The sequence below is a fragment of the Nyctereutes procyonoides genome, unplaced genomic scaffold (genome assembly GCF_905146905.1).
Source record: "Nyctereutes procyonoides isolate TBG_1078 unplaced genomic scaffold, NYPRO_anot_genome, whole genome shotgun sequence".
Classification (NCBI taxonomy): domain Eukaryota; kingdom Metazoa; phylum Chordata; class Mammalia; order Carnivora; family Canidae; genus Nyctereutes; species Nyctereutes procyonoides.
Genome location: NW_026575082.1, coordinates 10,562,269 through 10,633,457, shown reverse-complemented (window position 1 = coordinate 10,633,457; position 71,189 = coordinate 10,562,269). Strand labels below are relative to the sequence as shown.

General features: G+C 35.1%; 1 pseudogene; it reads left to right on the top strand.

Annotated features, from left to right (window-relative positions):
• Window positions 1-34,236: 34,236 nt before the first annotated feature.
• On the top strand, window positions 34,237-39,860 carry LOC129514470 (10 kDa heat shock protein, mitochondrial-like; annotated as a pseudogene).
• Window positions 39,861-71,189: the final 31,329 nt, after the last annotated feature.

Genomic DNA, 71,189 nt, shown 5'->3' with positions numbered 1-71,189 from the left:
TTAATCTGGAATTAAGATTCATAAAAATAACATATAAAATATTTGAAATCATTTATTGATAATCCATGTTATAGATAGTTGAGAGGATTACATTTCTGGACTACCTCTTATTGCTTTATGACCAATTTAATTTAGGTATATAAATTATTTATATTGAAAATTTAAATGTATATGTTGCTGCAAAACTAAGAAGGAAATAAGTCAAAAATTAAATGTATGTATTTACATATTTCAGAAAGCAAATGATAATGAATTAACCTAAAATGAACATGAAAGAATTGGAAATATATGTTGAAAAGTAGTTTTTATCAATAAATTATTTTTTGGATAGCATGTTCCATTTATTTTCCAAAGGCATGCATGATATGTCTTGCTCTTGTTTATATTTATAACATAGATTATTAAACTTTGGAAAAATGCAAAGTTTGAATGTTTTTTTTTTTTTAAGTTTGAATGTTTTAAAGCCAAAGTAGCAATATGTTAAACTCTATTCTAGGACATTTTTCAAAGTAAAGTAATAGAAGCTGGGTTGATTATAACACATGAAACAATTAAAAGTAAAGGACAAATCTCTATAAAACAAAGGTTTTCAGATGTTAGACATCAGGCAACACAGACAGTGATATCTGAGAGAGGGGGAAAACTGAGGTAAGCCCTAACAGTGCCCAGTTTTATTACTGGAGGTTCTCATGCATCTTTAGCTGAGGACTTGTAGAGTATGTGTGACCAGAAATGTCCTAATGCCAGATAGACAATAACCCAGGACTCACATAAGGTCAGGAAGATATTGTGCCCCCAACAGTCAGGGTGGAAAATTTTTAGTTCATGGGATGTAGGTAGAGTATCCAAAAGGGTATTGCAGAACCAGAGAGGATAAATACCCTTGCCACCTAGGGTTTGCTGAGAGAAACTGTATTTCTACCTGAATCACTCTATTTTCCAAACACAGGCTCCATTTCAATCATTTCTTTGTCTCCACCTGCTCTCTGTTGGCTTTGTGGTTCAACTGATCCTTTTCCTTACCTCTGAGTCGCACTTGAGCTCTCCTTGGTACTCACAGTGATACCATCAACACAAGCATATCTGCAAATGGTAGGCTTTCCCTGGTTGAGCACCATAAGACATGGGGATGCTGAGACAGGGCAATCTAAATAGGAAGCTAAACTTGACTCACAGAAAAGGAGCCCAAGGATTGTTTATGTTCACAGTACCCATGACAAGTGTAAGCCTTACATCTCCCAGAATAGCTATCCATGGTGACACTGCATGGATAACAGCAAAATAGTGTGGAGTTGGTTTAAATATCTGCTTTCTCATATTAAGGAAGACCAGCACAAACAATGACAAGCAAAGACCTACAATGGCCACAGAAGTATTAGGAGCCACTACCACCACACTGACACTGTCTGTGTCACACTATAGTCATAACCAAGTAGAGTTTGAAGCTACAGCATTCATACCTAAAACAAGCCTCCTAGTATATCCTCATTTGCTCGTATCCAATAAGCTCCAGTTTTCTCAAAAACTGGGGATAGAGGGATGCCTGGGTGGCTCAGCGGTTGGGTGCCTGCCTTTGGCTCAGGTTGTGATCCCAGGATCCAGGATAGAGTCCTCCATTGGGCTCCCTGTGAGGAACCTACTTCTTCCTCTGCCTGTATCTCTGCTCTCTCTCTCAGTCTGTGTCTCTTATGAATAAATAAATAAATCTTAAAAAAAAAACTGGGGATAGAATTGTCAGTTTTGCAAAATCCTTGAAGTCTGAAGTTGAGTGAGGGAGGAGTAAGTTGGAGGCCAACACTGAAATTTCTGATGTGAGAAACAGTGTAATCCCAATGTCATACACTTCAATCTTAAGAAGAAAATCTGACCAAGAATTTTACTTCTTAATCTCTAGGGGAAGCAGGGGCACATTTACGACCCCTGGGGGAATTGCAGTAATTCATGTTCTTGGGGCACCATTACAAACACCTTTTTTTTTTTTTTTACAAACACTCTTCATTGAACTTAGATCATATCTATGTGCAAGCCAACAAGGACCTCCTAAATTCCTGAATTGCAATATATTATATATGCCAAATGCATAAGCAACTTAGACTCTGACCAGGAGAGAAACTCAGCAGTCCTGTGGACATAGCTGGAGATCTGCTGTTGTTGGGATTGAAAGCCCAAGTGACAAATAGTCACTCTGTCTTTTTCTACCAAAGTAGAGAAATATTAAAATATAGTGAGAAAACTTTATTAGTCAATGCTCTTTGTTCTTTATCCTACTTTTTTTAAATTATCAAAATTGAATACGACCCTATTTTATGAAGTTATCATCTAAGTGCAAACTAATTGTGATAAGTTATAGAAGGACATAAATATAATCCTCATGATAGTATGCTCACAGCTTTGCTCTGTACCCTCTCTCTACTATAGCAGCTTAGTGGCGATAGCTTATTTTTAGTAGTGCAAGATGGATGAATTCAATGTGACCTTCCCTACACCATGTGTTCAGAAAATATGATACGCTCTGGGGAATTAATGACATATCATCACCATTACCCTAGCAAACACATCAATGCTGTAATTTGTACAAACCATAAACTGGGTGTGGGAAGGAATCTGAAATTAAATTGACATTGAATGAAAGTTAAAATTGCAGCCCCCCTCACATAGGCAGATCTGGCTTCCTTCATTTTAGTAAGGCATTGAAAAGGAGCTTTCTGATTGATAGGTGTTTGGTATTTATGGACCATCTAAAACAGACAAAAGTTCCAGAAAACTTAATGAAAGCAGTCTTACTAACTTTTCATAACATATCCACTGATCCACATGTTGAACTTTTTGTATTAGTGAAAACTAAACTGGCATAATATTGCTGAATCTTAGATATTTAATATTAACTTGAAAAAGCAAGGTGCAATATGATAGCACATCCCAAAAGTTCTATATAAATATTAATAAAAAGCAGGGTTATAATAGATAAAAGATTTGTTGTGAAACTAATAGGAAAATACAGAATGACAAAATTCTAGTGAGCTAGAGAATCAGATGGTGCTCCTGGTGAAAATCCATGATATATTTTCTTAATTTATGTTGTAAATTACTGATGTTCATTTTATTTTCATTTCCCAAAAGTTATAAAATAATATGCATTCTGTTGCATGTATCAAATTTCTATTTTAAAAAGTGAATAAAATATCTTCATAATAGTTTGCATAGTTTTATGTTAACTCTGTACAAGCTAAATGAAGTACAGTGTTATACATGGGCCTAAGGGGGAACCAAAAATAAATCCTTGTATATTATCAAGAGTCTTTACATTTTCTGGGTGAATTGTTGGCTACCTGGAGTTGAAAAAATATTGTCAAAATGTTTTTGCTTTTAATAATAAAATCCAGAAATTTTGTAAGTATAAATAATATTAATGTGCAAAAGTAAGACCTATGATTTCATAATTAGAAGCAAAATTCTCAAAAGACTTTTAATGACTTTAGAAAAAAAAATATTAAGAATGGTACTGGTGATTCCTATGCCAATGATGACATTCAAAGCAATTAGTTTCCCAATACATGCAGAATAAGATCCACAGTCCTTTTCAAATCCTACAAAGACCTTAGAGATCTGGCTCTGCCTAATTTACAACCTCCATTTGGTCATGCTCCCTCCTCCTTCACCCAGCCTAACTCTCGCCTCTTTGCTATTACTCAAGCACACTATGCATGTTTCCACCTCAGAGCCTTTGCAATTGTTTTAACCTGTTGGAATGTTCTTTCTCTGGATCATGACATGGCTCAGTATCCCACTTGTCCCAAGTCCTTTCTCAGTGTCAATTTCCCTGATCGTCATGGTTGCTACAGGAGCACATATAAAAGAAAACACATAAAGGCTGTCCTCTAATATAAAATGTTTGATAATGGAAGCATAAATTGGTACCACTTTGTGGGAATAATTTGACAATATCTGTCACATTCACAAAGCAATTTTTGCTACAAGCAAATATGTGCTCTCAATTTTCCGTGCAGTATTATTTGTATTAGCAATTAAAACACACACACACACACACACACACACACACACACACAAAACAAAATCCTGGAAACAAAGTCTCCACAAATAAGGCTAGTAATGGAATATCTGACTAGGGTCATGGATAGTCCATGTCTGCAGTACAAAGAATGAAGACTTTGCCTCTGATGTGCAAAATATATCGAATGTCCCACACCTATTATAAAGATTGGTCAATAATGGCAACACTGAAGGTTTCATTTATTGTGGAAACAGCATGCTTATTTCTGTCTGTGTTTGTAACTGACAATAACACTGACTTTGACTATTAGTACAGAATGATGATATGTCTTCTACCGTGGTCATATCCAAATACATTTATACTGAAATTAATATTTTATTACAATTAGCTTTCCTGTTATTTCTCCATCTTGTAATTACTATAAGGGCATTCTATTGTTTCACTTAAAATTTTGTGCATGTTTTGATAGATTGTTTTATCAGTGAATTTTGTTTCAGAATCCTTTGCTGCTCAAATACCAGTGTTTAGTTTTTGGATCAACAGTATCAGTGTCATTTGGGATCTTGTTAGAAATGTATAATGTCAGGACCCTCTGCCAGAACTTTCCAAACAGAATCTGCATTTTTAACATCTGTAGTGCATTCATATTTCCACTGGTATTAAAGAAGTACTATTTTAAGTTACTTATCCCTCTCCTTTCCACTACTAATGGTTTAACCTCTTATATTTTGTCAAATGTTCTGTAAGAGTTTAAATGCTTTCAATACATGTTCCTCTTTTTTTTTTAGATTTTTAAAAAAATATTAATGAGAGACAGAGAGAGAGAGACAGAGACGCAGGCAGAGGGAGAAGCAGGCTCCATGCAGAGAGCCCAACGTGGGACTCCAGGATCACCACCCAGGCTGAAGGCGGCACTAAACCACTGAGCCACCCGGGCTACATGTTCCTCTTCAATCCACTCTTCAAAGAATAGAAAAAGTCTATTTTTAAGAAAAGATATTTAATTTGTCCAGTCCTTTCCATGGCATCTCAGTACTCTTAGGCATATGCTTACAATCCTGCTGTGCATGACTCTTCCTCTTACCAAGATGCCATAAGAGGTCTAGTTCCAGCACATCTCAGCCACCTCACTGGAGATAAATTTGAGTTGCTGTAAATATGACTCTGAGGCTTTTTCTGCTTATTCACATTCCATGCATATTCTTATTTCACAGTCTTTGCAAATACTCTTCACTTTGTTTCAAAAGCTCCTTTCCATTTCCTGACCCAATTCCCTTAATTTTGCTAGTTCTTACTTTTCCTTCAAATATGAACTCAAATATACTTTCCACAAGAAAAGCCTTCTTTAAACATTAATATTTATCATTTGATACCTTCAAAGTTGGTATGTTCCTCAATTATATTCAAGATTGAGAGGCTGAATATACTAATATAAGATTGCCAGACCACATATGATAATAAACTTCAACCCACAATTTCTGCACAGCCAGCAGGGAATCCAAACCACCTTGGCAATGATCTATCCAGAAGATTAGCACATGGCCAGTGACTGACAGCTTGCTGATGTTTGGTCACGCTTCCAACTGAGGACCAACCAGAGAAAGGCAAGTATGCTCCTCCAGCCATTAGAATGATTGTCTTGCTCTGGTGAGCTCACCTATAGCTTCCTCATGATTTCTAATCAGAGCATACCTGGAGCCTTCACTCTATGCTCCTATACAATTTATCCACTACCCTGTGTACCTTAAGGTCTCTGCCAAATGCAAATGATGATGGCTTACTTGCCTTGCTATAGCAAGCTCTGAATGAATAGTCTTTGTTTATTTTTTTCCTCATTTGGATCATTTTTGTTTATTCCTACATTACAAATTTAATGATTTGAAAAGAATTTATCTTGGATAAAATTCATACAATATGGTAGATATAACAATAAAAGGAATACAAGGAGATTCTTTTATTCTCTGTGTTTTCTCTCAAAACTAAATACTCTCAGTCTAGAATTAGAAGATCTATCTTTAAGTACCAAATGAATACCTGATGTATGTGGTCAGAACACAGACACATCAACATAATACTATATCAAAAACATTTATGGATTAAGCAATGTGTCTTTTCTTTTCACCTGTATAGTGTTTCGAAAAAAAAATCTTTTAAAATATTTTGTCTTGCATTAGGCTAGTTTACTGAATACTAATAAACACAAGATTATTTCTAACTCTGGGAGAGTCATTTCTAGGAAATTAATTTCAAAATAGTATGCTACTGCATTGTATTTGTGTGCAAGCCATTTTCATAGAAAACTATATCCTAGTACATTTGACAGAGTTAAATAATGCAATTATGGGATGCAATAATAGAAGTAGAAAGAAAAAGATATGGTTTTAGATGGGATTTGAAATGGCAGCTCCAATAATGCAGAAAGATAGAGAAAGCCTGTTCCAGATGTTAGTCACTGCTGCAGAGAGGACTGGGAGCGATAATTTTGCGTGAAGTAACATAGAAGAAATAAATGGATTCTATGTATTTTGGACATATCAATTTTGATTATGCAATTTCAAGCTATGAACCTAAAGTTAAGAAAAAAGCAACTTGTTATATCTAAAAGTACAGTTTGATTTGGAAATAGACTCAACTGATATTTATTGAGAACCTACTAAGTGCTAGATAACATACTGGAATTTTATATATAGTGTTATCGTGAGATGCCAGAGAATCTCTAAAGTTAGTGGAAAACACAGGTATGAATGAACGCAAATTCAAGACTCAAGGTTGCACATCATTAATATTAGTTATTTTTTAAAGATTTTATATATTTACTCATGGAAGACACAGAGAGAGAGGCAGAGACACAGGCAGAGGGAGAAGCAGGCTCCCTGCTGGGAACCCAGTATGGGACTCTGTCCCAGGACCCCAGGATCACGACCTGAGCCAAAGGCATACACTCAACCACTGAGCCACCCAGGCATTCCTTTAGTTATGTTTGTTAAAAGATTAATTATACTGCCAGATTTGAAAAAAGAATATATCTTAGGACTGTAAACATAATATATATTTACTGTAAACATTTTCTTTATACAGAAAACTATGAAGAATACAGTGCTAATAACCTATAATTCCAGCTCTCACAGATCACTACTAATATATTTATAAAGACCTTCAGATTTTGTCTACATATTAACATAACACAACCAAATATACATGTATATATCATGCCAGTAATTATATATGTGGGCATGTTCACAAATGGGAATATACTATGAGAAAGTTTAATATTATCAAATATTACAAGTATACTTGTTTGAGATAACAGAAATTTCAGAATCTCCCATTTGAAAAGAGAGACATGAGTTATAGCTGGTTTATTGGCACTGAGTAATTCAGTGGCATAACCCTGTGAACTAATCTCATTCTGGACTTGTGGTCCCTCAGCTAGACCTGACATACCTGGTCCCATCTGCATCCCTCTGCCCTGATTGGCCAATTCTAACCCATACGTTTTACTTTCTGCTTGCACTCTGGCTTTGCACCATGGCAATCCTGAATGTCCTTCATTAAAACAAACTTAGGCTATATATTCACATTCAAGAAGAGCCAAGATTGTCCAAGTGCCTTAATGAGCAGTACCTTTCCAGGAGATAGTCCTTATTCCCATTTCTTTCACAATTAAGGTACATATCCACAGCTCCCTGGCTATGCAGAGATCCTTAAGACTCCACAGAGGCCCATCTTTTCTGAGGAGGAGTCCTGTAACCTCAAACTTGTATAAGAATATTTGGTTTCTTTCCCTCAGGCTTTCCTTACAGCAGATGCCATGGTTGCCATGGAATCCTTGTGAAGCATCCCTAATCCTTCTATACTATTATTAGACTGTACTCCTAAGTGTCCTACTTCAAGAATAAGATAAATCTCTCCTTTTTTTCCAATCTTAATATTTCACATCATTTCAGCTTAAATAAAATCCCACATCTTCCACAGAGGCTCCTGACTGACTCAGGGCTTTCTCTAATTCTTGTGAACCATCAACGTTATTCCCTTTATCTCTTACCCAAGGACATATATACCGACAATTAATCTTTATAAATAATCACTTTAATGAGCACATAACACCAAAAGTTAGGCCTTTTATATTTGTTTTTCCAAGCATGCAGCAGAGTTCCTTGTCTAAAAATGAACTATTCAGGATTACTTTTGCTAGTGATGGAAAGCCAAGTAGGACAAGGTTATGTAATTTATTATCAAAAGGGAAAGAAAGAAGTGAAGCTGACCTTATCTTGGGAGTCCAAATTAGAAGCCTCTTTATTTTATCTCTGTTTCTGGAGGCATTGTGCCCTTTTTCTTTCTCTTTTTTTGGGGGGTCGTGGCATGGGGATGGGGAGGTGCAGAGGGCTGTCCCCATTTTCTTTTGTTGCAGGTAGGAATACATGTCTTTTTATGTGTATGAGTGTAGGAGAAGGTGAAAAAATATTGCCACAAACAACATCCATGTTAACTTTATAATGTCATTGCAAGAAAATTAAAATTACTTTTTCTTTTTTAACAAGGAACTCGAGCTAGAAAATCCTGAAAAAGGAATGCAATTCTTACATATCCATTCCTCAGTTTATTTCCATGGTGATGGGTTGGGAGGAGCATTATTATTATTCCCACTATATCATGTGTTATAGTTATAAGGTACAGGCCATGTTTCACATCTTCCAACAAAACCATGCATTTTTCTTCGAGTCAAAATGATTGCCAAAATGCAAAATTGGATTATTTCCTAATTGTGTGTTAATGCCTTATCTGAGTTGATTATAAAACCATTATCAGTAAACATTAATAGATCATTATGACTCTTTATATGATAAAAGTGCATTATAACTAAGCCTTCTGAGAGGAGGAAAAAATCTTTACGCAAAGGTAGCAATTTCCTCCATCATTATTCTGAAGATATCCACACAGTGGATATCTGTGTTTGTTTAGACAAAGTCCTCAAATCATAAGAATATTTCTGCCTACAGAAAGGAGAATGAAAGTTAGAAGTAAAGCATTTATTGCAATGGGAAACAGGGTTTTAAGAAGTATTATGTTAAAGAAAACATGGCAATTATCAAGTACAGGTTAACTGGGGAACATTTTCCTACTGAAAATAGAGAAAAAAAATTTAATCTATTGATTCTCTGACAAAAGTTTTCCCTATGACAATTTTAATTATGACTCAGTTTGTAATTAAGTGCATTATTTCAGACTTATACACAAATAAAATAGCCCCCTATATTAAACTAGTATTGCTATAGAAACCAAATTATTTTTAAAAAACACAGAAAGTTAAAGCATTAATTATGTAAATTGATACTAACAAATTCTGTGAGAAGGGAAGGATGACTGTTAACATTCTCATTTTTCATATGAAGCAATTTTTACCAGAGATTTCGTGTAATGTGTTCAAGAGCATACACTTAGGTTTTTGTTTTTTTTTTTTCTTTAGAAAGGTAATGAGATTTTTTTTTTTTTAATTTATGATAGTCACACAGAGATAAAGAGAGAGAGAGAGGCAGAGACACAGGCAAAGGGAGAAGCAGGCTCCATGCACCGGGAGCCCGACGTGGGATTCGATCCCGGGTCTCCAGGATCGCGCCCTGGGCCAAAGGCAGGTGCTAAACCGCTGCGCCACCCAGGGATCCCACACTTAGGGTTTTTATAGCTGAATCCAGAATCCAAACTCACTGTTGTTTCCACTACACAGGGTTAATGGTGGTTAATTTCTATCACTTGGCTTATCTGTACCAATGCCTTCTGCTGCGTACATTATTTGTAAGAGAAAATTTCTGAATCAGTTTGCTCCTACACACATAATATAGTGTTTTTTCAATTTTAATGAGCGATTGTATTTTTAGAAGTAGTCTCATCTTTTTTTTTTAAGAATTCAGAAATCAGTGCTAATGGTAGATCTTTCTGTGCTGAAGCTGGAGAAGAAACCGCTGTGTTTTTGTCACTGTTAAGCAGATGCAGTTTCACACATCAGTTATTTTTACTACTATTCTATGTTTACTTTGTTTTTTTCAATTAACTAGGAGATAAAGGACTATAACAAGACAGGGCAGAGAAACAATGGTTAATATTTTTTAGACAAAATTTTCATTTCATGATTGGTCTTAGAACTAAGTGGCACTAAGGGAATAAGGCAGGTGATAAATAAAAGCACTCTCTCTAAGTGAATGACCCTTTGCCACCTCCCAAATGCTCCCTTACCAAAATGACCTTATTTTATTTTTTTAAAAGATTGTATTTATTTATTCACGATAGACATAGAGAGAGAGAGGCAGAGATACAGGCACCCGGAGAAGTAGGCTCCATGCCAGGAGCCTGAAGTGGGACTCGATTCCAGGACTCCAGGATTGCGCCCTGGACCAAAGGCAGGCACCCATCCGCTGAGCTACCCAGGGATCCCGACCTTATGTTATTTTGAAACTTTCCCAAGATACCACCTAGTGAAATTAGCATCTCTGTATGTGTGTAAATCTATGCATTCCATTCCATTGTTTCTATGTCAGTCTTGAAGATCTATGGCTTCTCTCTCAATTTAGTTGCAATAAATTTATTGTATAAGTTAGTTGTTTTCTACTGGTTCTCTTCTTCCCAACAGAAGTGATTGTTAATGGGAGAGAAAAATGAGGAAAATCATAAAAGCATATTCAATATATGGATATTCTCTTTGCATAAGCAAGCAGGGTTACTTGCAGTTGGTCTGTTTGTTGCAGTGAGAGAAACCTGGGACAGCAAGCCTCTTAAAATAATCATTACCTGAGAGTAAAATTAAAAAAAAAAAAAGTCTAAAATACAGGGTGATGAACACCGGTTGCCCAATCAACAACTATTACTGGCAAGACCTGAGAAGCATGGAATAGGGAATGGTCAGTTCCAGGAATGCTGTGTGTGGTGTTTGAGAGGCAGACATGGTGTGCAGATGAGTCAGAGAAAGTAGAATAGTGCAAATGAGAGCCTCAAAAAAAAAAAAAAAAAAACAAAACAAAAACAAAACGGGTTAACTTTACTTTACTTCAGTGGATCTTCCCTTATGGCTAAAATGATTAAAAATTTTTGGATTCAGGAAGCTCCGTCTGCTATGAAATCTGAAGGGAAATCTGTTGGTTTTTTTCCATTTTCTCTTTGCATTCCAAAGAGACAGTGTGGCCTCTGGGTGTGGAATTTAATTTCAGTCAATTAAATGTGCTTTAAGAGATGTCAAGAAAGCGTGTAACACTGTGTAATTGTTAATAAATAATTTTTTGTTTTTTAAATATATTTCTTAATATTTTATTTATTTATTCATGAGAGAGAGGAAGGCAGAGACATAGGCAGAGGGAGAAGCAAGCTCTCTGCAGGGAGCCCAGTGTGGGACCCTGGGATCACGACCTGAGCCAAAGGCAGATGCTCAACCATTGAGCCACCCAAGTGCTCAATAAGTAATTGTATATGTATCACTTATGGCCATTAAAACTTTTATCAAGTTTACAAAATTAATAGTACCAATTCAGTCAATAGGCTGAGATCACTAAGCTAATGCACTGAAATATAGTATGTTTTCCAATAAAATTCATTAGGGTGTATACTATGTTCCAAGCACATTCTAAATATATCATATAAATATTTACAAAATAAGAAATATTAGTCTTATGTAAGAGATAGGGAAATTTTAGTGTCAAAGAGGTCAAGGAAGCAACCCAGCATAGGGAAGAATTGTTTGGGAACAGTTTTGCTCCTATCCCTATCCTGACATTCCATTGTGTTTCCCTGCACATGGGTTAGTTTTTTGTTGTTGTTGTTTTGTTTTGTTTTGTTTTGTTTTTGTTTTTGTTTTATAGGAATAGTGCTAAGCAAGCTACAGGAGGTGCCGCTGGATGTTGTGGGGGTCTACTAAATGATAATTAACAATTACAATTTTACAACATTTACAACATTATCAATGAGTACTATTTGCGTTACCAACAGGGATAATTGTGTTGTATAGAGGCTTTTAGTATCTTTATTTAGAAAATATTTATTATTTTTCCAAGATATCCTAAATAGAACAAGTTACTATAGGAAAATAAGTCAAATTATAAAATTATTAAAAACCTCAGGAAAAACTAAAATATGCCTGAATCTTCTGACATTTGGGAGAAAAAATTAAAGAGGAAAACAGCAACTGTGACAAGCCTAATTAAAGAAAGTGTACTGTATTTTATATGAACAGCAACCTTTTCATAATCCTTAAATTTCCTTTTAAGAAGAAAGTAGTGGATAATTAATTTTAAGAAAAAAATAGAAATAGTGGCTAATTAAAATTTCAGATCTTTATCTGAAATTTCAGATTTTATTAAATGCTTCTTAGATGACAAGGGGTCAATAAACAGAGTAAACAGTTAATTCCTTTTTTCTATTATTACCTTTTTTTTCCTGAGAAGAACAAAATGCCTAAAGGATGGCATTTCTTTCCTTCAACTATACCTCGATAAAAGATAACAAAATTGTCTCTGTAGGAACACTACTTGGAAACAGAGAAATTTCCCTGTTATCCCAAAAAAACAGCCGTTTGAAAATTTTTAGAATATAAAGTTCATTACAAATAGAAAATGAATAGCATGGAACCCTGTGAACCTGTAGAAAATCAGTTAACAAAAATGAGATTTAAATGCTCAGACATGTAAATCCCATACTAGCTGATCGACTTTATCACCACTTTGTACTCTTATCAACAGCAGCAGGCATCTGACTATATTCACTTTGATTTACTCTGTGAAGACTTTTCCAGATTTAAACCATTTTACCAAGACAAATAGAGTGACAAATGCAATAAATTACATATGCATTATATGAGCAAAAAGAATTTTAGCACTCTAGTTATTGAAAAATAAAAGGCAAAAGAAAATGAAACCCCAGACCCATTCCTCATCTTTACTAAAAAGGAGATGCCAAAGACCTAGTTGAGTGCAAGTACTTTTGAAGAAGTAGCAGTCTTTACACAGAGGATGTCTCTCTGTGGATGTGGAGGATGCAGGTTCTTTTCTTCCCTCCTTACTCTTTTTTTCTGCCTCTCCTTTACCTACCCCCCCCCAATCCCCCCCAAAAAAAGAAGGATGGCTGAGAACTGTGGCAGATGTTATGCCTTCCAGGGTTGTGCCAAGCAGCCATGGCTCTTCTGCTGTGGCAGCTTCCATGGGAGGGAGGCTGCTTGTCCCACTTTGTTCAGTATGTTTGTGAATATTTGATTTTCACAGAAGACAAAAAAGGGCAAGAGCTCTGGAATTCAATAGAAGGTCAGAACGGCAATCTTTTTGCCTGGTCCAGCTTCCTTTTATACTCTGACATCTGGTGCCCATTACCAGAACAAATTAGAGCAATTCCAAGCAGCAGAGGAGGACTTCCTGTTCCCAGACAGCACAGTTATCAATGTGAACACAGGAAACTCAGGCTCAAAACAATGCAGCCATAGAAATAGATCTGTGACACTTGCTTTGCAGACTTAAAATATAGCCTGTGGTAAGTGTAATTAAGGGGAGACATATTCTATCAGAGACTTGTGGTTAGTTATATTGATGACTTTCCACTAAATTTTCACCTTATATGAAACCCAACACACTGAGTGGAACTCCTCTATCAAAAGCTAAACATAAATATATAATCAATTTTTGTCTGTTTTGTTTTATCAAGAGAGAAGATAATCAATCTTCAGAAATATTATAAAAACGAACAATTTAACTCATGCTCTTAGAATGCCACAGAGTGTTTCTGCAGACCACTCAAAAATCATCATTTCACATGCCTATCTCCTATTTAATTATTCCCATTTTCTTTATATCACATACATATCAGCTGTCTTCTCAAAATCCCTCTTGTTTTTTTCATGCTTAAAAATCTTCCTGGGAGTAGCTATACTCCTTCAATATTTGTTTTGTTTTGTTTTGTTTTTTCTCTTCAGAACTAATATTCACCATCATTTAAAATATTCTTATTTATTAAGGGAAAACAAACAAACAAACAAACAAACTCTCCCAGAGAGTAGCACACAGAAAAGGAGCAAGCAATATTTCTCACATAAAACATAGAAGTTAATTTTTTTAGTAACTCACTCACTGGTCATGCTAGATTTTCATCTGGTATTTTGTAATATGAGTATTCAAAACACAGGTCTGAGTCACTAAATGCTAGATTTGAATGGGATACTGCTGCATGAAAGGATTTTGTGATTTATTTTAAAAATGTTTGACAAAATATATTTATAGTCATTGGGAGAGTATTTTAATATTTCAAACGAGTAGGTTTTTCTCTGATCAGTGGGGAGAAGGAACATATTCTGAGAACTTTAACTTTTCAATATTGATTTTGTGCATATAAGTTACATTGATATATGTTAATATACATCTATATATATACATAAACCAATATATGTATATTCATCATTTATGACCACAATTTCTCTTTCTTTCCTATATGTTCTACATGCAAGGATGTGAATTAATTTAATATTAGATAACAAATTAGCTGTTTCCTCTACTCAAACCCTATGATCATATATGCTCGATTACTGCAAATTTCCTGGTCCATCCAGGGGCTATTTTTTTTAAAAGATTTTATTTTTATTTATTCATGAGACACACACACACACACAGAAAGAGAGAGAGAGAGAGAGAGAGAGAGAGGCAGAGACACAGGCAGAGGGAGAAGCAGGCTCCATTCAGGCAGCCTGACATGGGACTCGATAAGGTGTCTCCAGGATCACACCCTGGGCTGAAGGCGATGCTAAACTGCTGGGCCACCCAGGCTGCCCCATCCAGGGGCTATTAAGTGCTGTTTTTAGATTTACATGCTGGAATCAAAATATTGATACTATACTTTAAGCAGAAGCCTCATGATAGCAAGCAAAAAAAAAAAATGAGGGTTGAATGTCCTATCAATTATTTTGGTCTTTAATTTTTTATTTATTTACTGATTCATTCATTCATTCATTCATCCATTCATTTAAATGTAGCATGGCCAGTTTGTTGACTTAATGGACAGTGATTTTTGTACTGTAGAAGAATGATAAATAGTCTGGCTAAGACATTTGTTGTAGATCTCATGACTATTGGAGAGCACTGAAATGTGTTCACAGTGATTGAGTAGCTGAGGCTCTGACTGTTCTGCATTGTCTTTCCAGAATCTGTTTGTAGTTTTAAAGGATAATTTTGCCTCCTTCCATTGTTTGTATATGTTAAATGCTTGACGAGTTCGGTCTAGGACAGCGAGATGAAAATTTCCTCTTGTAACCTTTTATATGTCTTTTACCTAATCCACAAATAAAATGAAAAAAAAAATTCTCCCAGAATAAAAATAAAGTTTCTCAGAATAATGTCCAGTTATGTAGAAAAAAAATCACATTTTAAGTAGAAAAAAATCATTAGGTATTTCCATTAACTTTTTAAATATTCCATATAATGTTTTCTTATTTCATGAAGTTTATTTTGTCTAGTTAAAACAATTTAGATTTTCTCTAAATCAATTGCTGAATTTATTGATTTGTAATAAATGTTAAAATGCATATATTAAAATCAATGTCTGACAATGAAATGTAATGTGACTAATTTTTATTTTATTACATAACTATATGTATAACATTAATTGGACATATATCACTGATTCAGACATGCGACAAATGTGTCTATAGATAATAAATTAAATTTCAAAGGCTTTTAAGGAAAGCATGATATAATTTTAATTCTTAACTTGTCAAGAAATTTAAACTTATAACTAACTAGGAAGATCTGACTGGTATTTAATTTTATAGGAACAATTTAATAAAAAAAAAGACATTATTAAATCATGTTATTGAAGTAAGCAATTATTTCACTTTGAGTATATGGGAAATACAATTGAAATACTCCTGAGTCAACAGCTAATTTGTGAGAACTCCCCTACGACACTTCTAAAGTCTCACATTGTTGCATGTTAGCAGTGTAATGGTAAAAAGTACAAGCTCGGAGAAGGTGACATTTTTCGCAAGTTAGTAGGTAATTAAATATTTCTTCCTATTTAGCTCAATTTTCCAAATATGGAAAAATACATACGCTTTTAGAACACTGATTCTGAATATATTTATATAAAATTCTATTGAATGCCAAATAATTGTGTTACAGCCATAGTCTTGCTATGCTTTTTGAGGAGTTTAAGGTGAGCACATGTAAGGTGAGCACTTCAGGATCCCTGCTACATATGCAAAGACTTCCCAAGACCCTGATGCCTCCCTATGCATTACCATCAAGCAAAAGAGGAAGGAAGGCTGAGTCTCTGATAGCCATGTTCCACTTCATAAAATCAGTCAAAGTTTTTCATCAAATGCTTGTCCTTCAGAGGGCAGTGATTTTTTTTCAAGTAACATCTAGGGCTATACCACAGTCTAAAGATTGCTACTTGGCAGGGCCATCTATAACTTCTAAAGTCTGATGGATCAGGTCAAGGTCCAGAAAATTAAAGAGAATTTTCAGAAGATTTCAGAATGTGGGATGGTTCAACTTGATCATCTGTCCTTCAGGGGTCTTGGTCAGACCCATCAATGGAACATTCATTTATCCTCTGGACACAGTATTGATAACTCCAACCTTCCCTTCATTTATTCTTCACCACTTTTTTTCAGGTCACTTTTTGACTTCAAATCCTTTCTATTTCCCAATGTAGCTTAATACCATCAATTCCTTTTCATTGATGGAAACAAAACACAGCTCTTGTTTATAGAAGGGCATGGTGGCTGGCAGTTGACATTGTCAATGATACCACGAAATGAATGGTAGTCATTCTCTCGGTACAGTCACGGGTGTGGACAGGGTCCTGTGTCCCAGGACAGGAAGTGTGCTCTACTAACAAGTCTTTCTAAATACTTCTGTGATACTGATTAAAATAATGAGCTTGTTCAAGTTAGAGCTTCCTCATATACAGGAATAGGGCTGGAAGATTAGCCAAAGGCTCAGTGCCATCTTTTTTATTTCTCAGTTTGCAGGGGTGAGACCTTCCCACGTGTTCCTATTATTCCCTAACCTTCATCTGTGTCATCCAGCCTATGCCAAATTAAGAGAACACTAGAGGCCCACACTCCTCAGAACATAGCTAACTCTGTTGTGCCCAAGATTGCAAATCCAAGAAACCACCAAGGAGCCGACACCGATGCAAACACACCAGGGTTTATTTACAAGCTCGAGCTTGGGTCCAAGTATACCCGACACAGCGGAGCAGGGACTTGGACCCCAGGTGGGTTCCAGGTGAGTGTTATGGGCTGGTCTAGGGGACCTGCAGAAGGGGGGGAGGAATTTCTCAAATTCTGTTTACATTCTGATATGGGGCTTTCAAGGGCATTGAGCTCTGTTCTCATTCTAATATGGGGCTTCCTGCCATTGGCTTGGGCTCTGTTCTCATTCTAATATAGGGCTTTCTAGGGCATTAAGCTGTAAGCTGTTTTTTCCTATAACTGAAGTAAGGTAAAGTTCAGCTCTTGTTCACAGGGGCCTGGGATGGCTGTACTTGTGATAACGCTGAACTTAAAGTGGAATGGCCTTAATTTTCTATGCCTCCACAACTTACTTCAAGATCATGAACTACAGTGGAATGAGGATAGTTCCACTTCTGTTTGGGGAGCCAAATAAAGAGGCATTTGTTTAATTCCATAGCCTCAATTTAGGCAAAGAAGAACCTCAGAATCTAAAAGAACATTAATGAAATGTCCATGTGCCTCTGCTTTTTTTTGTTGTTCTATTTTCAATCAAAGTAAAACTGACATGCAATAACCTGTATTATTTAAGGCATATATTATAGTCATGTATATGGATGTATGCATATTTACACACATACATACAATGAAGCCAGTCTATAATCGAGAAGATGAGCATATCATCATGCCCAAGCTTCATCATGCCCAAAATGTAATTATTCTCAGACCTCCTCAGCTCCTAGGCTCAGACAATCACTAATATGCTTCCTTTCACTGCAGGTTACTCTAAATTTTTAGAATTTCATATAAATGAAATCATGTTGGATTTATTTTGGGGAGACAAATGGAGGACAATTGGCTTCTTTCTCACTTAGAATACTAATTTGAGATACATACATGTGGTTGCATATGTCAGCAGTTCCTATTGCCCTGTAGTAATCCATTTTATGGATTTTTCTAGCCATTCACCTATGGACAGATATTTGCATTGTTTCTAGTTTTGGTTACTATAAATAAAGTTGCTATGAATATTTGCCTATAATTCTTTATACAGACATAGCCTTTTAAAAACATTTTTAGAGCAGTTTGTGGTTCACAGCAAAACTGAAAGGTACATAGATTTCCCAAATTATATCCCTTGCTTCTCCACAGGCACAGCCTCACCCAGTGTCAACATCCCCACCAGAAAGGGGCATTTGTTACAAGTGATAAACCAACACTGACGCATTATCACCATAGTTTATATTAGGGTTCACTCCAGTGTTGTACAATCTATGGGTTTGGACACATGTATAACAACTTGTATCCATCATTATTATATCTTAAGAGTAGTTTCACTGAACTAAAAATTCTCTGTGATTTGCCTATACACCTTCTTCTATCCTAACCCCTGGGGACAGCTGACTTTTGTCTCCAAAGTTTTGTCTCTTTTAAAATCTCTTAGAGAGTGCTACTCTCTCTGTGGCTTCTGTGTGGAAATCATCCCAACTGAAATGTGGGTGTGAAATAAGCCCTGACAGTTTTGTCAGTGTATCAGTTTATCTAAATAAAACTCCCCTGGAGAAGAGTAGGGGAAACAGTGGTACTCTTGAAATGATGGAGTAAGAAGCCCAGTAGCTATTCTCCTTAGGCTAACTTAAAAATCAATCATTTAAAGTCTTTGGAAATTGTCCTAATTTAATAATTGTCATACAATAAATAGGGAAATATCCATTGATGAAAATCTCCTGAATCATGAGAACAGTGAGAACTTCTGGCATGTGACTCACAGCATGCTGCTTCACCACCCTCCACGCCAAAATGCTGCTACTAAAGCTATCCCTAGAATACTCCTCTGTGGGCACAAGCGGGCTAGTTGATGGGGCTAAGGGTTGTGTGCTCTTTCTCATACACAGTGTCTTCTTAAGGGCTAAAGTTTTGCTCAAAGAAAAGCAGGCTGCTGGTATTTTTAATTGTCTCCCATCTCCACATCTCACTTTATCCACCCAGCCCTTCACTCATAGGGTGGAATAGGCAGGTCAATCCAACGTTAGCACAAGATTGGCCTCATCCTACCCCCTGCAGCTGGGGCAAAGGCTGGAAGAGAGAACAAGAGCTTTGCAGCTCTGCCTGAGGGGACTATTTGCAACAGAGAATTAAAAACTCCTAGCCTGACTATTGCTGGCAACAATGGAGATCACTATAGAGCAATTAAGACAAACTGGTAGCCCTATGATAATGCTAAAGATAGCACCTAGGAGTTTAATACAGAAAATCAGAAAAAGAGCCAGCAGAGACTTGCCTGTCTTTGAACACAGACAACTCTGGAGGTCTGGAGCACTGTATGTAATAGGCTCCAACCACTCGAAAGCAATCAGAGATGAATATGGGGCAGTTGTGAAAGCATTCCTCAACCCTCCCATAGTTCATTGCCATGTATTAACAATAAATATTCTAAAAATGGAATTTTAAAATCCTCATGTAAAATGACATATAAAGGAATACTTAGGGATACATTCAACAAAATAACTGCCTATTGAAAACTATGTCATTGTTGAAAGATATTACAGAACACTTAAATATATGGAAAGCCAACCCAATCAAGATGGAAAGATTTAATATTAAGATGGCAATATTACCCCACATTGTTCTACAAATTCAATAAAATTCCTATCAAAATTCCAGCTGTTTGTTTGCAGAAATATAAGCTCACCCCAAAATTCATAGGGAAATGCAAAGATCCAGAAGAGCTAAAACATTCCTGAAAAGGACATAGTTGGAGGACTCAAACCTTTCTATTTCTAAATTTACTACAAAGCTATAGTAATCAAGACTATGTGATACTGATTCAAAGTTAGACTTATAAATCAATGAAATAAAATTCTGAGTCCAGAAATAAAAACGCTTACATTTATGGCCAGCCAACTAATTTTTCGTCGGCATGCTGAACGGTTCATTGTACCGTAAAGTAGTCTTGAGAAATGGTTCTGAGACCATTGGATATCCACGTGCAAAAGAAAAAAGAGAGAATCCTATTTTAAAAAAATAAAAATTCATTCAAAATGGATAAAAGAACTAAATGTAAGAGCTAAAACTATGAAACTAATAGAAGGAAATACAGGAATAAATCCTTGTGATTTGAAGTGAAACAATTGTTTCTTAGAACAAAATAATAAGAAACAAAAGAAGCAGATTCATTGGACTACATCAAATCTCAAAACTGTGTTTCAAAAGATACCATCAAGAAAATGAAATGACAAATAACAGAATAATGAAAATATTAGCAAATCATAAGTTTGTGGGGACACCTGGATGGGTAAGTGGTTGAGCATCTGCCTTCAGCTCAGATGGTGATCCCTGGGTCCTCAGATGAGTCCTGCATCAGGCTCCCTGCAGGGAGCCTGCGTCTTCCTCTGCCTATGTCTCTGCCTCTCTATGTCTCTCCTGAATAAATAAAACCTTTAAAAAAATCATACGTTTGAAAAGCAACATGTTTCTGGAAGACAAAAAATAAATAACACCTCAATAACAAAGACAAATACCCAATTTAAACAAAGAATGTTTAAAGAATTTTACAAAGAATTTGAATAGACATTTCTCCAAATAGGATATGCAAATGCTATATACTCACATTAAAGAATAAGCAACATTACTAGTTATTAGGACCTGCAAGTAAAAACCATAACGACACACAATGGTGGTAATAGAAAAGAGAGGAAATGGCAAGTGTTATGAAGGACATGGAGAAACAGAACACTTCTACACTGCTGGGGGAATGTAAAATGGTGCAGCTACTTTGGGAAATAGTCTCTCAAAAATGAATACAGTTAAACACAGCATTACAATATAAGGTACACATCCAAGACAAAGAAGAGGTATGTCCACACACACACACACACACACACACACCTTTAGAGGCATGATGATCATAGTATATTTCATAACTGTCAACTGAAGAATGGATAAATAAAATGTCATATGCCTATACAATGACATATTAATCAGCAATGTAAGTGAAATGCAACACGGAAGAATATTAAAACATTCATTATGCTTAGTGAGAGAAGAAAGTCACAAAGGCCACTTACTGTGTGGTTCCCTTTATAGAGAATGTTCTGAATAGGCAAACGTACAAAGATTACTAATTGCCTAGGACTGGATCTGGGAATCTAGAGGATTTGGGGAATTACTGTAATGGGTACAGAGTTTCTTCTCAGGCAGACAGAAATATTTTGAACTTTGATTTGGGTGATGGTTGCACAACCCTATGAATTACCAGCAAAAGAAAACAAAACAAAACTTTAAATTCCACACTTCAAATGGAATTATGCATCGTTTAGAGTGTGACTCCCTAAAGCTATTATTAAAAGAACATTATTTGCTGCTTTTGATCTTTAACCCCACATCTTCTTTATTTTATTTTATTACTTTTTTTTTAATTTTTATTTATTTACGATAGTCACACACACACAGAGAGAGAGAGAGAGGCAGAGACACAGGCAGAGGGAGAAGCAGGCTCCATGCCCTGGGAGCCCGACGTGGGATTCGATCCCGGGTCTCCAGGATCACGCCCTGGGCCAAAGGTAAGCACTAAACTGCTGCGCCACCCAGGGATCCCAACCCCACATCTTCTTTAAAAAATTAAGAGTAAATAGAAAAAGATGTCCCAGAAATTATATATATATATATATATATATATATATATATATATATAAATCAACATTTCCAGAGTTTAGATTTCCAATTATTTTTTGAGCAAGAAATCCAGAAAGTAAACTTTAGTTTGAGTCACAAGATACTATAATCCATTTTAATGGGGTTTTGTTGCCTTACCACGTATAAGAAAATAAGAGTATAGTTTCACAGATGTCACTAAATTGTTTATGCACTAACTACCAGTTTTACTTGTCTTCTAGAGACTCTGTGCAATCTAAATATAATATTTTGGATGATTCATTAAAATGCTCTTTGCCATTTTACTAATTAAACTTCCATAAAATGTATTGTACCTATTGCAATAAAAGACCAGTGAACTAATGGACAAATTGGTGCTGCTTTAAAGATGCATAATTGATGCAAAATTTTTTTATCTCATACAAACAGAACCAGACATAGAGATCAGCTCCCTTGGTGTGGTGAACAGCATTCACATGAGTGAATCACAAAGAGGATAGCTAATGCTCTGGGATCTAGGTCTTAGAAAAAGATGAATTCCAAATTATGCTACATTTGGAGATTTGTATCATTACAAAAAAACATGTATTTCTTTTGCAGGTACAATGACCAATTTTTAAAAAGTGTTAAATTGGAAAATAGATATTTTTATTTGTTCTATAATTTTTTTTTTTTTTTTTTAGTTTGCTCTTTGCCCAACTAAAACAGTTTGGCTAATAGTTGAAGAATCTCTTTCTCCCCAAATATATCTCTCTTTTCCATGTAATAGTATATGTTGGCCAGCATATAAAACTTTTTAACATTCTTATAATTCTGGTAGGGTCACTGTTGCTTTGCCCAAGAATATCAAAGCCGTTAGAGTTGTAATTACATTAATTATAAGAAACGTTCTATTGGCTTAGTCTTATCCCTTCAAAGTAAAAAAAAAAAAAATTAACTTCTTGGTCAAGCTCTATTATTTCCTTCGGCATTTTGTGTGCAAAGAAACTTGAAAAAATAAAAGAATAACGGCAAATGTTCTTTGTCAGTATGCACGTGGCAGCCTGAGAAAAATAAATGGCTCATTTATTAGCATTTGCATATCACAGAATGCTAGATTACTCCAGCAGATGAAACTAATCATAATGTCCAAAATTCATAGTATGTTGATAGCAGTTAGGTTGCCAATATTTTTGGTCAACATGTGCTTTCTTTCTTTACCTCTCAGTATTTCCAACATCCAAAAGGAAATATCTAATGAATAATTAAATTAATAGCTAGTTTTATCTCTTATTTATCTGCAATCCTTAAATTTAATATTGAACAATTTCTAGATGGGGTCCTTTGGAGGGTGGAGACCGGTAACTGGTGGAACAGGATATGAATACAATGAGTGCATGAGTGAACTAGAGATGGAACACAGTACTTTTTAAGTAGTATTATTATCTCCATTGGGAGATATTAAACTTCTTTTTTCCCCCCAGTATCTTATTATTGTTAATAAGCTAAAAAGAAATGTAATAGTAAGCCATAGTAAAGGACAAGTTGAGGGTTAACATGCAAATGATAAAAGATGATAAGGAGAAGACGTCTTTAAAAGGATATTCCCAAAGTTCAATAAAGAACAATATATTATTGAGTCTCTGGGGTTTAAATATATATTTATATTATATGTATTATACATATTTATATTATACATATTTAAATACATATTCATATTATATGTATTTTCTTTAATTCTACCTTAAAAACGCTTTCATTTCTGTTAAATAAATTCCTAAAATAAATAAATAAATAAATAAATTCCTGAAAAAATCTCTCAGACTGAACAATTGAAAGCTAAAATCCACTGTGGCAACAGGATCAAACAGCTCCTCAAGTGGTTCCAAAGTCAATAGCTTGCTCATATAAGTAATGAGCACCTCACTGCCTTCGTCCTGGAGCACATTCCTATATAAAGCAATTCCATTTCATTATGGAGCTCTTTGGGGCCATCACCTTTTTTATTAGAGTGTTTCTCTAGCATCACCCAAGATTATGCATTCTTCAGGTTTCAAGATTATATTATACATTTCAGTCATGACAAGTTTCAATTAATAATCAATATAAATAACTGTCTCTCAAATGGCTTGGGCCACACCAGTGTACCTGGACATATTCTGTTAAAAAATTAAAATAAAATAAAATAAAATAAAATAAAATAAAATAAAATATAACAAATTAGATGCTAAATACCTTGCCGAGTGGTGACACTCATAGACTTTTGTTATAAGTTCCAATCTACATGAGTACAAGTTGCGGATACTTCTAAATCATATTTGAGTGTGGATCAAAAGGGCCCAAAGGCATTGATTCAGTTACTGCTGTTTGCAATTCAGATACAACCTATCTGCAACCTATTCAGGCGGCAAAGCTTAAGGGCAAAATGGAATTGGAGTGGAAAATCTGAAATTCTCAAACATATGAAAAATTCCAACCAAAACACTACCAACACCAACAACTGGTGTATGGAGAAGTCACTTGAACTTCTTCAAGACATTGGAGAATGCTAATGCAGATATTCAAACTAGGCTAAGCAAAAAGGTGGAAATCTTGGCAACGTGTTTCTTAGAGCCCTGAAACAAGGCAAATGAAACAAAGCTCCAAGTTGGGGTCTGAAATTAAAGGAAGTACATACCAGACCAACAAGGTTCAGGTGCCAGATTTGGGGGAGAGATTCCATTTGCAGGTACTTAGCATTTCTTATTGTTAAAACAGTGCTAAGAGTGTTTTAGCTGTCTGTGTGATTTCTGTCCTAATGAAAATCATAATTCGGCACAATGCTGGCCAACCCTGCCTGGTGAAAATCAACATGTTTCATTACTCTTCTGATATATTTCCCATATTTAATGATCACATATAAAGTAACAGATTTCACACCAATCTGACACAGTAAGCTAATAAATGCAAATGAGTGCATTGAAGAAATTATTTTTTATTCATTCTAATTGGCTCTACATTTTAGGTATAATTCTTCTTAATGTTTAGTGCTCTCTGACTGCTTATAAATACCACTACAAAAGTCCATTCCCCTCCTCAATCCACCTATTCAACTCCTGCTTTTCTAATTTAAACAAATTACCTCAGTTTCTCCTTCTCAGACACATGAATGTTCCCTAATTTTAACTCAATAAATACACAAATGATCAGATGCAAGTAGCTCAGTATTTTGGATTCTGTGAATAGAGCATAAGGCCATAAGACTGATGCACACAAATCATGAAGTTTGAAATTCATACTAAATTTAGCAAGTTAACACGAAGGGACTAACATTCAGTAAGCATCTATCCCAAGTCAGACAAGCTAGGTAGTTTGCATAAATTTTCAACCAGGGAAATATAGCATCATTTCTAAGCTATTTGAGAAGTATTATTTATCTTCCACATACCACATTCAATTTCAGATATTATTTGGAAGTAATGCTGTTGTATATCCAATGATCTTAAATAACTTCTGTGAAATATTCATTATACATATAACAATGATTGTGATTTAGGATTACTTGTTGACACTGGATTTTTTCCTGAAATGGGGAGATCTTAGACACAGAGATCATCCTAGATAAATGCTTTAATTTCTTTCTAAACTGAGGAAGTATAACCTTCTGTCCATATACTGGTTTCAGTACTATGATTTCTTTTTCTCTTTATTGGAGATCTGTCTTCTGTTTCATGTTCACAAACAGTACTATTATGCAAAGAATTTAAATAGATATGTGGACTGGTAACATATATTAAGGTCTACTGATGCCTCTCGCAATTCTTCTCTAGAACCATTTACATGTTCATACAGTTCCATCACAGAAGTGTTCATATGTATGACATACTTCAAAAACTATAAATGATGCCTTAGCTACTTATTCATATGAAAACGATGATTAAGCCACATTTGTAATTTATCCTTCCCTTTACATAAAATATTGCCTTTGGATCTAGTGGCATTTCATGAACTTCCTAAAGGAATGCTAGATTTCTGTCAGTCACATGAAAAATAAATGGTTTTTGTTTTCATTATTTTGCTTGCTTTTTGTTTCATTGGGATTTTCATTTCAGAGGCAAAAATCTATAACGAGATTAGAAATGAAGGTGGTCAGCTGCTATGTTCAGCTGTCTCAACTCTTTTATCTTCCTATTTGCAGTCCTTTATTTTTCCTTCTCTTCCCTTCTTAAACTCAATTTTAAATTGCTACAGGATTACTCTGTTCTATCATTGCTCCACTTATGGGATGAAGTTGAAGTTTTTTGAGCAAAATGTCAAATCAATGTTATTGTCCTAGTCCTCAAAATAAAAGCAACACTGAAATATAAATTTAAATCTAGTAAAAGCAAAGTTGATTTCTGAAAACAAAAAGCAGAGATGCTTATCTCTTTCCATGATTTCCTAAAATACTGGTATCTATTTAATGGTACACTTTTTTCTTTCTTTTTTAAGCCAGACACGCTTTATAAGTAACTTATTTAAAAAAAAATATTTAACATATAGATTTTCAACTAACATTTCTGTTTATATTTACTGTTCTCAAATACATAAAAAATAAAAATGCAGCAAAATAGATAGTACTGCTAACATATTTAATAACAAACATTAACAATCTGTGCAGATCTTTATTTCTGCCAACTCCGGTTTATCCTGCATCTCTCCTTTTGATGGATGTTATTCATGCCTGTTGATTTCTGGTAACAAATGGCTTTTTAATTTTTGTATACTCCACCTCTCCACTGGCAGGATAGATGATATGGGTGAATGTTATTCTAAAGAATTGTGCACCCTCTTTTGAATCCTGAATAGTAAACACAGTAAGAACATAGATTCCATTTTCATCTTCAATGATATTATGGTTACTAATATTTTTTGGTTCTTCATATGGTTGACTTCTCTGATTTACACAATAGTGTCAACACAGCTTAAAGATTAAGACTCCAATGCTCTACAGACTGAGCTATCCAGGCTTTATGTCCCAAGTTAATCACAAGCAATTAAAGGACAAACTTCTCCACTTATTTTTTTAAACGTTTATTTATTCATTTGAGAGACAGGGGGTTGGGGAGGAGTAGAGGGAGAAGGAGATAATCTCAAGCAGACTCCACATGGACTGTGGAGTTGGACACAGGGCTCAGTGTTACAAAGCTGAGGTCATTACCTAAGCTGAAATCAAGAGTTGGATACCTAACGGACTAAGCCATCCAGATGCCCCTCTGTACTTACTTTGTAGGATGACAATAGTGTTACTTAAATGTCACCATGTTTTCAAAACTAAATTTGGGGACCAATCTGAAGTAATGGCTGCTTAAAATTAATTCTAAATTTACAGTTTCCTTAATACTTAAAGTAGTATTTTATATAACCAATAAAAAAGCGAGTTTTATGTGTATTTTCCAAGCTTACTGTAATTGTTTTCCATAATGTTTCAAGTAATAATGAGGTTTGATTTAATTAAAATCATTTTGACTAAATTCATCAGATATTCGTTGAATATAAAACATGTTCAGTGCTAAACAGGTATGATATAGGATTTAAAACAGATGAGATGTAAATGTCAAAAAAGCTCCTATGGCTTGGAAGCAGGCAGAGCAGTAGGACATAAATATAATGTATAATAAAGACTAAATAAGTGAAAGGCAAAAGTTGACACAACTACTTAAAAGAGCAGGGTTATACCATCTTTGCACAATTTGAAAAAAATAACAAATGTGTATATGAATGATTCACTTATTCTTTGACCTTTTGTAATATTTTTAGAAATTCTCTTTAGTAATTCACCTTGGCAACACTTAACTTCATAATAAAGAAAAAATTCCGTGAAAAGGAAAATTATTAAACATAATAGAACTAACTTCCATGTTTCTCTGGTCTTTCAGACCGACAATGACCATTACTAAAATCGTATTTCTATTTTACATCCACCTCTATGTGTTTTCATATTTCCATGTCTATCTTCAAACTTATTTTCATAAATGCTACTCTTTATTTAGATCTATGTCTATGTCTCTGAAGAATTACCTATTGTTTGTTTTTCTTAATTAAGATGTAATTTACTGTGGTTGACTTTATATACTTAGTGCCCAAAAAAGTGTCCATAGCGTCTGGTAAATATATAATAAAGGAATGAAATAGTAACTGTAAAGTGATTTTTAATCTTTCTTCACTCATATCATTAATGTACCTTCTTCAGCCAAAAGTAGTATGATCCACTCGTCTCTGAAACTAGAATATCTAAGTGTATTCATCTCAGAAATAGATACTTGTGTATCCCCGGTGGCTCAATGGTTTAGTGCCTGCCTTCGGCCCAGGACATGATCCTGGAGTCCTGGTATCGAGTCCCACATTGGGATCCCTGCAGGAAGCCTGCTTCTCCCTCTGCCTGTGTCTCTGCCTCTCTCTCTCTCTATCATAAAGAAAGAAAGAAAGAAAGAAAGAAAGAAAGAAGAAAGAAAGAAAGAAAGAAAGAAAGAAAGAAGAAAGAAAGAAAGAAAGAAAGAAAGAAGAAAGAAAGAAACAGATACTTAGTAAAGATTTATTTGGATGCTTTAAACTTATGCTTTATATAGTCCCAAAATAAAAACTGTTATCACAAGACAACCATAATGTCAAATAGCAAAGAGACGTCTATCCTTTTACAAATGCCAATCATTTTGCATACCTTCACAAATCCTCTCACAATTGATATCCCACATAACACGAAAATGAAGGGTTGATAAAACTTTAATAAATTTAAATAATTTTAAGAGCAAAAATAAGTACCTGCTATTTCTAAGGAAAGTTTTTGTCTGTGTTTTTGCTTTTAAAGATTTCCAGCTGCAGCTCAGTTCAAAAGTGTGTTTGGAAAGATACCACCAGGTATTAAAACACATGTCAGGATTTCTGGGATGAAAAAGCATTGGTCATATATGAAAAGAAAAAGATATGATGTATTTATCTAGTATCTGACTCACATGAAATACAAGCCACATATAACTATGTATGATCCACTTCTGTTCTCGTTGTGCCTTGTTTAGTATGATTACTTAAAGAAAATTTCATTGAAGGAAGCTAATGTTAAGGTTGAGAACACATTATTAGAATTTTATCTGAAGAAAACAGCATCTCACTGGGGGATTCAGGACTGTGAAAAATGATCTCTTAAAGCATAATATTTTTCTACACAGGCTTGAAAGAACTTCTGATTTTTCTAGGAATTTCAAAGATTCCTGGCATTTAGCAGATATAATGCAGTTTTATTTAAAGTTAAAGCTAAGAAATACTTTGGTACTTCCACCAATTTTGAAACTTAAAGGTCTGTGTCTATTTGTATGCTATTGAGTTTGATAGATTCTGAAGCTATGCCTCGGTTGCAAGCAGAGGACATGATGGAGTGTTATTTCAGCATTTTAAATGCATGAGTGTACATAAATTTCTCTAGCTTCGTACAAGATTAATACAATTCTTTCTTTTCAACATGGAGCATAGACTTGCTCCAATCATTTAGCCTTGGTTGAAAAGAGGGAGGTTAAGTTAGTTCAGTGCCTACTGAAGAAGGTACTCAAAAGTATTAATAGTTATCATCAGAAAGCCCACCTAAATAAGCATTTCCATCATCTTGGCTAACCCATGATTACACAGTTAGGTTGCCTTGAAACTCATTGCTGATAAGTGCTTTTGGAATGGTCATTGTTATTTTCATAGAATCCATATACTTTTGATAGCAATGACTTTCACACCCCAAAACATGCCCTGTTTTGAGAGACACATCAAGTATTTATCTTATTAGCCTACTTTAAGTTCATCTAGCAATAACTAGATGTGAGTTTGGCAATAGTGAGTCTACAGAGGGAACAGAGTGATAGCACAAGTCATAGTAGGTAGTTAGAGGTAGAGCTTATCAAGGACTAAATATTGCATTTGTATCTAAGTAGTTATTAGAGTTAAGCCACAGAGAACAGAGCCTGCATGCCCAACTCAAATGTCCAAGCATTTGTTCCTGTTTTATGCATTTTCTGTTCTAGTTTGGTTTTGCTTACCTTTACTGGCAAGAAGTTGTTCATATCCTTTTGTATTTTTCTAAGTTCCATAGTGATGTCACCTCTCTTATTCCTGATTTTAGCAATTTAGAGTCTCTTCTGTGTACTTGCACAATCTACCTCAGGATTGTCAATTTATTGATTTTTATAGATTCAGTTTTTTATTTATTTCAATCGCTTTTCTTGTTTTATTTCATTTATTTCTCCTCTATTACTTTCTTCCTTATGTTTCCTTTGAGTTTAGTTTGCTCTTCTTTTTCTATTTTCTTAGTTTAGAAGGTGAAGTTACTGATTTGAGACCTTTAATCTTTTTAATATAATGTTTAGAGCTATAAATTCTTTGCAAGGCAAATTCTCCTTATATCATCAGTTTTAGTATGTTGTGTTTTCCTCTTGGTTTCCTTCAAAATATTTTCTTATTTTCCTTATGACTTCTTCTATGGTCCATTAGTTACTTAGATGTGTATTTATTTTCCACATATATGTGCATTTCCCAAATATCTCTCTGTTACTAGTTTCTAATGTATTTCCATTTTGGTCAGAGGATATATTTTGCAAAATAGAATCTGTTTAGGTTTATTTATACTTCTTTTAAGTTCTACCATATGGTCTATATTGGAGAATGTTCAATTGGCACTTGTGAGGAATGGGGGTTTTGCTGCTTTGAGTGGTGAATTCTACAGATGTCTTTTATGTCTTAATGGTTTATAGTGTTAAGGCATTTTCTTCTTTGTTAATCTTCAGCCACATTGTCCTTTCCATTATTGGAAGTGGTGTATTGATGTCTCCAATGATAATTATTGATTTCTGTGTTTCTTTTTTTCAGTTCTGTCAGTTTTTGCTTTCTGCATTTGAGACTCTGTTTTTAGATGCATATTTGTTTATAATTGTAACTTCTTGATGATTGACACATATAATTATGAAATACACTTCTTTATCTCTAGCAAAACTTTTGTTTTAAAATCTATCTTGTGGGGTTGATAGAGAGATAGAAACACAATCTTTTCAATCATGATTGACTGACATAAAGTCTGCTTCATGGGGCTGAGTGGATGAGGAAAGCAGACAGCCTGTCCTCACAAACTAAAATGTAGTCTCATACTGAAAGCTGAAAAGGGAATATGAGCCCCATCTTCCGGGCCATTTCTTCCCCAAATAAAGCCCTGAGGTAGAGCTGGAGAAGGCCAATTAAACTCTTTACTCTCCCATTCTGTAAATTCCTCCCCCACCCCTTTTAGATAAGTTTTATGTTTATAGCAAAATTGAATGGAAAGTATAGAGTTTCCATCTACTGCTAGACGCATACACTCACAGTATTTTCAACATCAATATCCCCCAGAAGAGTGGTACGCATATTTGTTATAAATGATGAACCTACATTGACACTATTATCACATGAAGTCCACAGCTTACATTAGGGTTCATTCGGTGTTATATAGTCTCTCAGTTTGGACAAAGGTATAATGATATGTATGTAACCACTATTATAATACCATACAGAGTAGTTTTATTGCCCTAACTATCCTCTACAGTCCATTTTTTCATCGTCCCTATCCTTAACACTTGGCAACAACAGATCTTTTTACTATCTCCATCATTTTGACTTTCCAGAATGTAAATGTAGTTGGAATCACACAATACATTGCCTTTCAGACTGGCTTCTTTCACTACTACTCTGCATTTAAGGTCCCTCCATGTCTTCTCATGGCTTGATAGCTTAATTCTTATTTTGTGTCATTTGTTATTTATTTATTTTTTTGTTTAACAAGAAAATGAAAAAAATGTTTAAATGTACATTTAAATATTATCAGCAAAAATATATTTCTGTAGGGCATGGTTTTGCTGTTTTGAAAAAATATTCTATGTTGCCCTAATTTAGCAAGATTTTCTAACAGCTATGCTTATACTTCCAACTATAAGAAAAGTCTTAGACTTTTAATGCATCACCTATGGATCCACTGGCTTCATGTCATTCAGTCAGGTTCTTGCAGAAAATTTCAGTAAATTGCTCTCTTATCAATGCGAAAATTGTTTCCTGGTTAAGTACTTAGAGAATCAATAACATTTTTTAAACATTGAAGTACTATAACAAATACAAGTAAAGTAAATAACATTTTTTAAACATCCAGTACTATAGACTATAAATTGTAACTCATAAATGTTTAAAGTAATAATTATACATATATACACATATACAAATATATAAAATCTGACATATATATCTGACAAATATATAGAATAGTGACATATTATATACTAATTCAGTTCACTACATACTATTATTGTGATTTTAATAATGACCTTGATTGCTAAAACTGTGAATTTTATTATAGGATAGAAGAAATAGCATTACATCAACTGCTTAAAACAAAGCAAATATATACTAGTTACTTTTTATCTGCATATCTTTCATGATGCTAAATACTATTGCTTCTGTATTAAAAATAAGTTTTCTTCTTTTGCATCTACTATTTTTTTGATAATGCACTTTTTAGTGGTAAGTAGTAAATGTGCATAACTATCTTGATAGACCATTAATAACCCTCAAACATGGTAAAATCATAACTTAAAATTATCACTTCTCTACCTTCCTCTTTTTTACCCAGAACACTTAGAAAATACCTGATTGCTATAAAAAGTTTTCAGGGAATCAAATATATTTTCTATGATAAAGTTTAAAAGCACTACAAATTAAATATGACCCATATAACTAATATATACTAAATTAATAGTTATTGGCACATTTTAATCTGTTTTTTTATTCCTTAAACTTGAGTTTGGAGTAATCAATTTTAAGTTCCCTCTGAGCAAATAAAAACAATCTTGGGAATCAAATAATAAATGATATTAAGTAGGGAATCCCTGGGTGGCTCAGCAGTTTCGCACCTGCCTTTGGCCCGGGGTGCAGTCCTGGAGTCCCGGAATCGAGTCCTGAGTCGGGCTCCTGGCATGGAGCCTGCTTCTCACTCTGCCTGTGTCTCTGTCCCTCTCTCTCTCTATGTCTATCATAAATAAATAAAAATAAATCTTAAAAAAAAGAATTAAAAAATAAATGATCTTAAGTAGCCAAAACATGTCATAAGATTATTTTTTGCAGCCTTATTTTTTTGTTATTATAATAAAGTCTAGTCTGTTATGTGCTAGTAAAACTACACCGACAACCAGAAGAGCAATAATTATTCTACATTTTTGTGTTTCTTTACTAACTGTTTTGTCTAATTTTAGCTATGTTGTATAGCTTTTCCAATGCTGTATAACTTACTCTGAACACTCAAAATATCTTTGTAAATTTTCATACCAACGAAAAAAAGAGATAGTCATGAAATTCCAGTAATATACATTGGGATGATGTGGTATTTGAGTTTCCATTTTTTTTTTGAGTTTCCATTTATTGCTAAGAACATCTCCATGAATATAAAATAACACTCTTCCCACCCCCCACACCCAGAATGCACTTTCAAGTGAGCCTTATGAAGAGGAATAATAGCCTTGATTTTCCAACTTCATACAGTAGTAAGGATATGCAAGGATAAATAGGCAATATAATCTTCCATCTAGGGTAGCACAGAAGAGTGGAAGAGATAGACATGAACAATTATGACAATGAAATAACTGAAGTAGGACATTACTAGCTACAGAGCACCATGCAAACACAAAGAATCACCTCAATATCACTAAGTGACAGTATTAGATCAAAAGTTATACTTGAGTAGTTTTCATAAATGAGTAGAACTGGGATCCCTGGGTGGCGCAGTGGTTTAGCGCCTGCCTTTGGCCCAGGGCGCGATCCTGGAGACCCGGGATCGAATCCCACGTCGGGCTCCCGGTGCATGGAGCCTGCTTCTCCCTCTGCCTATGTCTCTGCCTCTCTCTCTCTCTCTCTCTCTCTCATGTGACTATCATAAATAAATAAAAATCAAAAAAAAAATGAGTAGAACTTTTCCAGGAAGGTAGTTACTTCAAAAGGAGACTGCAAAATACATGTTCTCAATCAAAGCCCAAATCATCAGTTTTATAAGAAGACAAATACTAAAGAATGTCAGAAAGTTTTTGTAAATACGTCATTTTACTGCAGAAAGTAGTTGGTTGTGTGACTCATGTAAGAATGGGAAAAATTCAGGTTCTACAAAGAGCTCCCAAAATAAAAGGCAAACTTATGACTGAATCCAATACGAAAAAAAAAAAAAAAAAGAAGCAATAAAAAAAAAAAAGAAGCAATAAAAAAAAAAAAACAACCTCACTATTAACTTATGAACTCTGCATTTTCATAGATTTGTACTTCAGGATATAAAATAAGACAAGAGATTCTAATCACAAATTTTGAGCTGCAGCATAAAGAAAGAAATGGTAACAGATAATATATGAAAAAAGAACTAGGAGCAGATGAACAAGGTGGTAGTGTCCAGAATCAGAGAGTAAGTACAACCAACATGATATCCTAGAAGAAGGTCCAGTTTGGGCCTTGCAGTCAAGGTGAACAGTTAAGAGCAATTAAACAAATGTCAGAACTCACAATTATGTGCCAATATAAAGTCTCAGAACTGAAGATAATTTGGTGATGTCTCAGGTGATAGTCTCGGTAATCTCAGCAATTAGTGACAAGGTACTGTCTTTAAATAAATTTTGGTAAGAACTGAGTATAACATCCTAAAAATACATCATATCTGAGATCTTTCCTGACCACTTGGCCTCATTTAGCCATCAAACTCCTTGCTACCACATCATCCCATCATAATCCCCTATATAACATTTAGTGTTATGTCATGTGTTTTAACTGCTTTATGTACACATGAGTAACTATATCTAGTGCACTAGGCTAATATTCAATAAATAAATAATAACAGAGGTGTTCCAGTCGCTTGCAGCCAGCCCTTGTTCTCTTTGGGCCAGTATCTCTTCAGATCATATGCTTATATAAACAGAATTTGGAGAATTAATATAAATTATATATATGGATATTCATCTGTGTATATATTTGCATATTTAAAATAAATTGACCTGACAATCAGAGATTCCAATAAACAAAACCTTAAACTTTCAATATAGAGTATTATGAATGATTATTTCCTATTAAATATTTCCTTCTATCTTTCTATGATTAAAAAAAAAATGGACTATTTCTTGGGTATGCTCCCTGGTCTTTTCACACTTTTGTAAAGAGAATCTGTAACTTAAGTACTTTTGTAATGAAATTACAGCTGAAAAACCAGGATATTCTGGCCACCTCTTGCCAGCCAGCATCTTCTCTAATCAGTTCATGTGTCCATATTGATTGGATGGTGAACTAATTCTGATCTGATCAGTGCCATTGCCAAGGCAGTTGTCAAGTTTTTTCAATATCTTTCCTGGCTCTAATGGGCATTAAAATATGTGATACTACTGTTCATTTTGTTTCATTTCAAATATTAACAATCGAGTTTACTTATGTTAACAACATTTACATTCCCCAATCATTTTAACAAAGTGACTTAGAGTACATTCTTTATATAAGACCTAAAGTCTTGTAGTGTTTATTTTATTTCTTTGTTATAGTTTAATTCACAGGGGGAGTATTGAGAAATATAGGGGCAACATTTTTAAGAAATGGAAAAATACATTATTGGGTTATAACTAAAGCTTTAATGTTTACCCATAAAAATACACATATTCAAAATATTATTTTATATTCAGGTATTCATATTTCTAATCATGTATATATCTCTAATCATATATATGCATACTTCTAATAATATATATATATATATATAACACATTGGTAAAAATTAAAATGATTTTAGTGTTTTTTAAAAATATTTTTTCCTTTCATTAATTAAGCGAAGACGACTTAAAATTTCATTCGCATTTTCTATTCTCTAATGTAAGAGCTTGTCTTTTACATACATTGATTGGCAAGAAAGATTCTTTGTTGTTATTATTTTTTTCTTTACATATTATATCAACCAATATATTCCCTGTTAAAAGTTGACAATTATAAACATATTTGGATAGTATGTGAAGTTTGATGTATATTCATGAAATTTTGTAATTCTATAAACTCAAGCATAAATTCTACCTCATAATATTAACTTCTATATTATAAAATTATGACTGTATGTGTTTTTCAATACATTTAGTATCTGAATTATAATAAAATGCTCTTTATGAAGAGAAATCAAATGTGCACTCCATATATGTATGAATTTGTTTATTTATTATAACAGTTTGAAAGAAAAAAATGAATCTCTTTCCCTCTTGATTTTAAAGACAACATTTCAAAGTTCCCAAGGAAAATTATAACAGCCAAATTAGGTGAACTAATGACTTGAAATTTATCTATTTAAAACATCAAAAAATGTCATTTAATGTTTCTCAACAAAACATGTTCTGAACTGTACTTTCGAAGCCATTAATTTATATATGTCAGTAAATGACTTTCTCATTGGTTTTATCTGAAAACAATCCTTGTCCTACAAAGTACTCCATTCTTTCCTACTAAGGGCAATTACATCAATGTAAGTAAGGTCTTTGTTGCTTAAGAACTCAAATACTTTTGCTATTCAGTCAGCCAATGTGATCATAATTTCCATGTCATGAAGTCACTGGGAATTATAACAGTAAGTTTTCTAAATTACAAATATTGGAAAAGAACATGGTCAAGAAAAGGAAACTATAATAGTCCTGATTTCTCCCCATGCCATCAGAACGAATCCCTTCCCTTACAAATCTTTAAGAATCCTATTCTTTCTTGATCCAAAACCTTCAACTTATCAACTCTTGATAAGTTGTGTAAAATAGCATCCTTAATAGCAAATGTCCTAGGACACTGCTTTCCAGAAGGACTTTTGGAATAGTAGTTGTATATTTTTAGCATTTCTCACATGCTACAAATTCTGGAAGTGAGACAGATGATTTTCAATGGAAGCCAACCCCAGGATGATTTAGATATTGGAATTAGCAGACAAAATCTTAGAAGTAATTTATTTTTTTTTTGTCTAAACAGTTAAAAAGAAAATATGGCTGTGGAACTGATGGGGAATCTTAGAGTGATAAGGAAAAAATGAACACATGAACATTCTAGGGCAGTCCGGGTGGCTCAGCAGTTTAGCTCCACCTTCAGCCCCAGGCCTGGTCCTGGAGACCCGGGATGGAGTCCCATGTCGGGTTCCTTGCATGGAGCCTGCTTTTTCCTCTGTCTGTGTCTCTGCCTCTCTCTGTGTGTGTCTCTCATGAATAAATAAATAAAATCTTTTAAAACAGAAAACTGATATTTACAATATCTGAGCTGTAAAATTCACTGAAAGGGCTTAAGATCAGACAAATAATGGCAAAAGATAGGATCAGTGAACATGAAGGTTGGCCAATGGATGTTATTTGACTTTTGGGGAAAAAAGAGAAAAAAAATAGAAGATTGAAAAGAAAAATGAGGAAAGCCTCCATGAACAATAGAAGTCGAGAAAAGAGATAAGAGGTCAAAATTTTTGAAGAATCAAGATTAAAAATTTCCCAAAATTGGTGAAAACCATAAGCTACCTAACAAAAGTTCAAGAACATATCTCAAAAGAAAGCTACTCTTAGACATAAAATAATGAAAGAAAATATTATAACTATATCACAATAGTTAGAGTAGACATTTTATATATACATATATATGCATATTATATGTATGTAAGGTGGAAAAGCAGAAACTATTGTTATGAGTTTTTTCTACTTTATATAAAATATTATAATAAAAACTGTAATTGGACTAAGAATTGGTACTAAGAATGCATAATACACCCCTAAAACAATCACTAAAAATTAAAATTAATTAAAAAGTTAATGCCAACAGTCATACCTAAAAAAGTCAACAGAAAATTAAGATGCAGTGCTAAAATTTATTCAAATAGCAAAGTTCTCAACATTCTTTGTCCCTGTGAGGACCTCTAGTCCATCGGGCCTACCCATTACTCACTGCTCATCTCCTTCCTACTATATCCATAGTCCTCCTTTCTATCTGGGATTCCAAGGCTTCTGAAATTAAATCATTCCTTTTCATACATCTTCAACTCCCTTGCCCCTCCCCCTTACATTTACCTTGAAAGTTACCTCCATTTACTCAATGTCTGTATTTGAGGAGTTCAAAGTGGAATGTTAACCATTCTACCTTATCTCACTATAAATTTATCGCCAGAATTTCTCAGTGTGGGTGAACGGGCCTACTAATTTTCTCTAGTCAAAACACTCTCCATAACAGCCTCTTTTTTTTCATATTCACAGATGATGTCCTTGATATATTTCACTAGGGAAAGAGAAGCAACCAAAGGGAATGGTTTATCTTGCCAATGGTTCATCTTAATGGTTCATTAAATCTCCCACTCTGCCTGAGACTCACATACTTTGTCTTTCCTCTTGTTAAAATGGAATAACTGTCCTGCATATATAAGGTTAAGTACTGCACTTTTGCAATGGATTTCAATTATCATCTATAAGAAAAAATTACTCCAGAAATGAGCCACAATTTTTCCTTTATCATTTGTTAGAACATTCAAATCAGCATATAAAGATGCTATATCTCAATAGTATATTAAAACACTCCCTTGACCTGACATCTCCCTCCATATACTGTCCCAGTGCTCTGCTCTCTCTGTGTAAGTATGTCTTGATGGAGCTGCGTTTACCCTTGATGCACATTTCATCCCATTTTCTCCTAAACTGGATCAAGTCAAGTTTGCCTTCTCCCACCTTTACCCTCCCCTGCAACTCTACCAGTTGCCACATCCAATGGGAAATTTGCTGTCTTCATCTCAATTAAATCCATTAGCAGAATTTGAAGGAGGTAGAGTCTCTTCATTTTTTAAATTAACACATTTGTTTTTTCACTTGAATTATCCCTCTCTCCTCTCCTTGACCACTCCTCATATTCCTTCTATAGTAAATTTATTTCTAAATGTAAATATCAGCACCTAAGGAGTGCTTAGATCACATAGTATGGTACAGTACATTAATAATTAAATTAAATAAACAGGTAATGAATATTATGGATTTAAATCAAGCTGAGACTGAAATTATACAATTTTATTTGAGGTCTCAGAATTCTCATTTAAATAAATAAGATTGTCCTTCTTTTACCAGGACACAGAAAGAATGAGCAAAGTCTCTAAACCTGAGGGACCTTTCAAAATTCTTATAGAATATAAGAAAAAAAGTAATGATCCTATCATTGGTAAGAATTTTGGGGACAAAAAAAAAACAAAAAACAAATGCAGCATGAGGTGTTTTCAATAAACTATACAAAGGGGTGTGTGTGTGTGTGTGTGTGTGTGTGTGTGTGTGAATTTTTCTGGGTACAATAAATGGCTATGTGGATTTATATGTGTTTTGTAGTCAAGAAAATAAGATAGGAGGAGCTTATTTAATTATAGGAGCAGATTCATAATTACTTCTCATAATTCATGAATCTATTTTCTGTGTCTTTGAAGTAACAGTAAAATAGAAAAGAAATTGGATTTTATAATTTGCATATTTTACAATCAGCATCAGGGAATTGCATTTACCTTTTATAAATTACTTCATGTCATAATACCTTTTAAAATTTTCACTAGACAAGATGGACCTTGTGGGGGGACATAGCTCCAGTGCAAAGTTCAAACTGTGGTTTCCGGAGTCATAGTAGGACAGATGTTTAGAAAGTTTCTTCCCATCTTTCATGGAGTTTTAGTTTAAAGGAATGCAGCCAAACTGTAACCAAAGGAGGCATTATGCTTCCAGAAAAATCTCAAGCAAAGGTACTGTGGGCAACAGGAGTAGCTGTTGGATGGGGCTCTACAGGAAAGTGGGAGAGAAATCAACAGTTAGTCTGAGAGTTGGAGATAAAGTTCCCCCAGAATATGGAAGCACCAAATGAGTTCTAGATGGCAAAGACTACTTCTTATTTAGAGATGGTGACATTCTTGGAAAGTATGTAAATGGAAATAAATCATTATTGAAATGGCATCACAGGAAGCTGCCCATTTCAGTGAATATGTAAAATATTTCATCATGTAAATAGTATCCATGTATTTCTTTTATAATAAACTAATGGTATCCAAAAAATAAAAATAATGAAATAAAATAAAATTTTCACTAGACATCATACAACATTTTTAATAAAGGTCTCTGTTTCTTGTCAGTACTTTTTTTAAGGCTCCAAAGTCTTTTTTTTTAAATAGAACTTTAACATCATTACTAAGAGTAAATTTTTAGGGCAGCCCTGGTGGGTCAGCAGTTTAGTGCTGCATTCAGCCCAAGGGTGATCCTGGAGACCCAGGATCGAGTCCCACGTTGGGCAGGCTCCCTGCATGGAGCCTGCTTCTTTCTCTGCCTCTCTCTCTCTCTCTCTCTCTCTCTCTCTCTCTCTGTCTCTGTCTCTCATGAATAAATAATTTTTTTAAAAAAGTAAATTTTTATAAACATTCAAGGAATAAGGGTTCAACAATGAGTTTTATTTAAAATCTAAGAAGATTAAACTTTTTCCTGCATTAGAATGTAGAATGGCTCCTTATTGCCTGTCTGTTAAATATAATCTATTTTCATTTTTCTGAGACACACCCCAATTTAGTTCCATTCTACCACGGATCATCCTATCTTATCTAGTGCTTCTGAGAAGCAATCTCTCAGCCTACTCTTGGGCCATATGCCAGTAAGTTTTACACATGGGTAAAGAGCCTAAGAGAAAAGGAGTGATTTTCTAGTTGAGGGAACAAAGGCCACAGCCATAAAAGCAACTGAGGTCTGAAACAAAATTAAGTAAGGAGAATGGACACAGAAACACTGGTTGAGTGGGGGGACAGTAAAATAAGGGAAGAATTTGCTAAATGTAAAAGGAAAGATACAGTGTTTACTTTTTCTTCTTTGAAATGTTTGGCACAATTAATCTTTGAAATAACCTACTGGGATCCCTGGGTGGCTCAGCGGTTTGGCGCCTGCCTTTGGCCCAGGGCGCGATCCTGGAGACCCGGGATCGAGTCCCACATCGGGCTCCCGGTGCATGGAGCCTGCTTCTCCCTCTGCCTGTGTCTCTGCCTCTCTCTCTCTCTCTCTCTCTCTCTCTCTCTGTGACTATCATAAATAAAAATAAATAAATAAATAAATAAAATTTTTTAAAAAATGAAATAACCTACTATTTTTTAATCAGTGAATATTAGACACATAGAAAATGCAAGCATTACAAACTAATAATTTAAAATTTAAATTATCTTTTTTTTTTAGAGCCGACAGTCAGTAGGCATAAAAGAGAACACTTGGACATTCACCATGCTTCTCCCTGCCTTTACCCCAGTATGGCCTGAAACAGCCATTTGCAAGAAGGGGAAAAAGTGAAAAAGAGCTGAATCTCATCATACCTTCTTCACTTCCCAAAACTGGAGATGCAACAGGGAGAAACAGCTCATCCTGTTTATATCAGACTGAGCTGTAAATTCACAGGGCTTGCTGAGATTTCATTTGAGAGAGGATTAAGTGTTTCCTTCACTAAATAAGGTTTAAAGGAAAATGTAAAACAAATGAATTTATAATATTTTATGCTCCACAAGCCATATTATTCAATATTAATAGTCATATTCATTTGTCTTGATGAGTACTATTCCCTCAATCTGCCCAATATATGAAATATGAGCATTTAGGAAGAGCTTTTTCTAACTTTAAGCATGAGATACATCATTGCCTTTTAAAACTATTTTAAGCATATTAATGGTAAGTAAAGTTGACATTGTAGATGGAATGGAGGTGGAATTTACCCAAGTCCTTTAGGATAGTAGGTACTCTAGTCTGAAAGGTGAGCATACACTGAGGAAAACTGAAAATCATGAGTCTTATAAAATGTGACCATGTACAAATCAGGAAGGATGAAATTCTGGCAGGGATTGGGAAGTAGGGGAGAGGTGGGAAACCTCTCCTAGGAGGGGAGCCTAGGAGGGGTCCAGGAGGCTTCCCTGGATCCTTTGAGAAACTTTTACAATATCTCTATCTCTAAATTGCAAAATGAAATGGAACTGTGAATGCATTATTTGATACATAAAGCAGTGCAACTATAGAAAAAGTCAATATTTGCTACATTAAAGGATAACTGTTCCCTTTATCCCATTAATATTGTTTTATTGTCTTCTCAGCCTCAGGTTATACTGTCAATAGATGGTCAGAATCTTTATGAAGGGAGTACATCCTTCCCCATGTCATTTTATCCAAAGATTCTAAATGAAGATATGACAATAATTTAACTGAAAATGCCTTCTCCTATGAAGTAAGCAATGTTTTATCAAAACAATAAATTCACTACAGTTGCTCAGGTTTTGTTTTTTTTTTTTTTTTTCTGGAATGAATGAAATTCACAATGACGCTAAAAACCAGGTGAGTCAGAAACACAGTTTCAGAGGGTAGTACATTTGTTCCTATTTCCTGTGAGTGAAGCTATCACTGACATATCACTGACAGTCAATTTCAGCATGTACCATCCTGAAGTTTACAAGCTGGACAGAAGACTGGAAAAAAAAGAAAATCAAGCCATGTGGCACAATTGTTAACTGCTGGGAATCAATAAGAGGAGATAGTTCATGCCGGCACATCTCAATCAGAAGTGGAGTGGAAATACAAGGAGTGTGCCAAAGGTAGGCAGCTTCGTAAGCAAAGCTCAAGGAGCAGCTCATTCACAAGGCTGTTTGAACAGCTGTTTATTGTAGAAGATGGGGGATTTACAGAAGTTTTTTTTTTTTTTTTTTTTTTTTTTTACTGAAGAACAGAGTTGTCACAGATTTTTGAAATGTAGTTTAAAAATCACAGCAAACATTAAAAACTGAGAGAAGTCTCTGAAATACCACGAAGATACAGTGATTCCTTCTAAATTCAAGTATAGTTCATTCAAGCGTTTTAGAGTACCCAACAAGTGACAGGCACTGGTCTTGGTGTTAAAAATGCAAAAATGAATGAATGTCATCCTTGCTCCCACAAAGCCTTTTTACAAAGGAAGATATTCAGGCCAGATAAGATCTCACTATGTTTTGGTAAATGGCACAACTAGCATACACACAGGGAGAGACAGGTCCAATGGGAGGAACACAAAAGAGAGAATCTACTAGATCTAACTAAAAGGAGAGCTTTGAGGGTGACCCAGCATAATATTTTGCTACACAAATAGTTTTAATAAAGGTGTGTGTTTTAAGCATAATGATAATTAAGTATTGCTATGGCAAAAAAGATTCCTGAAGATAATTGGGGGAAGTTGATGCCCTTGTTAGTTAGAGAGGGATCATGTAAACTGGTGCATTTGAAGGCCCCTGGTGCTCTTTCACCCATCTGATTCCTAAACTTCCTATGCCAGAACCTGAGCCACTCTACCAGGGTGGGTAGATCGGGGTTGGGTAGACACTCCAAGACAGTTTGCCAACCCAAAGCTGGGCCTGACAAAGACTATGTTAGTTTAATTTATTTTAGCCTAGCATTTTATTGATGTATTTATTTTAGGATGGTTGTTCACAGGTGGAATGAAATGACATAAGATGCTCGTGTGATTGAGATGATAGTTCAAAGTGGGTGGTTGGAAATATAGCTTCTGCTATAGTTTCTACACTCAGGAACAGGATATGGCAGGGGATGAATGTGGGAATTAGAGCAGCAGTGTCAAACACTACAGAATTGAGATATCCAGGGCAAGGGCCTGAGGGATGAGGGATGAGGGTGTGGCCTTGGGGACCTGTTTTTTCCCCCATGGCATTTACTGTACTATTCTATTGTGGATTTTGTGGCTGTTGTTTTGTTTTGTTTTTAATTCCTTCATCTATCTACAGCCTCATCTTTTCTTTCCTAACAGATTTGAGTCACTGGGAGTCAAGGTCCTCTTCTGATCTGTCTCTTCTCACACAAGTAGGCAATGGAGGAACCTGATAAGGCAAATAAAAGGTTTCTGTGTGACTGGAGAAAAATCTTGGTCACAGTTTGACTAATGCTTAGACATCGTAGGCAAACAGAGCATTCATACATGCAGTGCATTGGTGATAACCATTCACATTGCTAGTATGTTAGGTTGCGCACTTTTGATCAAATTCATATACACAACACCTAGAACAAACCATAAATCGTGAAGCACACATTCACAATGACTGAGAAAAAGCAAGACAAAACTTAACCAAGTTAAGTGTGGTCTTTGTATTTCTGATCCTTTCACTTGACACATAAATATACAGAATGATATAAAGCGATAGATTTATATTTGCGCATCAGTGAAATGTCCTGGCCTGAAGTCTAACAGATGGCATTCAGATCTTTGCTTCCTCTTTACCAGCCACCTGCCTTTAAGCCACATTAGCAAAGCTTTACTCGACCTGACAACTGGCAATAGTATCGCTTAGTACACATCTCACATGGGGTAAGATTCAATAAATCTCGACTATTCTTTTTTCAGTGAGTTGTACAGAGGTGTTTCACTATATACTTGTGAAGATGAACACAAGTTCAGCTTCAGAGTTTGAAAGCAGATTTTGAAAATTAATATATACACGATAAATTTAATCAATTATATATGTATATGTGCTTGTGTATATGAATATATTAGATGTGAAGAGAATATGTGATATATGTGACCATAAGAATAAAAAAAGAAAATGATGAAATACAAGGGAAACAAAGGCAATGGAGAAAATAAAAACTAAATCTAACACTGAAAAATGGGTAGCAAATTTCACAGATTTCTCAGATATTGTATTGTGCCTAAGAGATCATGAGTCATCTGATTTTTTAGCCCAGATCAAGGTGACCCAAAAATAATACCAAAGCATATTCAGACTTAAAGAATTTTAGTAGCAAAACGGTCCATGCAGTCCCTAGGGAAAGATCAAGGTACTCTTGAAGGACAGACACTGTCATGGAAGTAGCTGAGAGCCTACATATATGAAGGCACCTTGAGGACAATGATGATTTTCTGGTCTCCACTTCAGAGCAGGAATTGGATATAGAAAGGAACAAGCACAGTTTGGCAATATGGGGGCTGGGCAAAGGGGACAGTATGTGACAATGGTTCTTGCCTTAAAAAATGTAAGATACACCACTGACTGAGCATATGATGAAACACCTTCTATATTTTTATTACATTCAAGTTTATTTTCCTGTATCAAGTGTTTTTCACACCTATTTTCTTGAAGGATTTGAATAGTATTTCATGGGGAACAACTAATGAACATGTAGTTGGTGTTGACATCTTTATAAATGCACCAGTATTTCAAAACAGAACATTTCTATAATAGACATTATGTTCAAAATACATCCAGGCTGGATGTACCACAAGTATTTGTCACAGTCAAGAAACCAAAGTATAGCTAATACATGCAAAAAATAAAACTCTGTCTCCACTTTCAGAAAATGTTTTGTCATTGGTATTCGTTGTTATATGTCTAGCCCTATGATACAAGTATTTCTGAGATTATTATCCTAACCCATCCACCAATCTGTGTAATTTTTAGCAAAATATTTTATTAGGGAAATGTATAGTATAAAGATCACTTTTGCTATGATCATACTTTATCTTTTGTTTATTCCTGGTCCATCTCTCTGGCTACTCTAAGTTCTCAAATAATTTCTGATTATATGTACTTGGGGGGCACCTGGGTGGAGCAGTTGGTTAAAGCATCCAACTCGTGGTTTCAGCTCAGTTCATGATCTCAGGGTCATAATCTCAGGGTTTGGATATCAAGCCCTACCTTGAGCTCATGTCCTGCTCCCCACTCAGGGTGGAGTCTTCTTAAGATTTTCTCTCCCTCTCCCCTGTGCTCACATGGTCTCGTTTTCACCCTTCTCTAAAAATGAATAGAATCTGTAAAAAAAATAAAAAATAAAATGTACTCTCTTGAGAATATAATTTAGATTTCACCTTTATTTTCCTCAGAGCAACATTTAAACAAAGGAAACAAGAGAGATTTTTATTTTATTTTATTTTATTTTATTTTATTTTATTTTATTATTTTATTTTATTTATTTGACAGAGAGCACAGGCAGGGGGAGCGGCACAGGGAGAGGGGTAAACAGACTTCTCACTGAGCAGGGAGCTCGATGTGGGGCTCAATCCCAGGCTCCTGGGATCATGACCTGAGCTGAAGGCAGATGCTTAACCCACTGCGCCACACAGTACTCTGAGATATTTCTGTTTATTTCAGTTTATCATTTGAGACACTCCTTACTATTTTTAGTGGAATTTGTAATTTTCCATAATATAGGTCACACTTCAAATTAATGTCAGTTCATAGTGTTATTTGCCATCTTAATAAAATATTTCCCTGGATGGAATCTCAAGGACCATAACTTTAACTCTTTACTCACAGATGAAAAAAAAAATTGACGTTGATGAGGTTCATGGAGTTTTCCCAGTGTTAGTTGGCAAAATAATTAGAAATAAGACCCATATATTCTAAATTAATCTGTTAGCTAGTCAATAGGTAAATCTGGATAACTTAGCAAACATTTTTCTAGTTTCACATCTTACTCTCCATGTGATTTCCATTATTCCACACTACTGCATTGTCATACAGCTTCATTTTCCTTCTCTTTAATATCAAAGGTTTGGCCCTAAATTAAACAAGAGTCAAGACGACTAATAGGAAAGGACAGGCTGTAAGGGAAAGGTGGGAAAAGTGCCGCTCAGGAAATTCATGAGGAAACTCTCCCACCCACACACTCTTCCACTTGTGGGTTTTATTGTTTTTGCTTCTGCTACATTATTGCTCAATCATCAGTTTTGTTACATCATTCTCTTTTAGGTAGCATAGAGTTAATTAGTATTTGGGGGCATATTTTTTCCAGTCTATATGTTTATGTTTTACATGGACAGAAAAGAGGAACCATATAATAGGCTGTGAGCCACAAAATGATGTTTTCAACACATCTTCCTATCGTTCCACTCATTTTATATTCTGTTTTCCCATTTTGTGGTGAACACTTCCCTTATTTTGGAATGTTGCTTGGAAAATGATTCATATCCCAAGGCTATGACCAGAGAGTATAAAGGCAAATTTGTTTCAAAATGCCATTTTTGTGATCTAAACCCCTTATACTTCCAAATCAGCAAGTTAGGAACATAGAGCCATTCAGGTTCAGTTCACAACAGTCTCCTCAAAGGCTGCATTATGCTCTTCTTTTATGAAACACTTGCCTGGTAATTTTTTACCTTCTCCAAACTCATAAGCTACATTCATGTTGTTAAAAACTTCAGTATCCTCCCACTGAATTCTCCTAACAAAAAAGAAAATGCAATTTTTCTTGCCTGTTCAGACAGTAATTTAAGTTATATAAGAATCAAAATTTCTTAGAGAATGACATAACACAAAAGCCAGTTTGAGCATATTTCTTAAACCCATACGTATGACATCTGGAACACTTGTTAAATAGGATCCTGATTTTTCAGGAAGGTTATTTATCATTCAACAGTGGCAGGAATCAACTTCATCTTATTGTGAAATGTAAGATATAACAGGATCATCAGGTATCATTTTTCAAAAAAAGATAGTTTTCTAAGTACCACATATGAAGACTAGTAATTCAATGACTATGTACATAATAATCTCTAGCCAGCAAAAAAGAATAATATCCTTGATTTAAAGGCTCAAATTTAAATCTTTAGGAAGATTGTGTTTTCTGAACTTGAAAGAAGAAACCAAGACAGTTAATATTTTAAGTAACTATTAATACTGGTAAATAATTTTTTAACTACAAAGGAGTGCTAGAGCAAGGAAGAGACACATGCGTTTAAGAAGATAAAAACATAGGAATGGAATTGTATTCACTGTAAACTCTTTAATTATTCTTAACAGATGCTAAGCTGAGAGAAGAATTTCACTTTGACTAAACTGTTTAGTTAAGGAAAGGTAATAGATACATACAATTGTTTATTTGCTATTTTATTGTGTCTTGCACACTGTTTTCTATCTCCTGGGGACTGTGATTTCTACTAAAACTGGGGACAGGCACTGGGCTGCTGGTTAGGAATATGATGCTTTCCAGAGAGTCAGTCTAATTCTCTGAAATAGACATTATTACAATATCCAATGGTATGTCATGTGCCAAGCCATATTGCTATCGAATCTGCCCAGCATAAATCATAAAAATATTAAAGTTAATATAAAATGCACTGCCTTTTCAGTTTGATATGTTTGAGTCTCAATTCACCTTTCCATAAGCTATGCAGTTGATATTTAAGAATCACATCTACCATGATGTCTTATCGTTCAAATTAAGGATATTACATTTTACATTAAAAGATTGTTGCAGATAGAAAATGTAATAATGTATATAATACTGATTAGGACAGTATCAAAAACATCTACTTTCCTTTCATTTTGTGGAAATGATTCTAGAGTATGCCTATTAATTGCTGCATTAAGATTTTCTTGTAGATTTATTTTTAATCTATTTATTATAGATTTAAGATTGGGTTGATTTCATACATCTACACAAGAGTGAATTATTTCCAAAGTGATCTAGTTTACTTCTAGAGAACTACATAGCTGCTTAGAAAATTCTCTCTTACAAACTAGCTCACTCATGCACACTTTTATTTAGTTTTCAAAAAATCCTCTGAAAATCCCTAAGAAGGGATTAAGAAACCTAATGCAAAATTTGACAAACCAATGACTAGATATAGCTGTGTTTGAATGACACCTAAAAAAGACACTGCAACTGAACATATGTTGAAAATTATCACAAATTAAAGTTTTTAAGGATCTTCCATTTGTACATTTGTTGCTTGTTATTTTTTTTTTTAAAGCCACAGTTTCTTGTTTGAACACAATCTGGGATGCAATACATGTTTTGGTAGTTTAAGCATACTAAATCCATTTAGCTTTTTCAATATCTAAATGTCTGTGTTTCCCAGTTTTATATTGATTTAGAAGTCTCTAATAATGTTTCTGAAATCAGAGAAAACAAAACAATAAGCTATTTCATTTTTTTATTCTCTGTAAATGTCATTACTCATAAATGTCAAGATAAACTTGCTTTGAGTGTTATGCAATTTAACATGTCACATATCATTGATATCACAAAATAATAGCATGAGTCACATTTGAAGATACCTAAGCAGACCTTTTTTTATATGTGGAACTCAGGACAAAGATAAAGCTTTTTTTTTTTTTTTTTTTTTTTTTGGCAAGAGAGTATGTTATGAAAAGTAATATAAAGCATCTTTAACAAAGGGATACATTGGATTTAAAATGTCACATCCTTTCATTTCTATCCCCTCTATCAAATATAGACATTGTGAAATTTTATTCAGTGTTGGACATCACATATTCCTATGATTTAAATGTGTTTGTTTAACCATATTTATTATAAAATGATAAAAGAACTGTAGCAAATACAGTGTCTTCAGATGGAAAGTTTTTGAAGCATATTTTTTCTACCTCTACACAGAGAGGTAGAAAATATTTCACTTGTGCATGATGTAAATATGAATAAAATAATAAAAATAAGTCTGAAGCAAACTAAGAGCAATATATTATCCTGTTTATTATGGACAGAATTGTGTTCTCCCCAAATCCATGTGCTGAAACCGTAACCCTTAAACCTACTGTGTTTGGAGATAGGGTCTCTAAAAGGGAATAAAGTTACTTGAGTTTAATTAATGAAGAGCCTGAATCTATAGGACTGGTGTTGTTATAAGAAAAGGATACCAGGGAGATGTGCAACAGAGGAAAGACCATGTGAAGACACAGCAAGGTGGCTGTCAATAAGCCAAAGATAGTGGTCCTGGGGCAACCAAACCCGCCAGCACCTTACTATGGATTTCCAGCTTCCAGAACTGTGAGAAAATAAATTTGTTAAGTCAACCAGTCTGTGATATTTTGTTTTGACGTTCCTAGCAAACTAATACACTACTTAATTTTCCTCAATATTTAAATACTTCAGCTGAGAATAACCCCTTTATTTTTTAAAAAAAAAATTTTATTTATTTATGATAGTCACAGAGAGAGAGAGAGAGAGAGAGAGAGAGAGAGAGAGGCAGAGACACAGGCAGAGGGAGAAGCAGGCTCCATGCACCGGGAGCCCGACGTGGGATTCGATCCGGAGTCTCCAGGATCGTGCCCTGGGCCAAAGGCAGGCGCCAAACCGCTGCGCCACCCAGGGACCCCCTAACCCCTTTATTTTTAAAATAACTGCATTATTTTTTAAATAATTGCACTGATTTATAACTCAAAAAAGTCAAAACTTTTGCTTGAATATAAGTTCCTATCAGCTGAATTAATGTCCTTGGATAGCAATATTTGTTGAATGCCAAATGTGTTTCAGACATTGTAATGGATTCTAGAAACACCAAGATTAATTAAGCACAGTCTCCATCATCAAGGCACATATGGTCCAACGGAGGATACTGACAAACATTCCATTAATTTTGTCAAATGCTGCAGCCAGGAATCAGGGTTGGGAACCACAGCTTGAATCTAAACTTTATTCATAGGTGATATTGAGAAACATCTGATGAACTGATGGGCAAGCGGTATTAGCCACTTCCTCCCAGACCACCAAATCCTCACAGAAACTGGTCCTAACCAAATAAGGAAACATGTGTGTTCCCAGAACAAAGTATTTTTTTTTTATTGTCAGCAGCATCAGGATACCTCCCAAGGCCTATTTCACGTTTGTACTACATATTTGTTGCAGAAGTAAGACATCTGCTAGAATGGCATGCTGCCTTCTGCTCTGTCTTGTGGAGTGAGCTTTTATGACTAGGGAACAGATCTGACTCTTACACTAGTGAAATATTTTGGAGCAAGTCATAAAAATAATCTGCATTTCCATCCCACCAACAATTTATTCCTTGCTAATATGACTTCCAGATATTTCCCATGCCTACTGGATACACCAGCCAATATTGAAAACACAGCTTGCAACCCTAGATAACTTCAACTACCTGAAGTCAAGTCTATTATTGATTATATTATTCACTCTTTGTTTCCTGGCAATTGTGTGTGTAGGGCTCAGGGGGTGGAAGATGAAGGATGAGTGTGTGAGTGTGTTTGTGTGTATGAGTTATGCTTTCTCTAGATTTTCAGAATCAATGCCACAGGGACATTTTGAAAAGCAGTTTTCAGGCTCTATAAAGCCTACAACTGCCCTTAAAAAAGGAATTAATTAGAGTTAAGAAAGTCAAAGACACTAGTTCTATATATCACCCCACTACTGGAATGCTAGCACCACATTTCCCTTTCTTGGTTGCATGCTGGGTGTTAGACAGGAGACTCACATTGAGAGCACAGTCAGAAACAAAGATGTGCATGTATCCAAGCAACAAATGGCAGCCTGAGGAAACCAGAGGTGAAACTGCTGTTCTCTTGAGTTACTGAGTTTTCCAGCTGTTACAAAGATCCTTCATTTAAGTCATAGTCTGCACTTCAATTTTGTTTGCAAAAAACCCATAAAGAAAAAGAAAAGTAGTTTTCCTTTGGCTTTGATGATATAGGTCACATACTACATTTGAGAAATATTCCCTTTGGTCTTTATAGGAATTAGGAGAGGTTACTATGCCTTTCAAAAGAGCACTTATTTTAAGGCTATAAAGGAATAAAATCACCAAAGATTGCTAGGATGAAAGATTCAGAAGTTATAATGGCCAACTTCCCACATTTGGTTGTGAGCTAATAGCCATCATTGATATAGGGAATGTAACTACAACAAAAGGTTTAGAGTGAAAAATAACTCCACTGATGTTTGGATTTCAGATGCCTAAGAAAGCAAATTCAAGAACTTTAGTATATTGGACAGGTAAATGGACTATAGTTAGAGAGTCAGGAATCTCTGCATGGGAGTTATAATTGCACTTCTATGTGCACTGTAGAATGGGATACATCTCCAACCAAGTAATAGTGTGTGTAGAAAGAGAAAAAAAAAATAGCTTGCAAGAGAATCCTGGGTTATAGTGAAAATAAACATAACAAAGGCCATGGGGTTGGGGGTGGAAAGCCTAGAGGTAGAAAGAAAGAGAAAAAAAAAGAAAGAAGAAAGAAAGAAAGAAGAAAGAAAGAAAAGAAAGAAAGAAAGAAAGAAAGAAAGAAAGAAAGAAAGAAAGAAAGAAAGAAAGAAAGAAACTCACAAGAGAGAAAAATGTTAAGCCAATCATGGGAAATGAGGGCTTCAAGAAGGAGGACATGATCCACCAATGCACCTGTTGCAGATATAATGCCAGTTGTAAATGAAAAAGGTGTGTTGGATATAGGAATGAAAATGTAACTGTGCAGCAGTGCTAAATAAATGCAGTGTCAGAAAACTTTAGATTTAAAGCCTAGTTTGATAGTTTATAGCTCTGCGACCATGAACAAGTTATTTCTTTTATTTTTTTTTTTTAAATTTTTTTTTAATTTTTATTTATTTATGATAGTCACAGAGAGAGAGAGAGAGGCAGAGACACAGGCAGAGGGAGAAGCAGGCTCCATGCACCGGGAGCCTGACATGGGATTCGATCCCAGGTCTCCAGGATCATGCCCTGGGCCAAAGGCGGGCGCCAAACCGCTGCGCCACCCAGGGATCCCAAGTTATTTCTTTTAAACTTGAATTTCTCTGACTATAAAATGGGGATAATACTCTTACCTTCTTCTTAAAGTTAAAGAATTAATGTAAAGAACTTAAAAATTATCAGCTTGTGCGTGCCTGGATGACTAAGCAGCTAGGCTAAGCGTCTGCCTTTGGCTTAGATCATGATCCCGGGGTTCTGGGATCGAATCCTGCATTCAGCTCCTGCTCCACAGGGAGGCTGCTTCTCCCTTTGCCCCCTCCGTGAATAAACAAATAAATAAAATCTTTAAAAAAAGTATCAGTTTTTATCTATTCCTTAGACTGTTATCAAACATCTCTCTCTCTCTCTCTCTCTCTCTCTCTCTCTCTCTCACACACACACACACACACACACACACACACACCATACAGAATATGTGATAAGAAAGTGAGGTGGATCTATAAGCTGTTTCCATTTCAACCTTGAACTTCCATTGTCAATAATGAGGTGGAGCTTTGTTCCAGAATTGCTTGAATCCTACTACCTGCTTTCGTTTTCCTTTCTTCTAAAATGAATTGAAACACAGAAGCTTTCAACTGAGGACAAAATGAGCCAACTACTTTTGAATTTTTAAATCTAATCTTGGAGAAGAATTTCCTCCCTCCCTTTCTCCTTCATTTTTTTGTTCTTCCTCTCTTTCCATCCTCTCTCTTTCTAACAATTAGTGACTTTTCCTTTTTGCTAAGTCAAAAATGATTCTAGAGTGACATATGAAACATCCAAGATGGCTAAAGACACAAATTTTACTTTTCAGTTGTCTCCTTCTTCATCTCTTGCTCTTTTTCTGCCTTTCTCCAATAGTTTCTTCTCTTTCCCACCTTCTTTCCTACTGTATTCTTCTTTCTCTCTCCATCTTTCCTTTAGAAAGCCAAGAAATATACTGAAGTGTCCCTTTAGAAACTCAGTAAATCTATCAAAGACTGTTTTCAAACCTCATCTTTTAATTGAGGCATAACTATTAGTGTGTTACTTTTGTTGGTGATGCCAGGATAGGAACAGGGCTGCTCAGAGTCATGGGATGCTCTGCATGAAATTATAGGAGTCTTGCAATGAGTCAGAAGCATATAGAATCTCTCTTGTCCATATGAAAAAAAATGAATCATGAGATATCAGCAAAGGAATGCCTAAAACTTACACCTCCATCCTTTGTTCTTCAAACCCACTGGAAATAAAATCCCTTGTTAAATTCTTTCCATTTAGTCTGTTGCTGTATTCCTTAGTAATTCTTTTAGTCTTTCAAATGAGAATAAAACTACGTTTGACCAAAGATAGCTTCTTTTGGCAATTTCTTTTCTGTTTAAACTTTAATATATATCTCTGAGATTTTAGATTCTTACGAGTCTAGTTTAAGAACTTAGAAAAATTAGTGCTATCAATACCATTTAACCAAATATAAATTCAATGTCTCAACATTTTGTGAAACTCATAGAATGAGAGTGATAGAATATGTCCTTTAACTGTGCAATTGCATAATTTCTCAACTGATGCTATTTTTGGACACACATGTTAATTAAACAAAATAAATGTGTGTACAATCTATTTCAAGTTTCTGATACTTCAAAAGAAATTGAAAAATGGCATGATTCAAATTTTAAAATGAAATTTCGTGGGACAATCCTGAACTTTTTCAAAGATACAGCTTTTACGAAGAGATTCAGGGAGATTTTTTAAAAAATGAAATCTTGCATGGGTTGCCAACTACAAGTTGAGAAATTAAATCATTAATGTGTAGCTCTGACTAAGAGGGGAGAAGATGCATGGTGATCTCTGTGCTATCACCCCTTTATCATGAACTCCGTTATGGATAGAGATCTCTATCTTCTCTCTGAGACTTTGGCCAGTTGTGAACATGTTGTAGAAAAATCAAAATAATTGGAGATATTCCTGAATATATTTTGAATTATTTTTCAACTTTCAACATTTTAATTGCAGATCTCCATTTAGGGTTTTGAGTGTTCATAAAAATATGAAATATCCTAATTATTTCTCTTTCATATATATGTTATGATAGACCCCTTTTATGTGTACCTCTTGCTCCAGTTGAGCTTCTCATTAATGCAACTGCCTGAATAGTGAAGATGATTTTCTAACTTTAATTTCTGAATTTTTATGTTATATTTTTGTATCACATAAAGTTCTTTGTCTACAGAAATTCATTTCTTCTTTCTTTCCTTCCTTCTCTTTTTTCTTTTCTTTCTTTTTCTCAGAAGGCACAATTAGCTTTTAATAACCAAAAAATATTATGTAACTTGAAAGTATAGCATTTGATTTTCTTCTGATTTCTGAATTAGAGTTTTTACTATAGTCTATGAAACTTCTTACAAAAAAATAAACACAAAACAACAACAACAACAAGAATCTGGTTTATGACCTCACTTTTAAAAGGAGGCACATTCAAAGAAATGGTAACCTGACTCCCCAAAATTATCTGAAACAAAATTTTATCTAAGTCCATGAGAAAACGGTAAGCAGAGTTTTCAATTACTTGTATGCATTAAAAAAGAAAACCAAACTTCCAAAGCCCTACCGCATCTCCGTTGCCAAGTTGTGGCAGATACGAGGGGGAGGCAAGAGTCAAGACTTCAGATAACAAATTTAAATAGGCATTAAAAATCTCAATAATAAACACAAATCCTATTTATTTCAATGCAGTCTTGAAAAGTCAAAGTTAATGCAAAAAAATCCATGATGAACAAAATATTGAAATGTTACTTAAGGACAGGATCCGACCTTATGCTTGCACAACTCCCTTCCCTTGTAAGAGCCTCAACTTGGCCCTGTTTATTGCTCCCAGTTCGTCCCTCACACACAAAGCCACAAGTCAATCTCTCTCTCTCTCTCTTTCACACACACACACACACACACACACACACACACGGCCCACTTTTCCCTCCATTCCTCTTAAGTTGTTCTCTCACTGACCCTCTTTTCTTTAAGTGATATTAGCTGTAGGATAATATCATGTTGTCTTGGGTTTCTCTATTTTTCAGTGCCCCCTTATTAACTCCATTATGCACAAAAGGTGGGCCCAAAGATTGACCCAACGAGAAAGGCTCTTTTGTCCTTAGAATTATGTCTAGGCTTAAAGAAAAGAGAGATATCATATAGAGTAATATATTGATAATGGCTAATAAACTTATATTCATAAAGACACATCTGGTTTGTCAGCACCTTCACATATGGTTACTTGTGTGCTCTTTCCCTGTGACTAACAGAAGGAGTATGACTATCCCTTTTTGCAGATGAGAAAATAGGCACAGAGAGGTGAATTACCTATGCAAGTCCACAAAAAGTTTCTTTGCTTAGTGGATAAGTTGTGTAGTCCAATTCTTTACTCACTGTTTTTTGTTTAAAATTCCATATTTGAAGAAAAAGTTAGAATTTGAACTCCCGGTTGTAGAGTTATTATTAATGTGAATGCTTACTGTCTGTTGTGAGAAATTTTTACTGGAATAAGCTAGGGATATATGCTACTGTAAAATATCAACTATTCTGACGCTGCCAAACAAAACAAAAGTATACAATAGGCTTGTGTCTGTGTTTCCAAGCAGTTTTGACAACAATGATGGTATGTGCTGTCAAAGAAAAAAAAAGTTAGCACCATCCAAAAATAGTTTTCTTGCCTTTTGGGTTGATGTCTCTGTCAAAATGATGAACCATTTGTGCAAGGAGAATCAGCATTTGGGGGGGGGGGTATCTTTACCTGTCACAGCAGCCTGTTCTGCCAAAGTGTAAGCTGATAAAAATGCCTGAATTTTCTATTATCACCAACTATAGTTCTGATTTTCAAGAAGAAAAACTAAGTGCAGATCAAGATGCTCAGGAAATAATATAATGAGAAACATCCTCAAAATAATGGAAGCAATAGCTTCTTAATCTAGATCCGCTTTACCACTAACTCTTAAATGTTAAAAGAAAATCATAATGCTGATGGTTATTAATTCTTAATTTCTTCACATATTCTTCATATTTCATACCAAACTCCATACCAAAGTACTCAGGTAAGAATTCAAGTTGCAGCCATTAAAGAAAAGGGTCATACCCCTCTGGAATGCTCAAAAAAATGTATCAAATTATTTTCTAAAATAGCCCAAAGCAGCTAAAGTAGTTTCAGATTGCTTCAGGCATTCCTAAATTCCTAACTGACAAGTGTTAGGAAATTTAGCTGTAATCATATCTTTCTCATTCAAGAAAAAGTTAATAATTGCAAAAAATAGACACTAGCTTCTCATATTTGCACATTTTAAAATCGAGAACAAAGTGTACAATGCCCTCCAGTTAATATTTATCTTTGACCAAAAATGTTAAATACTGCTGACTAGAGACAACTAACAAAATGGATTTCTTCAGACAGTTCTGAGTCTAGAAGGTATAACTTTCTCTAACAATAGCACCTGGGAAAAGAACTGCACTAGTAATTATATTGGGGTGAAAATTATCATTGCTTTGTGCATATTTATGAATAAAAGGATTTGTGTTAATTCACTAAGAGTCAAGAAAAGATAGTTTAATGCTGTTTATTGAACTTGAGTCATTTGCTAAAACTGGAACTCATACTAACATGTAGTAAATCTCAGTGTAGATAAATACTGTTGAATACAATTTGGCATATTTTCCACATTCACTGACAGCCAAGGACCTGAGTGTGGTGCATTAGTAGATTGTATTAATAGTAAGGCTTGGAAACACAATAGTGAATGGCAGTAAAAGGTATTTTCTATTTCATACTTTGAGTGAGTAGGATGTTAAAGATCTATCTCTTCCAATCCAAGAATATTTGTGAGAGACAATCATTCACATTTAGCATGAACTACTAATAGCAAACAAAGACCTCACTAACTGGTTGTCCCATTATTTTTAAGCACCTCCCTCTCCCCCTTTCCCTTCGCCTCCCCTCCCCTCCTTCTTCTCCTCCTCTTATTTTTTTAATCTATTTTTGAGTCAAAATATGCCATTTTATAAGTTCCTCCCATTGTTCTAAAGTCTGTCTTGTGGGACACTCCTGAATAATTTTTGTCCTTTTTCCAAATAGCAGGTTATCAAAATCAAGAGGCATCTATCTGTTTTCTTCTATGGATTCTAATTTCACTATTTAAATATCTCCAGTTTCTGCAACGGTTGTATTTATAACAAATAATTTAGACACCCACACTCCAACTCAACTCCCAAATTTCTTTCTTACATGTTTTCAAACTTGTGAAACAGGCACAATCATAGGAACTCAAATATATTGATGTAAAGATAGATTTGATTTCAAAACTAATACAGAGAACTGAGTTTCTGACAGTCAGTACCTCCAGCAGAGGCTTTCCTAACTCAGGCAACAGCAAATTTGCTTTTGCTGTTGCTGTTCTTTCTTTCCTTATCTCAATTTCTTTCTCTCTTTTTCTCTCCCCATATTTAATATGGTAAGGAATCTTTTCCATCTTCAAAATGTATTCAAATTTTGGCCACGTCTCATCTCCCCCTTGCTACAGCATGGTCCATGACTGCTTGCCTGGGTTACTGTAGATGGCCTCTTACATAGGATGCCCACATTTCCCCTTACCACCTAGCACAGCAGACTTTCTCCTCCAGCACATGGATCCTGTGTCGGCTGATGTGTACGCTGATGGCACTACTTTGCTACAAACCCTGTAGTCCTTGCCCCTCTCTCAAGAGGGTGTGCTTCCTTTTCCTTCAATGTTCTCTCTCATGTTCTAGAGCTCTCACTCTTCCTCTCACTCTGATCCAGCCCCACCAGTCTCCGTGCTATTTTGAGAAGGACAGACACATTATCATCTGAAGGCAGGAATTCTCGACATCAGCATTACTGACTAGATATTTGGGCTGGATAATTCTTTGTCATAGGGGACTGTTCTGTATACCACTGGTCTTACTTACTAGGTGCTAGAAGAAAGCCCTACCCTACATTCTGTGACAAACTACATCCAAACACTGCCAAATGTCCTAGAGTTTCAACAAGAGTAGTTTCTTGTTGAAAGCCACTATCTTAGAGCCTTGGTGTATTGTGTTTCTTCTTCTTAGAAGAGTATTTTTACCATTATAAGTATTCTCATTTTTTTTCTGAACTTTACCCAAATATCCAGGTGTTTTTTTCTTTCTTTTTAATTTTCCTGGACACAATAACTAAAATCTAACACAAATTCTTATTTTACATTTTTCTAGTTTTTTATTCAAATTTACCCATAGCTAATATACTTTTAAAGACTTTTTAAAGCAATTTTAGCTTCACAGCAAAATTGAAGGGAAGGTGCAGAGATTTCTTATCTACCCCCTTTCCCCCACACACACATAGCCTCCTTTACCATCAACATCCCATGGAAGAGTGGTACTTTTATTATAATTTATGAACCTGCCTTGACACATCACTAATACCCAAAGTCTAAAATTTACATTCAGGGTCGCTCTTGGTGTAAAAGCTACAGGTTTGGACAAATATATATATATATATATATATATATATATATATATATATATATATCCACCATTACAGTATCATACAGAGTAGTTTCTCTGCTCCAGAAATCATCTGTGTTCCACCTATTCATCCTTTCCTCCCTCTTAACCCCTGACAATCATTGATCTTATTAGTGTCTCCATGTTTCCATTTTTTTTAAATTTTCTAATGTCATGTAATTAGAATTATACTAGTACATTGCTTTTACAGATTGGCTTCTTTCATTTAGTAGTGTGCCTTTTAAGGTTCTTCCATGTTTTTTTCCAAGGCTTGGTAGCTCATTTCCTTTTAACATTAAACACCATCCCACAGTCTGGATGTGCCACAGTTTATTCATTCACCTTTTGAAGGACATCCTGATTGCTCCCAAGTTTTGACATTTGAATAATGCTGCTATAAACTATCCGTGTGCAGGCTTTTGTGTAAACATAAGTTTTCAATTCCTTGGATAAATATTAAGGAGCACAACTACAGGATCATAAGGTTTAGATTTGTAAGAAAATACCAAACTCTTCCTAAAAAGGATGTGATATTTTGCTTTCCCACCAGAAATGTATGAAAGTTGCCATTGTTCCACATCTTTGCCAGCATTTGGTGTTGTCAGCCTTTTGGAGTTGGACCACCCTAAAAGGTGTGCAGTAGTATTTCACTGCTGTTTTTATTTGCTTTACCCTGATGACATATGATATGGAGCATCTTCTCATGTTTAATTGCCATCTGTGTGTCATCTCTGGTGAGGTGTCTCTTAAGGTTTTTGGCCCATCTTTAACTTGCTTTTTGTTGAGTTTTAAGTGTTCCTTTTATTTTGGATACCAGTCCTTTATCATATGTCTCTTTTTCAAATAAGGTCCCCACTCCCAGTCTGTGATTTGTCTTCTGATTCTCTTAACATGCTTCTTGCAGAGCAAAAAAAATTCAATTTTAATGAAGTCTATCTCATCTATTTTTATCATGGACTGTGTCTTTGGTGTTGGACCTAGAGTCATCACCATACTCAAGATCAGCTAGGTTTCTCCTAGGCTGTCTTCTTTCAGAATGTCACATTTCGGTCTGTGATCTATATGTATTTTATTTTGGTAACACACACAAGATCTGTGACTAGATTCATTTCTTAAATGTATATGTCCAGTTGTTCCAGCACCATTTGTTGAAGAGACCATTTTGCCCCATTCTGTTGTCTTTGCTCCTTTGACTGTATTTGTATGGGTCTAGTCCTGGGCTCTCTGTTCTGTTCCATTGATCTATATGTCTATCCTTTTACCAATGCCACACTGTCTTGTTTACTGTAGCTTCTTAGTCTTTTTTTTTAAAGATTTTATTTATTTATTCATGAGAGACACACACACACAGAGAGAGAGAGAGAGAGAGAGAGAGGCAGAGACACAGGCAGAGGGAGAAGCAGGCTCCATGCAGGGAGCCTGATGTGGGACTCGATCCTGGGTCTCCAGGATCAGGCCCTGGGCTGAAGGTGGCGCTAAACCGCTGAGCCACCTGGGCTGCCCAGCTTCTTAGTCTTGAAGTTAACTTCAAGTTAACTTGAAGTCTTGAAGTTAACTGATAACATCAGCCCTCCAACTCTGTTCTCCCTCAATATCGTGTTGACTACTCTGAGCCTTTTGTCTCTCCAGATAAATTTAGAATATGTTTGTCAATAGTCACAAAATAGTTTGCTCAGAAGGGGAAAAAAGAAAAATAATGAAAATTAATAGACCACACATTTGAGGAAATGATAGAAGACTGTAATGCTGAAAATTAATGCATATTCTGAATGACAGCTGATATTGGGAAAGCAGCCCTTGAGTGGGATGCCTGAGTCTTCAGATCTCTGGTTAAGTGAAAAAAAAAAAAAAATACTGAGTGCACTCAAGTGGGCAGGTCATTCTGCAGAGCAAAACCAATCATTCTTATTGGAACATGATTCCCAAAGTTTATTCTATCCTTCATAGCAGCAGAGGAAGAGGAACCAAAAGATGTTTGAGGTACAAATACATAACCCCCACCAAAGATAAAGGAATAATAGACTCAAAAATATTTCCCTGAAGCAAAAGAAAACTTTAGCCAAATGCATCACTTGGTATTTGAACAAAATAATAAAAATATAGCCTTGCTGAAGGCCATTGACCAGATTTCTATGACTAATGATACAGGAATAAGGGAAAGCACAGTACACAGAACTATTTAATCATTACTCCAAAAGGATATGAATTTATCAGCAGAGAGATACTTAAATGCTTAAGTTTATTCCACTACCACCCCAAACTTGTGAAACTATAAACATGTGGTTTCTTTCCTCTCTTTCCTCTTCTCTTTCCAAAGACATTGCTCACCAAAATTGAAGCCGACCATATTGAAGAACTTGAAAAGAATTGGGAAATCGCACTAGTTCACTTATAACATAATTTTATGTGTATCCTTTGCATGTTCTACTGTTTACTAGATCTCTACCAACCCAATTGAACAACCTAAGTCTGGTATATATATTATATTACTCTCAATCTGTCTATCTGTATCCGACTATATACTATGTCACCAGTTGCTTTTCATGTCAATACATTTAGTTCTAATTTTTATACAGTCTGCATGCAATATCATTATAAAAAGATATTGCAAATTATTTAATAAATCAATAAAACTTCTATTCAATGTTTAGTATAAACACTCTGCAATGGATATTATTTCATGTATATTGGTACATCATTTCATATTATTTAGGATATATTTCAAGATAAGGTATTTGTGAGTTGAATGGCATATATTGTTTGTTTTTATTGTCAGATACATCTTCAATATAGGTTGTATAAATTATCTATTGAATACATTAATAGCATGTATCCCCCACCTTTTGAGCTCTTTCAATATTTGATAACTTTCCCCATACTGTAATGAAACCAAAGTCTTTTTTTTATTTATGTTACTATTTTTTATTTTTTATTAATTTTATAATTTTATTATTTTTAATTTTTTGAATTTATGTTACTATTAAAAAGATTGAGCATATTTTAACTTTTAAAATTATTTCTCTTTGCTTCTGACTTTTCTTTTCTTTTGCCTTTTTCATAGTATTATTAGTTTATTAAAAGCAAAACAAAACAAAACAAAAAAAAAAAACCGTATCTGTCAACTTTCCGGGAAGATGGCAGTGTAGGAGGACCCTAAGCTCACCTTGTCTCACTGATACAACTAGATAACACCCATGTCAGAGTAAATGACCCAGAAAACAACCCAAAGACTGGCAGAACAGACACTCCATAGCTAAATGTAGAGAAGAGGCCATATCCAAGAGGGCAGAGATGTAGTTCAGGAGACATATGGACTTGTGGGACTATCTACAGAAGGGAGAGATACCCTGAACATGGAAAAGCAAATGACCAGACCCTCACACAAACCACCTCAGCACTAGGAACCCACAAGAAAATCACAGTGGCATAATTTCACTACTTCTTATAATCTGCAAGGCTTAACTCAACCTGGAATTTTAAAAATTAGTGGGCTTGGCTCTGGGAGAGCTGGGAGGATAATAGGAAATTGAGTCTCCTCCCTTAAATAGACAATACAACAAACAGGACTTTAGAGATATAGCATAAAAGCAGAGTTTGAAAAACAACAGGGGGGATATGGGAGAATGAGTTGCCTAGTAATTTCAGGGCTTATGTTGGAGGGGCCAGGACTGATGGCAGATTTCTTCAGGAATGAAGGAACTGCCTGGTGCCATTTCCCTTCCCTGGCCCCCAGCCTAGACAGTGAGACACCAGTGCAGTACTAACATTCCCTGAAATGACTTGCTAACACTAAACCCTATCCCTGTGTTCTGCTAGCAGGCCCCTCCAGCCAGGCCTTGGTTCCAGGTATCCCCCCACAACAGACCTGCACAAATCTAGCTAACACTGGATTCCCCAACCCCCCTTTTCATTCTCCTGTAGACCTGCCTCCTCCAATATGGCCTTGGCTGGAACCCATCCAAAGTTGTGCCAAAAGCCTGTCAGGGTACAAGCAGCTCCAACAGGGACCAGAATGATTCCAAACTTCCTCTTGTCTCAGGGAGATGGTAAAATAACCACATAACCTAGTCCAACTGTGGCCCTAATAGTGGGCTGGAAGCAGACATCTGGTCTGACTACAGGTCCCACACAGGACAAAAGCTTCTCAGGGGACAACAGAGGGAAAGCACCCAACAGTTTGCTGCAACTACAGCTATGGCAAATGTCTGGTCTGACTCAACTCAACAGACTGCCCCACTAACAATACAGGGACCAATGCCTGCCCACAACAGGCAAAACAAGCCCATCATAGACAACTAGATTGAAGACAAAAGCAGTTCACCCATAAGGCAAAGTGACACACATAAGAGACATCCCTGCAACATCAGGTTCTTGTAAATAGGGGACACTGCACTGCATGGCACTACAGGACTTCTTCTTCAAAAGGCCTTGTTTACTTTCAAGAACAAAAGACATAACTGACTTTCCTAAAACATAGAAACAGACTCAGAGAGTTGGACAAAAGAGGAGACAGAGGAATAGGTCTCAAATGAAAGAACAAGACAAAATCATACCAAGAGAGCTAAACATAATGGAGATAAATAATATACCTAACAGAGAATTTAAAGTCATTGTCATAAAGATATTCACTAAACTTGAGAAAAGAGTATAGGACCTCAAATACACCCTTAACAGAGAGAAAACATAAAATAGAACCAATCATACATAGGGCACCCCGGGTGGCTCAGCGGTTTGGCGCCGCCTTCAGCCCAGGGCCCGATCCTGGAGACCCGGGATCGAGTCCCATGTCAGGCTCCCTGCATAGAGCCTGCTTCTCCCACTGCCTGTGTCTCTTCCTCTCTCTTTCTCTGTGTCTCTCATGAATAAATAAATAAAATCTTAAAAAAAAGAACCATAGATGAAGAACTTAATAACTGAAATTAAAAATAAATAATGGAATAAATAGTGGATTATAGGAAACAGAACAGGTCAGTGGCCTAGAGAATGGAGCAACAGAAAGCAATCAAGCTGAATAGGAGAGAGAAAAGTTATAATAAAAGTGAAAGTACACTTACAGAATTCAGTAACACCATCAAGCACAGTAATATTCACTTTCTAGGGATCTCAGAGGGAGAAGAGAGAGAAAAGGGGCGAAAAATTTATTTGAAGAAATAATAGCTAAAAACTTCCCAAATCTAGGTACAGAAAGAGAAATTAAGATCCAAGAAGCCCAGAGAACCCCAACCAAATCAACCCATACAGATCCACACCAAGACACAAAGCAATTAAAATAGCAAAAAGCAGTGATAGAGAATTTTAAAAGCATCAAGAGAAAAGAATATAGTGAAAAAATCTTGAAAAAGAAATACAAACCTGGAGGTATCACAATCCCAGATTTCAAAAGGCACTACAAAGCTGCAGTAATCTGCAGTAATCAAAACAGTATGATACTGGCACAAAAATGGGCACAGATCAATGGAACAGAAAAAAAAAAAAAAACAGCCAAGAAATAAACCCACAATTATATGATCAATTAATCTTCAGTAAAGGAGGGCAGCCGGGGTGGCTCAGTGGTTTAGCGCCACCTTCAGCCCAGGGCGTGATCCTGGAGACCTGGGATTGAGTCCCACGTCGGGCTGTCTGCATGGAGCCTGCTTCTCCTTCTGCCTGTGCCTCTGCCTGTCTCTTTCTCTCTCTCTCTCTCTCTCTCTCTCTCTCTCTCTCTCTCTGTGATCTCATGGATAAATAAAATCTTAAAAAAAAAATCTTCAGCAAAGGAAGCAATAATGTGCAATGGGAAAAAGTAGTCTCTGCAACAAATGGCCTTGGCAAAAATAGACAGCTACATGCAAAAGAATGAAACTGGACTACTTCTTTACACTATCCACAAAAAAGCTCAAATTGGATTAGGTACCTAAATGTGAGACCCGAAACCAGAAAAATTCTAAATGAGAGCACAGGCAGTAATTTCTTTTACATTGGCCACAGTTATATTTTTATAGATACGTTTCCTGAGGCAAGGAAACAAAAGCAAAATAAACTACTCGGACTATATAAAAATAAAGAAACAATCAATAAAACTAGAAGACAACTGAGAGAATAGAAGATATTTACAAATAACATATCTGATAAACGGTTAGCATTGAAAATATATAGAAAACTGATACAACTCAACACCAAAAAATTAAAATCCAATTAAAAAAGCACAGAAGACATAAATACACATTTCTTCAAAGAAGAAATACAGATGGCCAACAACCACATGAAAAGATGCTCAATGTCACTGAACATCAAGAAAATGCAAATCAAAACCATAATGAGAGCACCTCACACCTGTCAGAATGGTTAAGATAAAAAAAATGCAAAAAACAAGTGTTAGCAAGGATGTAAAGAAAAATGAACATTTTCAAAATTCAATTCATATTTGTCTACATTTATTCTTTTACTTATTTTATTTTTTTGTCTACATTTATTCTTAAGATAAATTTGAAAATAGATTTATATAATTGTTTTAGATCAGATCATATTACTACATTCTTATTTCTAATCATTTCTCAGCTATTTGTCTTAGAAAATGTAATTTCTCGGGATCCCTGGATGGCGCAGCGGTTTAGCGCCTGCCTTTGGCCCAGGGCGCGATCCTGGAGACCCGGGATCGAATCCCACGTCGGGCTCCCGGTGCATGGAGTCTGCTTCTCCCTCTGCCTGTGTCTCTGCCTTTCTCTCTCTCTCTCTCTCTGTGACTGTCATAAATAAATAAAAATTAAAAAAAAAAGAAAATGTAATTTCTCTAATAATATGAAAAGCAAGTTTAAAATGTATATAAAGAGAGAAATTTGGGAATACAAGGTATCGTTTTAGAAAAAATGTCAATCATTTCATAAGTTTGTTGACTGTTCATCTGCCTAGTTCTGCTTTGTGTTATATCTTCATCATTTTCAAATGCTTAACTGCAAATAAAGGTTGGTGGGTGTATGATTAAATTGCACTCCAAGTAGAGTTGTCAGATTTAATAAAAAATAGAGGAAGATGACCAGATAATATTTTTTTTTGCATAAATATGTTCCAGATGTTAAACATAAATCCAAATTTAACTGGAGTTCCATAGTTTATCTGGCAATTGTAACCCAGCACGAGGTCAAGTGCCATTCAATTTAAAGAGCCATCCTTAATTTCAAGTTTGTAAGTTTATCTTTCCTAAATTTTAATGTGTATTCAAAAATGAATTAACTATAAAAATCATTTCCATTTTATTCCTTTCATTTATTGTTTAGAATTTTCAAAAATACATTTCCTTTAAAAAATGAAGTTGGTAAATGTTTGCTATCTTTGATTATCACAATAAAAAACTGAAAACCTTATGTGTAACAGAGTTCCTATATAAAATTAATGAAGTCCCAAACCAGAGAACCTACAGGCAAGCCTCTTAACTCCTCTACCTTGGAGAGAAAAGTACAATGCTCCTACTCTGTTATAAACTTGTCTTGTAAAGCCCAGAGAGTAGATACCAAAGATGAATTCTGAAAGGGCCCAGAGCAAAATTTTCCTACATTCACTTTGGGCTAGTATGCCAGATTGGGAATCAGAAAAAGAGTTGATCTACTCCAATAACGCCACCTTCAGTCAGAACACACTTACAAATTCACAAAATGTAACAGTCCATTATATTTTCTAAAAATGTCTCTTTAAAAATGAAAAGAAGGAATGGAGGAAAAAGGATTGTTACAAAAAGTAGGATCTCAGATTTCAGATTTTGACCATTTGAAGCAGCAAGTTTAATCCAGAAAATGTAAATTGTATTTCCTTATATTATATTACAGATAAAGAGTGTAAAAGAATACTGTGCATTCTTCTTGTTTAATCTTACTTCTCATGGCAATCTTTTATATACTGCCTTTTGAACATTTTTTCTTTATATCCTGTACCATTCCCCCCTAATATTCAACACATTTTTGGTCCTTTCCATTTCTATGCTTTTCTGAGCTCCTTGTTAAACTAAATCCTAAAAGTGTCTAAAATGGTACCCATTCTTCTTCAGCATTAACAATTTTTCAAAATTATTGACAGCAAAAGAAGAATGTAGTTGTTCCACGAAATCACTGAGGGAACTGGAAATTAACATGAATATCCCTTATTTGAGCAAGGGGAAGTTTAGCAGCTGCCAAGGGTAACAGACTAATTTAAGTCTATAAACTCTTCACTCAAAAAAATAGGAATGAATTGGATGGAGTCTATTTGACTCAACATTATCTTTTGCTTTCTGTTCTCTTGTAAATTCACCTCCTCAACTACCTGCTTACTAGTGCTCAGTTCCATTTGATCTTTGGGAAGTCATAAACCTAGGGATAATTGTTAGATTTAACCCTTTTTATTCTAATCCAATCCAGTCTGTAGTGGACATGGAAGGGTCATATAGCAGACAGATATGAGACATGCTTGCGTTAATTTAAATGTTTTTTTGTCAACAGATATATCTATATTTTATTTCTATATTAATAGTAGATGTACTTATTCTCAATTATTACCATTTAACTAACCCCATGCTTTGAAAGCATATTAACACTTTGTCTGTACAACTTAATAAGGGAATCAGTTTTTTTTTCTTAACCAGGATAGTTGATTTGTCCTTAGCTTCTTAATATATCCGTTTGGGAATAGGATTATAGTCTCATAAAATAATTCAGTACCATACTTGCTGTTTACTTAAAATTAAATGTAATATACTGCTGTTATTAGAAATAATTGTTTCATTTAATTGTTTGAAATAAAATATAAACATCATTGTCATTTCAGTGTTTTTAAACATTTTAGAGATGTGTTCACATTATGATTTAGCAATATGCTCTTTCTTATTTTAAAAGGTTTATTAAAAAACTATGATTTTTCATTCTGTGAGCAAAATAAAATATTTTGATTTATAATTAGAATTAAACTATAAATATATTTGGTCTTTGTCCATCATGCCTTGCAGAGTACTTAAAAGCCTTTGTTCTCTTCTGAGGGAGAACCATAAAGGTGTCTCTTGCTATGTTAATGAGATGACTTGTGTACTCCAACTAAGGATGGGGCTGGCTGCCAGGTGACCCAACTATGTGAAAGAAGGTTGAAACTTTGAGTCCCATCCTCCAGACCTTCAGGTAAGAGAGTGGGACTGGAGTTTGAATCAGTTGCCCATGGATAGTGATTTAGTTGATCCTGCCTTTATAATGAAACCTCAATAAAAAACCAAAAAGAGCTGGCTTCTGAATTGGGGAAAGGGATCAGTCTTGAGAGATTGGCCTTTTAAACTATGAAATCTGATGCTCTGGTAGATAGTGGCAGAATTGGGCTAAATTGTAGGACATCCAGGTGGTATCTAAAGCCCTGCTTTTGGGGGGAAATGGGGAAATCATCACACTCAAAGCACTTTGGATTTGGTTCCAGAACAGTAAATAGATACCAAGAGTCATGAAGCCAATGGACTTTTCAGAATGCTTTATAGAATCTCTCTACATTTCATTGTTTTGGTCATATTTATATTACAAAGCATAAAAGCTGAGTGAATGGGGATCATTGGGTGGCTCAGCGATTTATTGCCTGCCTTCGTCCCAGGGCATGATGATGGAGACCCGGGATCGAGTCCCACATCAGGTTCCATGCATGAAGCCTGCTTCTCCCTCTGCCTGTGTCTCTGCCTCTCTCTCTCTCTCTCTGTGTGTGTGTGTGTCTCTCATGAATAAATAAATAAAATCTTTAAAGAAACAAAAAGCTGGTGGGCTAGAGATACCAATATTGGGGAAATATGCCCACACTGATGGATAGATATATAATAGATAATCTATAACTTAAATGCTTCTGAAATCACTTTATATCTTTACTATTATCTAAATAATTTTAATCCAAAGCCTTCTTGGAAATCTCTCCACTCTTTCTTAGAAACACAAACATAAAAGAAGGAAATATTCTGAATTTGTTTTCTGAAATGTTAATTTAGGTATACGCATGTTTTTGTGAACTGTCAGAGCTCACAGGTTTTGATTTGTAGTATTCTCTTTTTCACTATTTGAATTAGTATTAACTTTCTGTTAATCAAAGAGGTATTATTTATGGGGGCTCTTTATATTTAAATATTCACCAGGAGAGTGATTTGCCTGTTTTAGTTTTCAGTGTTTTGTAAATGGATGTTTATATTTGTATTTAACTTTGCACTGTATTCTGATAATGTGCTTAGAATTTTTTTTAAATGAACTAGATTTATTTATTTATTTATTTATTTATTTATTTATTTATTTATTTATTTATGATAGACACAGAGAGAGTGAGAAAGAGGGAGAGAGAGAGAGAGAAGAGGCAAGAGGCAAGAGGCAGGAGACACAGGCAGAGGGAGAAGCAGGCTCCATGCAGGGAGCCCGATTCGGGACTTGATCCCAGGACTCCAGGATGGTGCCCTGGGCCAAAGGCAGGCTCTAAACCGCTGAGTCACCCAGGGATCCCCATGTGCTTAGAACTTTTTAAAAAACAATTATATGTATTTTCCTTCTGAACTAAATTAAGAATATTTTTTTTTAGTTTTCAATGAATGTTTCAGTAGACTATATAATCTCGGTTGGAAAAAATTAGTAATACAAAAAATTTAATGATATCTAATAGCTTCTTTGTAGTGAGCAATGAAATCAGCACTCCTTTCTTACACAAATTGGTACCAGTCATACTTTTATGTCCTTAAGTTCAATTGTATGAAGGTCTAGGCATAAAAATACGACCTTCTTGCTTCAAGAAATACTTTGCTTAGAAGATTGATTCAAATAAAACATCTTGCTCTTTAAGACTTAAAGACTTGTCTTAATCCAAAGATGTTGTGTTTTAAACACTGTCCAATCCCAATGAATTTCCTGGCTTGCAAGACCTTAAAATAACCAACATAAGTCCTAAAATCCTATAATAAACTTCCCATAATTTTCCTATTTGGAGATACTACTGAGACCACGTCAGCTGGTTTTCTTCCATATTTTAGTAAGTCTAACAGGCTTAACTACATCAATGTGTTTCTATTGGTAATCATTTGGGAGTCAACAGAAGTATGACTTTTTTAATCTCATCTATTTCTCTATTTTATTTAATGCTCTTAATCATACATTCTAATCATGCTAACTATGCTAATCAATATTAAGCATGTTATTTAGCCCTTATCTGGTGTGTATATATGTATGTATGTAGATATATATGATGGCTTGTATGTAGAAAGATATGATACCCCATCCCTGTATATATAACTTATATCTACAAAAACCATACATATTTTTTGTTTTTTAAACTATATGAAAAATTTTGTATTTGAATATTGGAAATTAATCAATTCTTGTTTTAATGACTGATTTATATTAGCCTATTCTTTATGTTATTTTACCATTTTTTTAATCTTTCTTTTGGTGGTCTGATTGCCCTGTGTTTTATAACTCTTACTTTATATGTATCTTAATAGAAAAATCCCTGGTAAAGGAGCTCAATTACTCTCTCCTTACTCCATAGCATTTTTGATAGCTTTAATTTTTTTTTTCAAAAGTTAATTTTGTGGGACACCCAGGTGGCTCAGTGTTTGAGCGTCTGCCTTCAGCTCAGGGCACCATCCTGGGGTTCCGGGATTGAGTTCCACATTGGGTTCCCTGCATGGAGCCTGCTTCTCCCTCTGCCTCTGTCTCTGCCACTCTGTGTCTCTCAAAGAATAGATAAATCAAATCTTTTTTAAAAACAGTTCACTTTGTAATTTTGGTAGAAAATTGGACACTTTAAACACTATGTGAGCACAATTTTGCATTCCTTTTTCCTTCTTAAGTGTTGTTGTCATTGCTGTTTATTTGATAGCCTGGGTGCCTGTTTATTTAGTAACTTGCCTGGAGTAAACCAGTGAAATGTGTCCTCTCTTCAGTGTATATCCACTTATGCCATACATCAGTTTTGGAAATTTCTTGCTACTATTTTAAGCCTGTCTTCCTGGAGTCTCCCCTGTGTCTGCTTAGCTTTGTCATCTGTCTACTCAAACATCTGAGCCAGTAACTCTTGTATCTCTCCTCTTCTCCCACTGATGCAAGTGTGGTGTGGGGAGCCTATTCAAAGACCAGGTGGCTTTCAGTACTGACCAGTTTTACTTTCTGCTGGTTCCTCTCATTTTCCTCTGCGTGTGTTCACATTCTCACAATCAGTCTGGAATGTATACAGTGGACCAATCTGTTCTCCGAATGAGCATGCAGCTTTCAAAATACAAGTCTATGCAGTGAGTTTACCCCAGCTTCTTAGAGCAGACTCATCTCCTGGCTCTTCCTGTTAAATTTCTATCCAGTTCCTGGATTGTTGCTTGTCCAACCAAAGCTACCACCTCAGGTT